Raw genomic sequence first — 72,089 nt, 5'->3', positions numbered from 1 at the left:
ATCTGTTTATGAATAGTCCACTGTATAATGAATAACAAAATTCCTCATAGCTTGGATGGTGGAAACTAGATCTAGGGTCTTGATTTCTGCTTCCCGAACTAGTACGATTCTATCCATGTGAATGAATGTGTCGAAGTCGAACATGGTAGAAACCACTTGATTACCAGTCAATGATATAAACTGTTAACAAGTGTGAGAGAAACCACCAGTAATGTCAATGGCTCTCAAAGTAATCAGTACAATCCATGAAATGTGAGTAGATGATTTTAATGTTGAACATGTCACGGAATCCTTTGATCTAAGGTCAATGATGCAACCTATCTCGAAGGCGAAAAACCTCCCATTGAGGCATGCAGATTCCAAGGTACTGATGATTTCTAGATCATCTTTCTAGATAATGAGCTGAAGTTGATAGAAAGAGATCCGTCATAGGCAAGCCCACAACACAAAATCATAGATCAAGTTTGAAGAAACATGTTTGCAAGGACTGACTCAGGGATGGTCAAGATGGATGACAGATATTTTGCAGATGAATGGTTTATTTGCACTGATCTCTTGAACACATAACAACACTGCAGATGGTTTGGTGACAATTGACCCAAAGCTAATACCCAGAAACCAGCTAAAGACTTTCACTGTTAGGCAAAGGATTTCCCAACCCATGTGAACAAAAAGTGTCATGTTCAAGAGTGGTTGAATGCTTTTCTGAGACATAAAGTATAACAAACAAGTTCATTTTTCTCTCTTTTCCCCCACCATTTCTGGCAAGTACCTCTTTATTTTTGACAAGCTTGAGGAGGATAACATTTGCTTGGTTATAAGCTCATCCTTCGGATGAGTCCAACTTAGTTTAAAATTTGAACCCTAAAAAGGAGTGGTCTGTTCCTATTTGTAATTGAGCAGGTCCTTTACTGTTAAATTTTAACGAGTCCAGTATAGGAGAAACTTAGCATTTTTCAATTTTAGCGAGTCAGAAGAAAAACTTAAGAAAACTCCATGGTTTTCCTTTTTCGTAAATTTGTGTCTCCCAAGCCCGAAAAAAGTATAAAATAATACTTGAGAGAATCGCTTGACCATTACGATCAAGGAGTACTTTTCATAATTAGTGTCTCTGATACGAAAAAGTAAAAAAGTGATCAATGACACGTCGTTTTATAACCAATATCAAACTTGAAATGACAAAATCCCGGCAATCTTTTCATGTTTATATGATCAGAAAAGAGCTGTAAGTGGACCATCTTTTCAATTCCGTTTTAACGAGCTTAAAGAGAAAAACTCGACAATCTTTTCATATTTTAGGAGTCAGAAAAGAGCTTAAAGATGACTCTAATGTTTTTGTTGAAAATGATCAATTTTTCCTAAAAAATCCGATATTCTGCACAAAAACTCAAACATTAGTCATACTTGTTTAAAATAAATAAAAATGCATCAAAAAGTTACCTTTTTAAAGTAAAAAATAAACAAATTAAAAATTCATTTATTCAAAAAAGCTTATAAAAAGGGCTTTTGTAAATTCATTTTTACTGTTTGACTTCAGAGTGAGAAAAGAGAGCTTTTGGGTAAGAAACTTCCTATGAAGATTGCGGAAAATCCGTCTAAACCGTCACCTCCAGGTAATCAACATCACTTTAATCTTGCATTTCAACTATTTAAATTTTGTTTTTAGGCTTCTAATTTGATTTTTAGGAAAAATTTAGTTTAAAAGACCGCTCGCGGGGGTCCGCAGGCGCAGCATGCGAAACCTGTGGACCCGACTTTTTCCCACAGAGGAAAGAGCCAGGGGCCCACACCTGCTACTTGGGTAGAGTGTGGACCTATGCACTGTCCCTAATTGGAGAGTGCGGACCCTACGACATAGGTTTTACAACTTCAATTTTTTCAATTTCCGCTCAAAAACTTTGAATTAAAATGTTTTAATCTGCTTTTTCTTTCAATGTAGGATATACACAATGCTCAGTTGGTGGTAAGGAAGCAAAATCTTCTAATTCAAACCCATCAACTTCAACTCTTGGTTCTGATCTGCTACAGATCGAGAAACCTAACCCAGACTTAGTAATCAAACCGCCTGCTAAAGGTATACTTCGAAAGTCAGCTTTCAATCCACATGCAAGAGCTGCTCAGAACTATAACATTGTTGAAGACTTAGCTATTTCCCCTTCAGTAATGTTGGCTTTGGAGGTGCTGCAATCATGTCTAGCACAATGTAAATTTCTATTATCGGCTATAGGAGTTGTTGATATTTAGGACTCGAACCTTATAATCTTCGATTTAGAAAATAGTACACCTCGCTTACCTCATCAAATGGCTTTCCAGATTCCAGTGTTAGTAAAAAACAGACCTTACTTTAGGACTATAATTGGTGAGGGAGCTTCTATGTGTCTTATGTCGATTCAGTGTTAGAGATCACTTGGTTCTCCTACACTTAATCAATCCCTGACGATTCTAAAGGCTTTTGATGGCCGTGGGTTCCATCCCTTTGGCATTTTACAGGATTTACCTATAGGGGTTGAAGGCAAAACTGTTAATCTAGATGTGGAAGTGGTTGATGCCCCTCTAGGTTACAACTTTCTCTTGGGTCGTAGTTGGTCTTATGCTATGACTGCTGTTGTTTCATCGGTCTTTCGGCTTATAAAGTTTCCTCATAATGGAAATATCGTAACTATAGACCAGCTAACTTACTTTTCATCCGACCCAGCCTCTTCTAAAAGCATCCAGCATGTCGACAAAACAACTATCCCCTACAAGGATGTTGGAGTAGGATTAGTTAAAGATTATGGTTTACTAGGAACTTTTTCCTTTCCTCCTCCTAAAGTATCGCCTTCTACTACAACCATTCATATGATTTCATCAGACACTATTGTTTATGATGATCCTTGGATTGTACCTTCCGAATCTGAGGTGGATTCATTTGGTGATGCGATGCCTTTGAGTCCCTATGAAATTGTGTATCAAGTTGTACAGTTGTTTTCCAACCCTTCTTCAACCGAAATTGATCTAATGAATGTGGTCCATGGAGAATCACTTTCAACATCAAACTCAGATTCAACAACTTTTTCCGAGATTGTTCATACTGATGAGCAGATTCGTGAAATTTTATTTGTTGATGACTTACCATGGGAAGATCTTCATCATCGACCTTCGTTCTTACCTGAGATTGATCATTTTGAGAATGATTTTTCATCTATTTTTACTACTGATTATGTCAAAGAACCATAGAATCCATTGCAAAATCCTGATTCTGATTTAAATTTGGGAAATATTCCTCGAACGGTTCCTATTGACATTTCAGTTAAACCTAGAATTGTTGAAAACATTCATATGGGTGCCTCCTGTACGGAAAATGAACTTCAAACATATAAGGCCCTATTTTCAAGAATTTTGCGACATGTGTGCCTAGTCCTATGAAGAAATGCCAGGAATTGATCTAGCAATTATTGTTCATGAAATCAAAACTTATCCGGATGCTAAACCCATCCGGCAACGTTTGCATCAAATCCACCCGCGAAAAGCTGCTGATATTAAAGCAGAAGTTGAAAAATTACTTAAAGTAGGTTTCATTTATCCAATTCCCCTAACGGATTGGATATCGAATATTGTTCCTGTTAACAAAAAGCAAGGAACGATAAGAATATGTATCGATTATAGGGATATTAATCGAGCCTATCCCAAAGACAATTACCCAACTCCCTATATCGATCAAATAATTGATGATTGTGCCGGCAGTGAAATGTTCTCCTCTATGGATGGTTTTTCCGGTTACAATCAAATCAACATTCTACCTGTTGATCAACCAAAAACAGCTTTCATTTGTCCATGGGGGACATTTTCTTATTGCAAATTACCTTTTGAGCTGAAGAACGCCGAAGCAACTTTTCAAAGAGTTATGTCTTACACGTTTCATGACATCAAGTACATTGTGCAACCTTATCTCAATGATTTACCTGCCCATTCATTACGTAGAGCCGATCATCTCACTCATTTACGAGCAATCTTTATGAGATGTAGGCATTATTGAATTAGGTTGAATCCACACAAATGTGTTTTCTGTATAGAAATAGGTTGTTTACTGCAATTTGTTGTTTCGAAAGCCGGCATTTGTGTCGATCCCTCGAAGGTTGAAGCTATTGTCAAATTGTCTCCTCCTTCGACTCTTCGCCAACTCCAAAGTTTGCAAGGGAAAGAAAACATTTTTACGTTGATTCATTCCTAACTACGCCGAGATAACAAAGGGTTTTACCAGGTTGTTGAAACAGAATACTCCATTCTTTTGGGATGAGATAGCTGACAAATCTTTTGATGCACTTAAACACACGTTGACCCATGCACCGTTATTGCATCCTCCCAACTACAACCAGGATTACTTCTTATATCTCGCTGCTTCTCATTCCACCATTGAGATGGTGTTAGTTTAGGAAGATGAATTTAGTAGTGAACATGTGATTTACTACCTTAGTCGAACTTTGAATCAGACTGAGCTAAAATATTCACATGTGGAGAAATTGGCCTTGGCAGCTGTTCAAGCTGTCCAAAGATTTCGTCATTACATTTTACTACACAAAACTACCATAATTTCTGACTGTAACCCTATGATCTATATTTTGACAAAACAATTGCTAGGGGGCAAGTATTCCAAATGGATTTTTATCCTGCAGGAATTTGACTTGGAATTTTAAAAATCTAAGTCAAAGAAATATTTAGTTTTTGCGGAGTTGATGTGTGACTTCCCGCGTGCTGATACTGAAACTGTGGTGGAAGAGACCATTGCGGACGAATCCTTGTTTCTTATCAACACTCTTGATCCATGGTATGGAGATATCATAGTTTATCTCCAAACCCAATATTTTCGGCCTGAAATTTCACGATCTCAGCGACGGAAAATACATTTCCAATCCCAACAATACAAGATTATTGGAGATACACTCTATCATCGTGGGGCGGATTCTGTTTTCCGATGTCGTTTAACTCATGAAGAAGTGGAAAAGGTTTTAAATGACTATCACTCTAGAGCATTTTGCGGTCATATGTCTGGGTATGCCACAACCCAAAAGATATTGTGCACTGGCTATTTCTGGCCGTCTTTGTTTAAATATTGTATTTACACGGTTCAAAAATGCCACAATTTGTCGGTCGGATAAATTGTTCTTGCGAACAAGACCGATCTCCCTAGTATCAACTAATATCTAGCGACAAGCAGAACAAGAAAATCTACCTTTCTCTAAATATTATGATTTATAAATAAAAACCAAGAGGTGTCTTTAGACCCTACCTTAAGTCCAACGCTAGTTTGTGGCAGCCACGCTTCGACCATCCGAATGAGTTTCCTTTTGAGAACCTATAAACACAAACAAGCACACATCAAATAACACCTGCATAGCCAATATAATAAATCATATTCATCACGGTGATCAAGGAATCCATGAAATAAACCATAAGAGACAACTTATTGAGAAAAATAAACTTGACTGTATTAACTTTAAACAAAGAATAACTTTACAACCTTGGTGCCTTGATGTTGTACAAGCTCCTCCCAGGGTCCAAGCAAGAATCTCCTCTACTTTGACAAGCTTCACACTCTTCCCAATGAGATCAAAAGGTATGTAATCTCTCCTCTCAAGCTCAATTAGGAAGTCTAAATTCCAACAACGTTTACCGTAAAAAATATTCATCTTTCAACCTCCTTAGTAACCAGCCCAATGCCTCATTTTATAGTGCAGATGAAGGAAGTTACAGGTCCACCTATGAAGGGATAGAGTCCTCCTTCAAAGGGATAAGCTCCTCACATCAAGGGGTTAGCTCCTTTAGTTATGGTATGCATGAACCTCAAAGGAGTGAACTTGCCACCTCAAGATTCCCTCTAGAAGCTTCCAAAAAAAAACCCAAAGTGAGTTTTTTAAAATATACTTGCACCTTTTTGACTTTTACAGGGGTCCGCACCCTCTACACAGAAACAGAGCAGGCAGGTCCGCAGGGGACATGACTAGAGAGTGTGGGACCACAGGTAATGCTAAGAGAAAGTGTGGAACCAGAGTTTTAGAGATTTTCAAGGACTTTCTCTCATTTTTCAAGGCTTGACATGAAGAGCTTAGGTTTAAGACTTGCAAAGGAGGAAAGTATGAGTGGTGATAGACTCACACTGACTGTAGAATGTCATGGTGACAATATTTTGTGCAACAGCTGTTATGCTTTTGGAAGAAACCCAGGGGTAGTTTCTACTAGCAAATTAGCCTTGTTTAGATTTAATTTATGAATTTGATGACACTGTTCACTGCTACTGCCACATCCTCCAATGTCTGTTCTGCCTCCTTTAGCCGAGAATCCCATTTCGTAAATAAAATCTCTTTATGTGATTCATCCATTTTGGACATGTCTTCTCTTTTCCCTTCTTTGGATCTCTGCTAGTTTAAGAAGTCTAAGACCTTAAAATTGAATAATATTCAAGTCATAATTCCACAATTTGATTTGTTATGTTATCACTCATTTCGCAGTGGGAATTCCACTGCGAAATCTTCTGGCATAATAGTTCTTTCTATTGTAAGAGCTGGGAATTGAGACCAAGTGCCTCTGTGACAAACTCTTCAATTTTGGGATCATCTTTATGTAGTTCTATTATATTCTGTAACTGTTCTTCTTTACTAGCCAAACTTCTTTGATGTGCCAACTGCATTTGCTGAAAGTCTTGCTGAATTTTTGCCAACTGTGTTTTGGCTTGTTGGTTGATGCTGACCTACTGTAACTATTGTTCCAAAAACAAAATCCTATCTTCTTTTTCTTTAAGTAGCAATTGTACCTCTGCTGCCTTGTCAATAGTTGCTGAAGCATATGCACCTGTGACCTATGAGAGCCTAGTGAGATTTGCCGATGGATCTGTAGACGGGTCTTTCCAAAGAACATCCAAAGGTTCATCCTCGGGAGCGAGCACAAAATCAAACTTTCTTTTCTTTCTTTGCCTTCTAACAACAACTTTATGTTGAGGGCTATAGAATATAGCTAGAGGAGGAATTTCCTCTATTCTTAGTACAATCTCAGACGAGGGAGCAATAGGAATATGCTCCGTTTCTTGAGTGTTAACAACTCTTTCTATTACCATTTCCGTGTTCATCTCTTTTGGTTTCATTGGTGGCTCTGCTCTTTTTTATTCTATGCTAAGTATCTTATTAAAATTTTTCCATTTTCCTTCTAGATCAATTACAGGTAGCTTAGCTTGCTTTGTAAGGGGAGTTGGGGCTTCAACTTGTTTTACAAACGAAGTCTGCTAATCAGACTTTGCTCTGGACTGGGCCGTGTCTTTGTGTACAGATCTTAACTCACCCAATACTAAATACTAACAAACTAAATCACTGTACCACTAAACCAACCACTTAATCACTACATACAAGTAATGAGCCAATCACATATCACTAAATAAATTACTGAATACATATACTAGATCATTGCAACTGAATCACTGAAAACTCAATCACTGATCAATATACCAGGCCATAGAAAAATCAATCCAAACAACATTGCCAGATACCAACCATCCTGATCAATATATACAAGTAGCATCAAATAATATAGAATTCATCAATTGTCATCACCAAGCAACAATTATAAACCCTAGAATATATATATATATATATATATATATATATATATATATATATATATATATATATATATATATATATATATGCAATTGTAGTAAATAAAACTCATGTATTACGTGATTATCATACATGGGACTTGTTAGTGTCAGTATCTTCATCCCTCCATTGGTGATCAAATTCTCTTGTTGCATTGCATGTTAGGTGTCTCACTCGATTAACTGCATTCCATTAGGGTCATGGATCATCTGATGGTAGCGGTATATTATACATTTTCCCTCATGTCCTTTACCTACTGGCCCATTTTCATACATCTAGATCATCTACAATCAATTTTTGTCTTTAAATTTACAAAAGTCATTGTTAGGGTTTTAGGTCTCATTAGGTCTAGGGTTTCGTCAATAAGGTCTTCAAAATGCTCAATAACAGTCAGCAGGCACATGAGGAGGTCAAATAAAGTTTCAGCAACAATAATTTCCATAATCACATGCTCAGTGATTGATTTTTCCTCAAAACCCTGTTTTGAGGAAAAACAAAGTTTTTTATCTTTTCATGTACAAATTTGATGTAATTTCATTTGTTCCATATGTAATAACTTTAGAGGCAACCCTGGTCACCTTGCCAAGCCTTTGCAACTTCACCACCTGCAAAGAAAAACAAAAAGTCAAAGCATTCAGTCCATCAAAGGCAAAAATAAAGCAAACTGCCCAAAAACAGAGTTTTAAAAGCAAGTTAAAAGCAAACATTAGAAGAGTGGGTTTTTGTAAATGAAAAATCAAAACTATATGTATATAAACTATTTTTCATGTTTAAAAAGTTCATTTGTATCCTCAAGAGAAAGAGAGCAAGTGTATTGGTCTTCCAAGAGCCAAGAGAGTGATTTTTGTGCCAAAAACAAGAGAAAACCAGGGCACGGCGCACTGGGTCATGGGCATGACCCATTCATCTGGCACGGCAAATTGGACAGCGCTCTACAGTGAAAATTTTTAAAGAGTGTGGCGCACTCAGAAGGCGCAGTGCACTTGTGAGGTGGCGTGGCTCACAGGGGTAAAAGGCCCAAAATCACTCCCAATCTCTGCCAAAGTCACAAATTTGCTAAATCCTCACTTGTTCAAGTAAGTTAACATCCCTCCATGACCAATGAATGAATTTATCTTGGTGCTTATGGTGATTTAATGGGAAAAAATTAAAACCCTACCTCCTTGCATTTTTTGTCAAAAACAATTGTATAGGGTTTATTAAATTGTATTTCTTGCTGCTAATTCCTCTCCTAAGCATTTTTCACTCCCTCACTCCTTCATTCCCTCATTCCTTCACTTCATTTTCTCCCTCTCTTTACATTCTCATCTACCCATTCCCTCAACCCCATATCCCTAAATTTCTAACCCTAAATCCCTAATCCCATTATCCCAAAACCCTAATTGCTATTCCCAAACTCTAAAAATCATCCCCTAAACCCTTCTATTCCTCAAAAACCTATCAGCAACATTCCAAAATCCCTCATACACACTCCCTCCACAGTCCCTCATACATTCATATCCTTGGTAGCAAAAACCTAAAGACACCATAAAATCTCTTCATACTCATCTAAGAAAACTCAAACATTGGCAAACATGGAGTCAGATTCTTCCTATGACAGAGATGAGGAGACAGTCAATGATTCTTCTAGAGAAATGCATGCACCAAGGAGGCCTCACAAGGGTGGAAAACATAACAGGGAGGAGCCTACTTCACTTTCCGAGCTGTTGGCCTGTCCTCTTACTGTCACATGCTTTCAACACCAATCTTGTTATCAGTTCTGTGAGATGGTGGAGAGAGTCAAGTATCACCTTGAGTTGGCTAGATTGTTTGTGCTCCATCTTCATAATGGCCAAGTCACTTTAGTAGGTGTAACATTCACCTTGACACCTGAGACTATTGCTCAAGCAACCGACATTCCAAATGTAGGTGAGCAATGATATAAGAGGCAACTAATAGATAGAGATCATCATGAGCCTTACATCAACGCTGGTTTTCAGAGACATATCAATAGAGTTTTTCCTTTCAAGTATCTACAACACACATATGCTCTCTTGATGAAACTCATAATTAGATATTTCAGCTGTGAGGGAAGATTTTCTTGTCTGTATGCCTATCATATCAGATTGTTAATGCACTTTACTATGGTGAGGATGATGAACCTCCCTTATTTCATTTGCTGGAACATTGAGAAGATGACCACCTTAGTGCAAAAGAAGCCTCCTCAACAGCAGTATAATAGCATATATCATCTTGCACTAATCAAAATTGTGGTCTTGCATCAGCTTGGTTTACTGAGCATCTCATGGGAGGATTTCATTGCACATGAGGTCTTTACAGGTCCTCAAGTACCCCCAGTAGTTTTTCATGAGGCGGGAGAGCCTTCACATCAGTAGGAGATTCATGAGACACAAACCACTAGTGTGCCAGTGTTTATCACATATCAAAAGAGCACTGGAAGGTTGTTTGCAGTAGCAAAACGAGTACTATCTCCACCTAAGGTGGAAGGGGTCTCGTTTTCTCCATCATCAAAGTAGGTACAAGACAAGGGTAAGTAGCCCTTGCATGATGAGGGACCTTCAGGAGGTCATGAGATAGATTTCATCCTCATTCAGGATGAGGAAACCGTTTTGCACTCACAAAGCCCAAAGCTTAAAGAGATCATTCAGGAGCAGCAAGATGACATTCAACATTTGTCTCTCAACTTGGAAAGAGCCAAGTGGATCATTAATTATTTGGAGTAAAGGAACAAGTAGCTAGAAGATCAGAAAACTATCATGGAGCTCCAAAACATAAGGGCAAACCGCAAGCTGCCAAGAGGAGGAAAATCAAATTGACCACACTTGAGCAAGAAATTCAAGCTGATCATGAATCTTGGCTTGAGAGGACAAACATGCAACCAGAGAGGATGCTGGAGAAGGCCAAAAATGAGAAAAACATGTTGAGGAACATGGCATACCACTACTTGGCAAGAAAGATGGTGTGCAAAGCAAGAAACGGGAATTTGAAGGCCAAATTGAAGAAAGCCATGAGGAAGAGAAAAGAGAAAAATAGACTACAGATCTTGGTTGAGGCTTCCTTAGCCCAACATATCACCTAATGAGGAAAACTTAGCCCAAATTTCAAGAAATTTGGGAAAATTTTTGCAATTTTGAAAATTTTGTCCTAAAAAACAGGTTTTTCTGCCTAATGCGCCGCACCACCGGCGCTACGCATTGAGTTGGCTAGGAATTTTGAAAAATGGCTTGAATTTTTGGATTTGTCAAGGAAAAATATGAATGCTCTCACATGGTCAATAAACTTTGACAGGTTTTGAGCTTCCAAAAAGGTAAAAAACACCTCAAAAATGACCTTTCTGCCCCTTTTTGGACACTCAAGAAGCAGTGTTCGGAGAACTCAATTTTGGATGGGAAAATGGAGGCCAAATTCAGAAATTCCATTTGTTTTGGAAAGTATCTAGGTAGACCTTTCCAACAAGCCCACTTGGAGAAAATTTGGTGCATGGGAAGTCCTCCAAAATCAGTTGCAAATAGGCACTACACATAGGGAAATCAACGCGACGCATAGGAGGAAATTTGCTCATTTTGGCCAAAAAACTCTATTTTTCGCCTAGTTTCTTCACAGTTTGACTTTTCTCTTTCTAATAGTCAAACTCATGATGTAATTTAATGTGAATTGATGGATTTTGATGTAATTATGCTAAATTTTCACTCATAAAGGTAGATTCATCATGAAAAAGTACTTTGCAACTGAATGAATTAGTTTCCTAGGTTTTAGAGGCATGCTATTCCATTGCCTGCTTTTCAGTTCATAGTTTACATCTTGTTGAAACAGCTCCTAAACTCATGAACTTGACCCCTAAATCCTAGCATGAGTTGTCTGATGCCTATATCTAGTAGTTTTTCAGTCATTGAGAAAGGTTGGACTCTTGTGAATGCTTTGAGCATTGTTGTACACTCTTTTCAGTAGTTTGGCTAAGGAATTAACCAAGGTTTGCAGCACTTTATGGGATTCTTGTGGCATCTTGATTTGGTATTGTGTTTCCTTCTGTAATTGCAAGTTTATATTTGTTTTATTTATGCCATTATCTCTATTTATTTCATGTTAACTAAATCAAATAAGGATAAAGGTAGAATACATTGAAAATTGCAGTGCTCTACCTAGGGTTTGTTTAGTTATCTATGTTTTTAGCTGTTTGAAGAGGATCCCTGAGATTTTCATGCCCTCTCCAACTCCTCACCAGTCTAAAAGCTCTCCACCTCACTCAATTTGAAGTGCTAAGTCATTTGCCTACCTCGCCCCATAGAGATCTTTGCAAAATTGTGTCCATTCCCCGGACCCAAAATTGTCTTTCACATTTGAGGCAGCAAACCAACATTAAATTCAATGAAACTCCTCTAAGCATATACCTAGCCTAAAATTAGTCTTTTTATCAGTCATCTCAAGCCTTATTGATCATATTTTCTTGAGATTGACAAGGAGGGAATCCTCTCCCGACCTAGTAGGGCTAGCTACCAAGTTAAGCGTGGTTTGATGTTACCCTAGATCCTGCCTTTCTCAGCCTGAGGTAGATTGAGGCCCTAATAGGACCTGCATATAGATCTTAAATCATTTAATTTCCAATCTTATTCTCTGTCAAACTCTCTCTGCATCAAACATAGTCTATGAATACATACTACAATAAATTCATCAAGATGCTACATCCATTCAAACCATCTCTTTATCGAGTTCATAAAGATTCCAAATGTCAAGCCAAAAAATTTCATCAACCATCAATACAATCATCATCAGTATAAAAACAATTTTCATCTAAACCTTCTCATACATCACAATGACAACAATCAATCAGAACCAACAACAAGCAGTTAGTTTAATCAACCTACATTACTTTAGATAGTATACGTGACAATTATGAAGTAGATTTCGTGTATGTTCATGACATTATACAAGGAAACTTGAGAACAACACTTAAATTATTGAATCAGATCTTCATTGCAGACACAAAACATGTCAAACCAAGATATTTGTGCACATATTGTCAAAAGATTCAGCAAGCATATTCACATCATAGTTACAACATAATCACAAATCTTTCATTGTTAGCCACTTAAACATAAGTAAATCAATCAATCACATACATACTCTTTTAATACACTTTCAAATCTCTCAGATATAAGCCATATCCTTTCTCCCTGGTGCACACATGTTCCATATCATATCACACATTAATAATTCATTATATTACACACGTAACTCCTTGATCTCCCTCTCCTTATATAGCTTTTCCCTCCTTCCAACACCACAGGTAAATCATTTATTAATGTTGTTAATATTTGTTAACGGGATCAAATAGGTGTTGGTGTCACAAAAGTGTGGGAGATTAGCATGAAAACTGATCATGGTATTTTATGTGTGCCCACAAATCGGGAATTTCACTTTTAGGATGTATACACTACTTTGTTGAAGGAAAGTTGTGTATGTACATGACTTCGCTGAAGGAAAGTAGTGTATAATTTTGAAACTTCAAATCCTTCAATCTATTTCAAATCCAACCTGTGACTAACCTGCCGAAACTCTTCCTCATCTTCTACAACACTTATACAATTGTTCATATCATTTGCAATAGTTCAACAAATATTTGTAGTCATCGTCCATCCATGGACTAGCTGTGCATAACAAGAGTGAAAATCTTCCTCATCTTCTGCAACACCTGTACAAAAATTCTTATCATTTGAAATAGTTCAACAAATATTTGTAGTCATCATCCATCCATGGACTAGTTGGGCATAACAAGAGTGTGACATCATATGACAAGTTGACATCAAGGGAAATTCATTTGTCACGTAGGTTGCCATCAAGGATAACACATTAGCCATAATGTCAACAAGGGTTTTATTGTGGAAAGGTTGAAGATATATTCCACCAAAATATCTTCTGCAAGCTACCATGATACACTTCCAAGGACAAGGTCATGAAGAGATTCTTTTTTTGTGACATACTCGAGCATATTTTGAGGTATACGTTAATGCCTCTTGGAATTTTATGGTACATTTATTTGATGAATATGAATATATAGCATTATTAACATGAAATGGAACTAATAAAGAGAGTAAACATGATTTCACCTCCTATAAACCATAGAGACAAGGTTTTTACTTCTTCAAATGTTGTAGAATATTGTCGAACCAACTAGTTCTATATATGTTCTTCACAATAACGATTTCAAGTAAATAACAAAGAAACCAAGCCAGAGATTTATTCATTAATGGTAAAAACAATATAAGTTGTATATAAGGTATTATCGTCCATTTAGAACTTTGAAGAATATTGATGTGGCTACTTGTAGATTATAATTATCAACACCATAAGAATATGCATATATTTTCTATGTTATCCTCTTAAATGAGACCAAGGCCATTTCTATATTTGTTCATCGATTTCCAATGTCTGTGCATGCTTAGGATTTGGGTAGTTAGCACAAGAATTATTTATTTTCATGACAATCCATTACGAAAAATACCATTAAGTAATGTACTAAGTTGAAATGCGTTGTGGACAAGGGATGATTATAGTGGGTGTAAATCCCATCTTGGAATATTGGTATGCATTAATGCCTCTTAGAATTTTATAGTACATTTATTTTAAACCTTAGCATAGATAAATTATATGTTATGCACACTGCATTGGAATTTGATAATATAATTAAGGGTTGCATATGTAAATACATAGCATGAGGGAAATACAATTGTGATGTTGTGATCATTTTTCCATTTTATAGTATTTATGCATTTATTTAATGCACACGACATATAGATGAATGGGGTGATTTGATGATCTTTATGCATTTACTTCATGCACGTGAATTATGGATAAATAATAATGGTTTTATAATTGTATGCATTTATTTAATGCATTTGAAATATGGGAACAAATATATTATTAGCATGGTTTTGTATTAGGGAATAGGTAGATTGTTACCCATGCCTTTGTAACAAGAAAAACCACTGGGAAACATACCACGGTCGTGCAAATTTACTCCCATGTTTTTGCATTTGGATTAAATCATTAAAAGTGTGGTTTTGCGGATAATAGTTAAGAAAGTGTGTGTGTGTGTGTGTATGGTTAAGTATTTGACAACGTATGAAAAGATAAAAGATTAATTATGGATATGAATTTTAATCTAATTTATGCATGTGCAATAAAGTGTTTCCAGGTCAAGAGGTATACTGCGTAGAAGATTATTAATGATTCTAACATGATAACTATATAAATTGAATATTTGATATATATAGATTTGTATTATCTCATTTTATTTATTTGATGAAAATGTCCATAATCTTTTGGGTTTTGAAAAATTGATATTTCAAATAATCATGATGTTAGAGTTGTCGACAATATTGTTTGTAGGAAAGAATCATGACTTCTATAAAGAATAGAGTGGTAGTTTCTAAACTAATCCATTTTGCAATAATCGAAAGATAGATGATATCTAATACTATTTTATGTGACTAAGTAATTATGTATCACTATTATTACATGCATAGTGGAAGATTTCCTATCGTAGTTTATAATGGGTAACTTATTGTGGTAAACCATTGTGCCACAAAGACATTGTGATTGAAGAATAGTAGGATAAAGTGTTTGAGAAATATTACATCTTGTTTAATGTAATGGCCTCTAGTTAATTATGCTTAAATTAAAGAAAATGATTTCTTCTTGTAAAAATTTCAACAATGGGCAAGAGATGGAATCACTTTTTTCCATTGATTTAGGAGTGAACTCCCTCACTAAAAATTTAATAAAATAAATGTTTCTCATTTTTTCCCTTCAGGGTTTCTAGGGTATATCAGTGTCCATTTATGTATTTTCCTATTATATTATGTTAATGATATTTCTACCTTGCATGACATTTAAACTTACATCATTCATTGTGTTATTAACAAGCCTAATTAAATGAACAATGTTAATTATGCAAAGTTGGAGCAAAAAGAATTATGTTTTTTGTTTGCTTGTCAAGTCGTCTGTGTTCCTCTAGGATTGACCCATGGCTTGAGAAATTGCGACCCAAGGGCAGCTAAGCCATCAAAGTCGCCAGGGAATCACACCCGGACTTGGCCACATCAACCCTAAGCTAATTGGATTTTAGTGTGTCTCATCCCCATAGCACGGGCACAAGAACCTATGTGAGGTTTGATCCTAGGTTTCCTTGCTAATGAGGCCCATCCTCAACTAGTTGTGCTAGTGGGGCTAGACCTAAGGAATTATGTTAACAAGTTGCATTAATGGTTATTACTTTATGAGATTTGTTATTCCTTTTCTAAGGTTACTTCATTTAATAATCATGATTATATCATTTGATTATCTGTTAAGAAGTACGAGATAAGTCATTTGGGAATATTACATGTTGCTAAAACTAGTAAAATTTTATAATCCTATGTAATTTTGTACAAGGTATACTAAGGAATGCTACAAGTGATACCAGAGCAAAGGTTACGACATTGGTGCCTCCTGGGTTCTATAATAATGGGATAGAGTAGACATATGATGCTATTGGATATAAGCTCAAGTATGATAGTAATGAAATTACATGACAGTCTATTCAATAGACTACATTTAATATGAGATGCATGATGGTGCTAATGATTGTGTTCAAGAATGATAGTGTTAATGACTTTAAAGAATAATTGTACTTATGACCTTTGAGTCCTTGTGTGGATAAAAGACAATTAGAAATTTTCTTGCATTGGTTATAGATAAATTATGGACAATTTTGAACACTCACACAATAAATAGTGATTGAGTGGATTAATTACTAGCCTTTGTATGCATACTTTTATGATAATTTTTAATGGTGCATTAAAAGTAAAATGCTAGGATATCGTAATACATTGCTTACAATTTTAAGAAAATAATGAATGTATGCATTTCTTTGTCAATAATGAAAACAATGTGATAATGAAATAATGTAGTAAGGCAAGGGTTGTCCTTGATGTTATTGATAACATGCTATAATGTTTAAAGAAAAACATGAAAAAACCCTCTTGAATGTTGAGAATAAGCAATAAGTCAAGTGGTAGGTCTTGTTGAGTAAAAAGATGATTAATATGATCGTAATGGCTAGCAATTCATTGTATCTTGTTGTGGAGTTACCTTGAATGTCGATTGATTTATGATAGTTTTATGGCATTTTCTATTTAGTAAATTGTACATTCCTTATGAATTAGCATGGCACAATACCATACAATTTTGGTAAATGTGATAGTAATAGATTGTATGTGATTTGTAAACAAACTATTAGACTTATCCCTAAAGGTAGATTGCAATAATTCTATTGGAATATGCATCATTTGGTTCTTTGATTGAAGATTATTGTTAAAGTTGTAAACAATGTGATAATGGTAATTCATAGTCAAATTATTGGCTTAATGGTGGTTATATGTTAACAAAGTTTGAGTAAGTTTCTCACTTCTAAATTGTCACCAATATTTGTTATTGAATCACACTTACTTATGATAAATTAGTGTTTTTGTATGATTAAAGCTTTATATTAAAGTTTATGCATATTAAGATAGTATGCAAGAAACTATGATGGCTATGGAAGTGGATATTTGTTTAACCATGCATAAGCATGACTGTAAATTCTTGAATGTTTTAAAAGAGCTTATATCATGATAATAATAGTACCTTACAAAGTGATGATTTAATAGAAATACATTGTTATGTTAATAATAAGAACAAAAAGGAAAATGGTTGTGGCTTTTCATATGAACATGCATAAATGGTAATTGGTGTGATAAGGGAAGCACAAATTATTTGATAGTTTAATAATGTATTATCCAATAATTGTAATGCATGATGTGAAATAGATTATGTATTTTCTACAAAATTAATTATAAAACTAGTAGTAGCCTGGTATTGCTAATTACATTGAGTTTTCAAACTCCTAACATGACAATGTAATTCTACAAGTTGGTGTTTCAATGAGGGTGTTACTGTGAATGAGCTTGTATACATCATGAATTGAACAAAATATTTGTATCTTGATCCTTTGGAAATTCATCCATTCTGTGTGCATATTGTTGGTGATAATACATATTAAATCTGGTCAATTAGATCCATTATTTTGTAGAACCGTGGTGTCTCCTTTGTCATTACTAAACAGAATCTAGATGGCATATTTCAAATCAGTTGGCATTATTGATTCCTTTGACTTGAAATTTCACATGATTGACTTTAGAATAGTAATGTTGCATAATGACGCATGGTTGGACACATGTGCATGGAAATGAAATATCATTTTGCATGAATTAGAACTATGGTAAATGTCAATGTTTTGATCAAAATGGCTATATCTATTAGAAAGTCTTGTTTCATTAATGGTTTTTGTGGAAAACATATCCTTGGAATTTTTTTTTCAAAATTCCTTAGATGTATGGAGGATGCATCCCTTTTTTTCCATGTTTACTCTTAATGCATGGAAATTGTTTTTGTAGGTGAAAAATTCACAGGATCAGTACTATCTTACTTTCTTGAAGTACTGAAAAACATTGATGTATGTGAAATTGAAATTCATCTCGAGTATAATTGACAAGATTATTTATAAATAACATGATTTTGTGAAAAGTATGGTTTTACGCAATACATCTATGACTAATGTGATAGTATAATTAAGTAGGGTAGCTTAATGGCAACATAGTGACATCACTAAGATTCCAGCAATGCTGAACATAATAACTAATGAAAGGTACAAAGATTGTAATGTAATTTGCGACTGGAAATGTGAAAGTATAATGTTTACTGTTATGCAAACATGACATGTAAGATTTGTGCATAGAAGATATAATGATGTCTTTTCTAAAATGCATGTTGATTATTATGTGGGAAATTTGAAATGAACACCACTTGTGTGACATGAGATGTCAGTCATGATTCTTGTGAATTGTTGGATTTCAAGAGACATCTTAATTGAGGGAAAAAATCAAGAGGAAACTTAGGTAGTACAGCCTGAAACATTTCAAGTAATAATGAAATGGTAATCGAAAATGCTTTAAGGAAACATTCGACGATAGTGGAAATCGAATTGTAACTTTGAGTTTAATTTTTTTAAATGTAAATTGTTAAAAGGTGTCAAGGAAAAGTGGTAAATCTATTTTAAAATGACTTTTATGATTTTCTAAGATGATATGTGGCTGAAAAGCCAAAAAAGTGAATGTAAATATTATTTACGAGAATGTAAATATTTATTTATTTTTGGGCATGTTAGAGGAGCCACCACATGAGAGGTTAAACTCCTAGTTTGAGGAAAATGTGAAAATCAGTTATGGTCCAAGAAGTGATTGAAAAAATTCTCTATTTTTCCAAGAGTGATGACCATGTTTGGTTGATATGACCACCAAAATCTAACATGATTGGAGATAAATGTCATGGGTGGAAGACCACCAAAGTCTAACATGAATGGAGATAAATTTCATGGGTGGAAGATGTATAAAAAGTATTGCAGGAGATAAAGGCAATCTAAATTTAAAGGTGCCAATGGGAGATAAAGATTAGACCTGCACCCAGATTCAGCAGGACACTACTTGGGTAGAGGAGGTGTAAATCTGTGAAATATTTCTTATTAGTTTTCTAGCAAGAAGGGAGCCTAGTGCTCAGGGAGGAAATACTGGAACTATAGTTCAAGGGCGGACTCTATTGTATTTCTAGGAATTCATGATACCATACTTGTGAATGACTTTAGCAAGGGCTAGGACACTATGAACTTTATACAGTTATGGCTACTTCGATCATTTTTTTCATTAGATAACTATATGATCTCTGAGTACTTGCATAAGTATTGTCATAAATATTTGATAGTTAAAAATATTACCTGGAATTACATAAATGAATAATAGTTGAAAATATTGTGATTAGCATCTAGTTTAAAATGTTGTGATAAAAATAATGTGATTATGATTGAGAAATACTAACTAAATTTGTTGGTCATACACCACGGGGTGCTTGACAAAGGAGGATGATAAACCACCCAAGGTGCTTATTATTGGGTAGATGAACCACTCTTAGAGTTCTTTCCGTAGCTAATAAACCACCAATAATTAAAATATTGCATGGATTGGCCATTGCTTCCAAGAATAATGGCAAGTAACAACCTGTTTTTATGAAGACCTTGTTGTTTTGTTTTTACATAATTAAGCAACGACTAAAATATTGAAAGTAAAAATTGAATATTTTCGTATCTATAAATATTTATGATTATTAATAAAACATGATTGTCTTTATTTATTGGTATTTCGTGAAAAGAAAGGAAGATAAATTGTTCTAGTTATGAAATTATCATGACCAGAGATAGATGTCATGAGTGAAAGATGATCTAAAAGGAAGATGGTGGGAAATAAAAGCAATCTAAATTAAAAGACAAAGTTTCAATGCGAGATAAATATTCGATGAGCATATGTCATTGATGGAAACAAGAAGAGATGAACACCAAGTACGATGTTATCTTTAACGAGAGGAGAATGTAATAACTCTATCCCTATAACCAGATGTTATGGATTTAATTAATTTGTGTGTGTGTGTGTGGATGTAATCCTAAATAGTTACGAAATACTTTGTAATGAATCCACAAAATAAATGTTGAAATATGATGGCCGAATGTCATTTCTGGAAAACCCTTGATCCCATTTCCAGATAAAATCAAAATATGTAATGATTCATGCCTCTGATCAAGCCATTCTAGGTTTTATATCCTTCAGCGCATTTGAATTGATCTATAGAGAGACGTGTTGACCATGCTTGAAGTTGCTCAAACAACCATTGAGTGGTTGGTTTTTACACTAGATTCCTCTTGTCTTTGCTACCTTGTGTGCCCCACTATTATGTGTGATATTTCTATGCAGGGAACTTCTTGGAAGTGTGTGTGTGAGTTGCTCCATTCACAAAAAATGAGTTGGCGAGGAAACCAGAGGGAAGAAATACAATAAATTCAAGTTATCAAGAAAAATGGGTTTTACCATGCCCTAATATTTTTCTAGGGTAAGCTAGGGTTTTATTGTGGAAAGGTTGAAGATATCCTCCAGCGGAATCTCTTCTACAAGCTACCATGATGCACTTCCAAGGATAGGGCCATGAAGAGGTTTTTTTTTCATGACATAGTCGAGCATATTTGAAGGTATGTGTTAATGCCTCCTTGAATTTTATGGTGCATTTATTTGATTAATATGAACAGATAACATTGTTAATGTGAAATGGAACTAATAAAGAGAGTAAATATGTTTTCACCTCCTATAAACCATAGACACAAGGTTTTTAATTCTTCAAATGTTGTAAAATAGTGTTGAACCAACAAGTTCTATATATATTCTTCACAACAATGATTTAAGGTAAATGAAAAATAAACCCAGCCAAATATTTCTTCATTAATGGTTAAAATAATATAAGTTGTCTCTAAGGTACTATGATCCATTTATAACTTTGAAGAAATTCGATGTGGCTACTTGTAGATTACAATTATCAACACCATAAGAAGATGCATCTATTTTGTATGTTATCCTCTTAGAGGAGACCAAGTCCATTTATATATTTGTTCATCGATTGCCAACGCCTTTGCATGTTTAGTACTCGGGTAGTTAGCACAAGAACTACTTAGTTTCATGATAATCCATTATGAAAAATACCATTAATTAATGCGTTAAGTTGAAATGCATTGTGGACAATAGATGATTATGGTGGGTGTAAAGCTCATCTTGGAATATTGGTAAGCATTAATGCCACTTAGAAATTTAAAGTACATTTATTTTAAACCTTGGAATGGATAATTATGATATGGTATAGACACTTTGCATTGGAGTTTGATAATATAAATGAGGGTTGCATATGGATATCAATAGTATTAGGGTAATATAGCAGTGATGTTGTGATCATTTTTGCATTTTATAATCTTTATGCATTTATTTAATGCATGCGACATATAGTTGAATGGGCATGTTTTTATGATATTTATGCATTTATTTAATGCAAATGAATTATGGATAAATAAGAATGGTTTTATAACTGTATCATTTATTTAATGCATTTGAAATAAGGGAACAAATATATTGTTACCCATGGTTTTGTATTCAAGGGAACAAGTAGATTGTTACCCATGGTTTTGTAACAAGAAGAACCACTGGGAAACGATACCATGGTTGTGCAAATTGACTCCCATGGTTTTGTATTTGTATTAAATGCATTAAAAGTGTGGTTTTGCGGATAATAGTTAAGGAATTATACATATGGTTAAGTATTTGATGATGCATGGAAAGTTAAAAAATTAATTATGGATATGACCTTTACTCTAATTTATGCATGTGCAAGAAAGTGTTTCCATGCCAAGAGGTATAATTCATAGAAGATTATTAATGATTCTGACATGATAACTGGTAGAAATTGAATATTTGAGATAGAGAGATTTTGATTCTCTCACTTGATTATTTGATGAAAAATGTCATAATATTTTGGGTTTTCAAAAATTGATATTTTGGATAATCATGATGTTAGAGTTGCTGACGATAGTGTTTGCAGGAAAGAATCATGACTTTTGTAAAGAATGGAGTGATCAATTATAAACTAATACCTTTTTCAACAATTTAAAGATGGATTATAACTAATACTATTGCAGAAAACTAAGTCATTATGTATCACTATTATTACATGTAAAGTGGAAGATCGTCAACCATAGTTTATGTTGGGTAGAGGATCCCCCCATAGTATGGTTTTTGGGGCTTGAAGCCCGGATTTTGGTCAAGTGTAATGTAAGACCCCACAAAATGCGGGCACGGAGCGCGAGAGTCTAGGGTTGTCCACCCTAAAATAATATAATGTAATGTATGGTATGTCGCCCTACCCATGGTCCGTAGACCATGGGATTGTATAAATAGAGTGAGGCTCTAAGTGTAGAGGCAGTCTTAGCTTGGAGAAACATATGGGCTTTTGGAGGATGAATTAGCTCTAAGTCTATAAGTCTAAGTCTTGGGTTGTAGTAGTAGTAAGAGGCTCTACAGTTGAGTGCGTAGAGGCCGAGTAGAGTCCGCAACTGTGTGCACGGACCCCTGTAGCTGAGTGCGTAGGGCGAAGTTAGGATTGTACTTGGACAAAGAATTAATAAAAGATAAGTTGATTCTAAAATACTGTGTGTTTATACTCCTGTTATGTTTATGCATCTCTTTACAATTTTATGATTGCGCACACTTGCTATGAAAATTGAATGATTAATAATAATATTGGGTATATGCAATCAAGTTAAGATCTATAATAATAACATAGTAAGGATAAAGGATCTAGACAACACCTCTCCGTGCTCTTTATAGAGTTGCACGAAGGCAGTTGCACAAGCTACGAAGGACAGATGGCTATGCGGAGCAGCACAAGCGCGCAGGATTGGTCCGTGAACTTCCCAGACTTCATCAAGACATTCCTAGGGTGTGGAAACCTGGTTCCAGCACCCTCCCATACTACCTCAGGTGAGACCTCAGTCTGTGCACCACAGACTGTTGCCAAAAGGGCTGGTAGTACTAGGATTTTCTTGGCTAAACTCATTACTGAAACTTGGGTCAGGACCCACATAGCCAACAAATGGTTCCGTTGCTGGGACTGGGATCTGCCTAAGGGATGTCTGATGTCGTGCCACTAGAACCCAACAAAGAAATAAATTGAAGATTGGTTGGACAAGAAGCTTCACGAGTTCGTGACACAGGAAAATAGAACTCCACAGAAAAGGTGGCTAGATCGCTACGTGTATACAGAAATCCATGAGATCTTCTTTGCATCCTTTCCTTCTGAACTATATGAGTGGATTGCAAGGTTAGCCAACAGCTAGGGAAGGTGTAAGCTTGACCAACCAACAGTGTGGACTCCGGAGTTAGTGCACAGACTAGAGGCATCAGAAGATAAGATCGCGCGAGTTGTGGACCATTGGCTCGACCAGATAATAGGGGGATTTATCACTGAGTTCACGGTAGACATGACCATGAGCTATAGTGAAGCATAATGACGTTTTCTCAAGGGATAGTGAGGTAAGTACATTAAATCATTGAATACTTGGATTAAGATGTTGTTATGTGAAAAGCGGCTTATAAAAATACATTAATATTTGGAATGATGCGGAGCAGAAATATCTACAAAAGTATCGAGGGATTAGGAAACAGTCCCTTAATTTCACCTGTGCGAGAGAGCGAGGAGGCGCTCGCTCAAGTTTCTCCAAGAAGTGCGGTTAGTTTGATAAGGCAGCGCATTCTACAGTTATCACCTCCACTTACGCCATCACCCGCTTCACCTACTTCATCTCCATCTTCACCCACCCCACCTCCACCAAACCCACAATTCAGCATGGCTAGTGTAATAAAGCTACCCATATTTAGAGGAGTAGCGAATGAGGATCCAGACCAATTCTGGTTCGTGGTAAGAGAAATGTGGGAAGCACAACGGGTCACGGATGACAACATTATGAAGGCCACATTGGTGAGTGCACTGCAGGATCATGTGCTAACATGGTATATCAAACACTCTAATGATCACCCAAATGCAGGAATAGCGGAGATCCAAAATGCACTAAACAGAGAATTTAGCTAGCCGAAATCAGAGACACAATCAATCATCGAATTTATATAAATCGCGATGCTTCTAGGTGAGACCCCCCAGGATTTGGATCAGAGGCTGAAGAGTACGATCTGCGAGGCTAATATGACGCTAACGGATGCGCAGCACTGTGCATGGTTTGTGGCGTCTTTAACACCACACCTAAGGACAACGTTGTCACAATAGAAGCTTTCAACCTAGGCCAAAGAATTGGAAATGGCGATGAGGTTGCATGAAACACTGATACAAGATCCAGGGTTGGGAGTCTAACAAATCCACATCCAACTATAGAATCTATCCTTAGAGATGCAAAGTTTGAAGCGGGATAGGGCACGACGGACAGAGGCACGTGAAGAAGTGTGGTGCATAAATGCAAAGGCCGGGGCCATGATAAAAGCCACTGTCCAGTATTCGTGAACTACTTGGTAGGAGGGGGACTAATGTCATTGAGACCAGAGGCACAGTGAACACCAAGTGCAGCACCCGTGCTATGGTATGCAATCTGTCAGATAGGAGGAAAGCCCATGAAGGATAACTATCATTTGTTGCAGAAGTATACTAGACTCCCCATCAACTATTTTGTAATTTTTGTAGATCAGTGGGCCACACCAAGCATACTTGTTGTAGCTACGAGTTAATGATGGATCGGACCCTAGAATATAGAATATAGATAGAAACGTAAGACCTCGATCTAGCCGCGGGGATGGTGTGTGATAGATTTCAGGGCCGAGGTCAAGGACGAGGAGGAATGGGACCAAGAAGGGGCCGCAGACAGTTAATTTGTTACAATTGCAGAGGACCAAGGCACTACACGCGTGATTGTACCAACCTGATGAAAGTATCTTGTTCATATTGGGCTCAGTTCGACCATGAAGCAGTAGATTGTCCTATTTTGATCACACAGATGCACGAGAAAGGAGTACTTTGGCTTACTTCGACTCAAAATATTCAAATGATGAGGTTTGAACCACGCGAAGAAGACCCAAATTTGAATATGGTGCTCAGAAGTGGCGTGAACATAGGGGAGGTTAAGGGGAGGCAGCTCGAGGAAGATACATGGGTTTGCAAGGCCCCTACAAAGGAACTTGAGTTTGACTTAGAACACACAAAGGAGAAGTTCATGGAAGCTAAGAATAGCTTCGTGGAGGCCTCCACTTTAGGTAGTAAGGATCAACTAGAGACAGGAATGGATCCTTCTATGCTTACTACCTTTATGGAGACATGCATGAAATTGTTGCACAATAATAAGGCAGTTAAAGGACTACAAGAGTTGATAACTAGGTGCACAAGGTCAGGGGAACTACGCATAGTCTGGAAACTGGGAAAGCATGCATTGTGCACTAGGAGGGAAATGAGATTGATGGTGCAGATTGGCGAGTATGAAATGGATCAGGTAATCCTAAACTTGGGTTCGGACGCGAATGTGTTACCAAAGCAGACATAGGAACGCATGGGCAGGCCCACGCTACAGTGGTACCCTATTCAATTAATAATGGTGAACCAATAGAAGATTTTGGAAATGGAATGGGGAGATTGCAAGGGCTAACAGTTGATATCGAAGGCGCGAGCACATAAATGGACTTTGAAGTAATAGAGATTGTTGATGATAGTAATCCTTATCCCACATTTCTAGGAATAGACTGTGCCACCGATATGAATGGAGTAATCAATTTGAAGAAGTGGAAGATGATATTCGAGAAAATGTCCCTACATGTAGTAGTTTCGATAGACCCAGCCGAAGGAGCGCGCTATACTGAACCAGTGCATGACGATGAAAGCGACAATGAACTAGACTGTATTTACCAAATAACGGCGCAAGACCAAGATTGGGTGAACTCGGCTATAGATGGGAGAATCTTATGGGAGCGCGATAGTTCCTGTACTTCGGATTTAGACGAAGAAGTAGAACAGTGGTAGAACTGGTTGCATAAAGTGACAACATTGAATTGCAACATGATGATTAGATCCTTGCGTTGCATGACAACAGAAGTAAGGGAACAACTAACCTATGATGGAGTAACACTGGTGGATGAATTCTTGAACAAATTTGAAAGCGCAGTACTAGAACAGCAATGGTATGATGCACTGGAATGGGCGCTGTGCACAACACCTCCACGATGGTGGAGTACACATCAAAAGACTATTGGAAAATGGCATGAATTTAGAAGATAGATGTGCTTACAATTTGGAAGTCCCCAACATCGAACGAGAGCCAGGCAGCTAGGACGAAGCAGCTTGCGCGCCCACCTGTTTCGATGTGTGTAGACATGTGCTGTGCAAACACATCCCAGACTAAGGATTGAAAATCAGAACCAGATGTAGTAGCAACAACAATTCCACATTGGAGAATTCACAAAGCTATGTGGAATCATGAACGAAGATCACTAGGCGAGATGAACTAACTGGGACCTGCATGTACTAGCAGTTCGATGGGCCTATAGGACCATGACCAAAAACCGGAGCGTAGAAGCAATTCCAACATTGACGAGAGGAGATGAAACCATAAGAGTAGAGAAGAATCCCCATACCACAGCTCCCGTAGTTAGGACAGTACATGAGGACCTAGGTAAAGGAATTATGCAGTTATAGGAAGTCATTTGGCGAGGGAACTTGAACCTTCATGAACTCGAAGAAGCTCGGGTACGACTGAAGCAGAAAAGCATGGTAATAGACACGGAAATCAGAAAACTGGAGACTGAAATCACACAAACATGTCATGTCAACAGAAGGGCAGGACAAGATATGGGTAGCCATACCATTGCATTAGAAGATTGTCACTGAGAATTTCTAGCTCTGCTACCATGGCTGCAACCACACCTTATCAAACAAAGTAACCAAGGGAGCGCACTGTATAAGGAAGAATGTGAGGTGTTGACTGGCACAAGGGTAACTAAGGGAGGCCCGCAGACTGGGTTGAAAGGTGACTTGAAGCCTCGCACCATGGGTGCGACCACCTGACTATCTGTAGGAAGCACAGTCTCAGCGCTACAAGCAGTTGAAAGAGAGCGCGGGACTATAAAAGAGTCTGTATGGGAGCTGCGCGACAAAGAGGCTGCGTGCAAGATCGGTATGTCACAGGGGTCGCAACCACACATATGGAGCCACACTGCTGCGCAAATAGGCCGGGAGGTGACCATTGGTGTCACTGTTCATGACAAGAGGTCCAATTTAAGGCAAAAAGGAGTGGGCGGTGGGCAATTAAGATACGAATTAAGAGTGAGATTTGGGATGATCTGCTGCCAAAAAGGCATTAATGACTCAGAAGTGGAGGGAAGGGTCAAATTCAAATTCAAAAGATGCTATAAAACCATAGGTCTAGCCACATGGCAACACTTGGTTGTTTGAGAATTGAGCAAGTACAGAGCACTGAGCGAGCGTACTCTTACCAACCTCAACTATAGACACAATGATGGCTGCAAGAACAAGAGTGTTTCATGGAAGTTACCCTGGAGCCCCGTATAGTCCAGGAAGAGCCTGAAGAGGTGGCAGCTGCACCAGAAGTTCCTAAGTCACCCTGCACACCATGACCACAGAAAGATAAGCAAACAATGGGGCCAGTCTGGGTATCACCATGGAACCCCCGGTTTAGTAAATTATCAATGACAGAGAAGGGCAAAGCCATCACCCTTGAAACAAAGGAGGAGGAGGAAGATTTGCAAGCTCTGATCACCCAAATTGAAGTGCAGGATGATGAGGTGGAGACTGTCTCCCAAGTGCCTTCAGCAATAAAGTTACCCCCCTACATCCCCCCGTGGAAGGGGAAAGCCAAGATACTAAAGGACCTGGAGGCCACGAAGAGTGCACTCCAGACCCCGCTCCTTCTAGATGAAATAAGGTTTGAAGGTCCGCCGATGGGATGGGTACCTAATATGAAGTTCGAAGACTAGGACCTCGCGGACAGTGAGAAGTTCCCATAGTTGGCCGCAGAGAAATTACTGCAGCAGAAATGGTTACGCAGTGTGGAGAGGGCTAGGTTACTCCATCTGCAATGGATACCCCACTACCACCATGTGCCCATCACAATTTTTGTCATCCGGCAGCTGCTGTGCCTAGTACATGATGGGTATCTTTGGCTGGAGGAGCTGATTCCCATCACGGCCGATTTAATTCACCAGATTCCCTGACTTCCCTTCAAAGGAAACGACCCCACAGCCATAGCAGGAAAGAGCAGCGACTTGGCCCTCACAGAAGCTATGAAGGCCAAATATAAGCTGGAGAAGAGGAAGTGAGGGTATGTAATCGCAAGCATCAAGGACCAAGGGGTGCGCGTAGCCACCCAGCTGCTGGCCAACAAGCTAATGAGGAAATGTTGGGCCGACGAAGTGCCAGCATCTATAATTGCGTTGGCAGAGCAGTGCACAAAGGGGGTCCAGTTCAACTGGGCATAGTTCCTCTGTGACAAGTTTTTGACAAACTATAGAGAGGCCCAGGAGTAGGGTAAGACCTTCCACTATGCATGGTTTCTCTTAACCATCCTATTGGTTGCAGGAGAGCTCCTGGCAGATAGCAAGTTTCCCACAGTTGAGGGTGACCTACCCAAAGCTGCAAGGTACACCTCGCTCTGGGCAACGAAAGATGCGACGAGGAATCGTGAGATAAATGTGTTTTGGTTGTTCGTAGAGGCGAACATATGAACATGGATCAACCATAGGCCGTGCTTATCCCCTACAGTATATAACAACTTGCAAAGTGTGGCAAATTTCAAGGTAGATATGCATAACCTGTATATCTGGGCATGCAAGGATCCAACCTGAACGTGGGTTAAGCTTCCATTCATTGCAACGGATGATGCAATGTTTGATGTGATGGCGTCATGGTCTCCAGAGTGGCACGCTCTGGAATTGGTGGAACTAGAGAAGATTACAGTGCAGCAATGAAAGAAGGAAACCAAGTTGTTCCTCGCGCAGCTGGCTGAGAGGATGTGTTAGGAACAAGAAACGACCACACAGAAGAAGGTGGCTGAGCCAACAGTGGCAGCATAGATGGCAGAGACCACAACCACACCAACCAGAGAGCCCGAGGAAGGCCAAGAAATGTCCACGGAGCAGGACATATAAGGGGAGGTTGAGAAAGAGGAACTCACGGACCCTGCACCAAAATCAACCCAACTCAAGAGGCCGCGCGTCCATGAGAAGCTAGCCTCACGGAAAAAGACGAAGGCAACAAAGACCTCCATCAACCCAATCCAGCTCACCAAGGGAGACCTTCTTGACATTAGCGAAACAGTTCACGATGTCATTAAGGATGCTTTTGAAGAATTAATGATGGAGCAGACAACTGTGTTGGGGGTGCTCAGAGCGCAGTTGCAGGCATTACAGGTGCGACCCCCAGGAATAATGGCACCACACATTGTGGCAGGTACATTTGAAGCCAAGCCGATGTTGTGTGCCTGCACCATGAACACTTTTGTATTACTAGAAGGCGCAGTCTTAGTAGCCGCCGAGGGCGATGGGGCCACGGTAAGTCAAATGAAGGGTTGGGGGTTGAATTTGGCTGCCCTTCCCAGAGAAATCCTATACCAACTACAGGATGGGGTAACTACTGAGCTTCGCACTAGGGAGGGCCGTGCCCTCCAAGTCTTGAGCGAGCAGAAGTTAAATTTAGAACAGCTCAGCCTGCAGCGCAACAACCTAGTCACACAAACCCAAGGATTGGAACAGGCTGTGCAGGAGTCCTATAGTAGCATACCAGATTTGGCCGTGTCAACGGTACTCCCAATAGCAGAAAAGATTCACCAACTAGCGGTTGGAGTCTGCAAGGCCCAGGAGGAGGCCACGAAGGTTCAGTTGGAGCTGAACTTGCAGATCACTGAGTTGCGGCTGAAGGGACATCACTCTACACCCCAGAAGTCAGAGAGTGGCACAACTGCGCTATTCAATCGGGGTTGGAAGCAATAGAGCACATCGTACAGGACTGTACAGGATTGTTAGATTAGTCCCTCTTCATGCTCACCTCACTGCAGGAAGATACAACCCTACAACGTCTGAAGATAGAAGCATGGCAGTTACAACAGGCATATGACAATATTAGGGGGACTGCACAGATGGTCGCCCTTACTCAGCAACTTTCCAAGACAGAGGAGGCCCAGGCTCTAAAGGAACAGGTGGATGTCGCGCACCAGAAAGAAGCAGTGCTTAAAGCATGCATCCAACCTTGGCTCGAGGAAGCATTCATGGTCACCACCACGATCGAGGGAAAGTTGGCCCAGATGTAGGGTACATATGCGCTAAGACAAGAAGGTGCCCCTAACAATGATGCATCGGAGAGTCGTGCACAACTGATACAACAAACAGTGGAAGAATGTGTTGAAGATGTAGGTGAAGCACAAAAGTTGTTGGATGGACTCTATGCGAAGATCACCGCACCAGCAGAGTGACTCGGGACGAGTCGCGATGATTGTGTTGGGGGCCTGTTGGGCAGCGGATCCCCCCATAGTATGTTTTTTGTGGCTTGAAGCTCGGATTTTTGTCAAGTGTAATGTAAGACCCCGTGAAATTCGGGCACGGAGCGCGAGATTCTAGGGTTGTCTGCCTTCAAATAATATAATGTAATGTATGGTATGTCGGCCTACCCATGGTCTACTGACCATGGGATTGTATAAATAGAGTGAGGCTCTAAGTGTAAAGCCAGTCTTAGCTTGGAGAAACATATGGGTTTTTGGAGGATGAATTAGCTCTGAGTCTGTATGTCTGAGTCTTGGGTTGTAGTAGTAGTAGTAGTAGGCTCTACAGCTAAGTGCGCAGAGGCTAGGTAGAGTCCGTAGCTATGTGCGTGGACCCTTGTAGCTGAGTGCGCAGGGCAGAGTTGGGATTTTACTTGGATAGAGAATTAATAAAAGATAAGTTGATTCTAAAACACCGTGTGTTTATACTCCTGTTATGTTTATGAATCTCTTTATGGTTTTATGATTGCGCGCACTTGCTATGAAAATTGAATGATTAATAAGAATATTGGGTGTATGCAATCAAGTTAGGATCTATAATAATAACACAGTAAGGATAAAGGATCTAGATAGCACCTCTTCGCGGTCTTTATAGAGTTGCGGGAAAGAAGTTGCACAAGCTGCGAAGGACAGACGACTGTGTGGAGCAGCGCAAGCATGTAGGATCGGTCTGCGAACTTCCCAGACTTCATCAAGACATCCCTAGGGTGTGAAAACCTGGTTCTAGAACCCTCCCATACTACCTCGAGTGAGACCTCAGTCCGTGCACCATGGACTGTTTCTGAAAGGGCTGGTAGTACCGGGATTTGCATCACTAAACTCACTGCTGAACCTGGGTCAGGCCCCACGTAGCCAACAATTTATAATGGGTAACTTACTACGGTAAACCGCCATACCACGAAGACATTGAGATTGAAGAATAGTGGGATAAAGTGTTTGAGAAACATGACATCATGTTTAATGTAATGGCCTCTAGTTAATTATGCTTGAATTAAAGACTATGTTTTCTTCTTGTAAAAAATTCAACAATGGACGAGATGGAATCACTTGTTTCCATTGAGTTAGGGGTGAACTCCCTCACTAAACATTTAATAAAATAATTGGTTGCTGGTTTTTCCCTTCAAGGTTTCCAAGGTATATTAGTTTTCATTTATGTGTTTTCTTATTTTTTTATGTTAATGCTATTACTACCTTGCATGATGTTGAAAATTACATCATTCAATGTGTTATTAATAAGCTTAATTAAATGAACAATGTTAATGATGCAAAGTATGTTAACAAGTTGCATTAATGGTTATTACTTTACAAGATTTGTTATTATTTTTCTAAGATTACTTCATTTAATGATCATCATTACATCATTTGATTATTTGTTGAGTATGGGATAAGTGATTTGGGAACAAGGATAATTTTAGGGGCGAATGTTCGCCCTTTGGCGAAATTAAGGGGTTTTAAATTTTTAGTGGGCGAATATTTTGTATCATAGTACATTTTTACAAATCACCTCAAATAGCCCACCTTATTTTAAGGGAGAGGGTAAAAAAGGTAAATTTAGCCCTTGAAATTAGGACTTACAACCTTCCATTCGCCCATTTTCAAGAATAAGTTTTATTTAAGTGAATCCATTCGCCCATTTTCAAGAATAGGTTTTATTTAAGTGAATCCTATGGGCCAAATACCATATTTATAAAAGAGGTATGGTAAATTAATAAAAATATAAATAAATGAGAGGTATGGTAAATAAATAAAATATTTTTTATATTTACTCCATAAGTCACCTTATATACATGTAACGGTGTAAACAAATAAAAATATAAGTAAAGTGGAGGTATGGTAAATAAATAAAACGTCTTTTTATACTTACTCAAATCGTATGGTAAATAAATAAAAATATAAATAAACTAGACGTATCGTAAATAAATAAAACCTCTTTTTATATTTAGTCCATAACCCTCGTTCTATTTATGAAGGCTCAAGAAAGAGGTTTTATTTAAGTGAATCCTATGGGCCAAATACCATATTTGTGAAAGAGGTATGGTAAATTAGTAAAAATATAAATAAACGAGAGGTATGGTAAACAAATAAAACATTTTTTTATATTTACTCCATAGGTCACCTTATATTTACGAACACTCAAAAAATGGGTTATATTTAGGTGAAACCTATGGCCAAAATACTATGGGACAAATACCATGGACTAGATTGTTATTAATACCATGCAAAAAACCATTATTAACCCTAATATTAGAATTAATAAAAATAAAAATGGCACATGGTATTGACCCATGGTATTCACCTGGAATGTAGCCTATTTAAATGGGGGAATTAAACCATCATGTAGCCTATGCTAAGATTCACTAGGACTTTACAAAGTTTTATTATTTAGTGAAAGACTCGCCAAGATCTTACAAGATTTTATAATTGAGTAAAATATTCGCCATGCCTGGTGAGAGATTCACCAAAAAATTATATATACATATTATATTATTGATAAAATCGCCTTCCATTTTTCCTATATACCATGGAGATTCGCCCATTTATTATATTTATAAATTTAGTGGGGGTTCTTAAAATTTTCCCTGTTTGGGAATATTACATGTTGGTAAAACTGGTAAAAAATTATAATTCTATGTATTTTGTACGAGGTATACTAAGGGGTGTTATGTATATAATTTTAGAAAGTTTAATATGGATTGTATGTATATATATATATATATATATATATATATATATATATATATATATATATATATATATATATATATATCTACGTGTGTGCGGGGTGGGGGTTCAGGGACTCCAGAGATTCGTGAGCACTACAGCCAAGATATATCTATATATATATATATATATATATATATATATATATAGATAGATAGATAGATATATATACAAACAACATTTTATTAGTTAAAAAGTTTGTAATATAGATTTTATATATATAAAGAGAGAGAATTCTTATTCAATTAATAGGCTTTTGTTTTAGGGAGATTTGTAATTCATTCATTTTTAATATATAGATGACATGTACCATTTCAAATATTATTAACAAAAATTATATATATATATATATATATATATATATATATATATATATATATATATATATATATATATATATGTTTGTGTGTGTGTGCGTGTGAGTGTGTGTGTGGTTCACGGACCCTAGAAATCAGTGACCACTATGTCAACAAAATATTTGTACTAGGCAAATCCACCTTACGGGATCACTTCCTGCCGATTCAACCAGAGAGCCTAACCCCGAGAGTGTCAAGAGAATTGAACCCATGAGCTATCAATAGAAATGGTGATTTAACAATGGGGACTTAATCAATTTAGCTAGCCATAATGGCCAACAAAAATTATATATATGTAACACTATAAGAAATATTTTTATTTTTATTTTTTTCAACAAGAATGAGTACTTTTTCATTAAGTCAGCACCTATTCGTAGAAAAAAACCCAGGAGATTTACATTTTGAGAGAAATTTTGGACTTCATGTCTAACATTTTCAAGTTGTATCAATGTCTAGGTTCCATCCAAAACTAAAGGAATGGTCAGTACTCTTATTCTACTAGTAGTATACACCTGACAAAATTATGACAAAAGAAGTTTGCAGTTAAACTCGGCCATATCTTAACTAACTTAAGCAATAGGGTACACTGCATAGTTCAAATCAATTCCTAAGCTCAAATCCTTTGTGGGGTTGTTAATTTTGTTCTTCTGTAGTTGAATATTTGTAACAATTTTGCACAGCGCCTTCACTTTTTCATCTATGCATGAAATCTTCAAACGATGACTTTCCATGGTGTCCAGTGTGTTGCTCTCAGAGGTGATCTATGGATGGAGCCACACCTGCAAATCATATATCTTGGCCCTCATCTCTTGAAGTTCCAGTCTTCACTACTCACAATTAGAGGGGGGTTAAGGGGCCAGAATCCAATGGACCACCTACTATTTTGATCTTTCTATGTTTCCTTCCTGACCCATGTCCAGTGCACTGTTGTCAACGACCCCATGGCCCAGATACCATGTTAACCAGAGCCCTTTAGAGAAGAACGTTGCTAGCATGAGAGGGCAGACCATGTACTCTAATGATGCCAAAGACAACAACTACTCTGGAGAAATATTTTATCTATTCCATGAACATCTATCTAGGGGATAAAAAAATATACTCAAAAATAAAATTTATCAAAATCTCTTTACACTAGCGCAAATCATAGATCTTGTCATTCTAATTCTAACAACACTTGAATCACCTCAATCCGACATAGTATGAGAAAGTTATCGTGTTCTGAAGTTTTTGGTAAACGGTAAAAAAGTCAACTTGTAGGGTTGAATGGGAAGTGTACAACTTCCATGTGGAAATTCATACACTGATGTGGTACTGAAATTAGCAAGGTGACTATGCCGCATGAAGCCAATATGAACTAGACATGTGGCTTGACTATAGAGTGGCATTTGGCATAATTTGATTGGTTGATGGTGTTATAGATTAGGGCAGTCATGAAGTGACACATGGCCCAATCATTAGGTGCCACGTGGTACTTTGGATAAGGAAAAAAATTGGGTTAAGTTCTGAACGACACTCCACCATTGGGCCATCGACGAGTCTTGTTAGAGTTATGTGGCAGATTTTTATTTAACATGCTACTGGTTGGCGGTTTTGAGGGGGGGAGTCAGAAGCCCACTAGCCCAACCCCAAAGTATATTGGTATTATATGATCAAGCAACAAGGCAAGCATGTGGCACCCTGCTCGTGCCTAGCCCATGACCACATTACACCTCATGTGACCAAGAATGGGGTCAGTGGATTTGTGGCCTCTAGCATGTGCCCCTTGGTCACATTGTTTTCCACATGACTGACTAGAATGGCGGAGAATAAGGGTGCGATTGTCAAATTAACCTTATGAAAAATTTCACCATTATCGGCAAGATTTGTGGCCGAACCCACGTGAATTTGTCATTGTGAAATTCTTCCAAAGCTAATTTTCATTTCCAATCTTAAGAGAAGTTTGATTTTGCAGAACAGTTAGCGAAGAAATGAAGAAGGAGGCCTAATTTGGCCATTTTTTTAGCATTTTTTAGCCCAGCAAGAGCCTACATAAGGGTTGTTGGTTGTTTTGGACACAATGGTAGTGTTATTTTTCAAATTTGAGCATTGTACATTAATGTAATTACATATTTGAGCATATAATTTAAAGGGCCAACATTGGAAGTTGGACCTGGAGATGTAGCCTAGGAGGGGTGAACTCCATAAAATTGTTGTTTTGTGATGTTGCTTGTTTTCTATTTCTCACTATTTAAATCTATAAAAATTAACTTGCTTTGTGTGATTTTGCAATATTTATCCATTTCCAACAAGACATAAACTAGCTTGCAAAATTTTACAAGAAACCTTCAATTTTTAATTTTAGATTAGTTTGGTATCAAAGCATGGTTGTTGTGAAGGTTTGATAGTTTTTGCAAGTGTTTTCTTGAATGATTACAAGGTCTAAATTGAGAAGAGGAGAAGGAGTGCTTGAAGAACCAAACCCTCAAATTGGTTAAAGGAGGTCACAAACTCCACTAGTTATGGCACATGAAGAAGGACAAGTGTTGATGTTTGAGTATGAGAGATATTTTAGAAAGGCTTTCTATGATATGTTTGAGATGGTGAAAGTGTTGTACAATGAGAAGACAACAAGGTTGCAAGGAGAAATTTCTAATCATCCAAAAGGTAATGGTGGTGATGGGATCAAGACTCCACCTCCAACTCCACCTCCGACTTCACCTTCATCTACACCTCCATCATCACCTCCTTCTTCATCTCCTTCATCTCATAGACCTTATCCTCCTCCATCTCCAAAAGGACATGTTAAATATCCTTTAATTAAGCTTGATGTCAATTTTGAATTGCCTATGTACAATGGGGAAGTAAATGTTGAAAAGTTGGATAATTGGGTTTGAAAAATTTAAGTCTATTACAAGATTCAAAAGATTGGTGATGATGTTACAAAGATCCATATTGGTTCTATTTGCTTGGAAATTGCAACCCTCATCTCCTCTTGGAATGATTTTATAGTTGCATTAAGAAGGAAATTTTATCCATTAGCTTACATTCAAAAGGAAACTATGGATTGGGAAAATTTTAGACAAGCTAAAGGTCAGAGCGTCCAAAGTTACACAATAATTTAGAAGAAGAGCTTTAAACTTGGGAGTTGATTTGTCTTCACAATATACTCTCCTCAAATATATAGGTGGATTACATAGTTATTTGAGACATACTATACTTGTGTTTAATCCCACCAATATAGATGAAGTATGTGTTCACACAACTCATTTAGAATCAAGAAGCAAGAATGTTCCTCAAGGGACTAGCAATCAACCTTCCAAATCTAGAGACAAATGAAAGGGGAAGTTTAAAGGAAAAGGAAAAACGAATGCTATAGTAAAGAAAGAGGGAGAGAAGCTTACATGTAAACTTTGTTCAAAATAAGGACATAATGAGGACCACTATTGGAAATTACATCCAGAAATGAGACCAAAAAAGTTCAAAACAAGGGGAAAAAATATTACTGCTACAATTCAACATGATCTAGGATCTGATTAAGGTGATGAAACCAAAATCAAAACCATGGGAATGAAAGGTATATCTTCTAATGCAAGTACCTATTCTTCTAGTGAGCCTATAGAATCTCAAAATGATAAAGAAAGAAGTGATCTTTTCGATATCAAGATTATTACAAAACATACAAAAATTGATACATTGTTTGATAGTGGACCCCAAGTCAATCTTACCTTTGAAGCAATTGTCAAGAGACTTAATCTAGATACTACACTTCATACTAAACCTTAGCCTCTGGTTTGGGTATGTGATGATGCCAAATTAGAAATGACAAGAAAATGTAAACTCAAATTCGCCATCATTACTAATTTTATAGATGAGGTAGAGCTTGATGTTGTACCACTTGATATTTGCGAAATTGTTTTAGGGAGTCCATACTTGTATGACAAACAATCCATATTCTATCGTCATGATAAAAATATCATATTTTTAAGATGGGGTTGAGTATATTATTAGAGCACATCGCAAGAAGATGAATTTATCTCTTGTTAGTGTTGGTTAGATGAAAAGGGTTGTAAATGCTAGTAAGGATTTTGTGTCGTTGATGATTAAAGCTAAATATACTGTTGAATCTTAAGCTTTCACAGGATGTGATTCAAAACTCAAGTATGAATTGGTTGAATGTATTAACACGTATGATAATATGTTTCAGGAACTTGAAAGGTTTCCTAATAAAAGGGGAATCCAACATGAGACTCACTTGCAACATGATGCACCACTTCCAAATATTGGCATGTATAGAATGTTAGTTTTGGATAATGCATAGATCAAAAAGAAAATTCAAGAGCTTCTTAACAAAAGGGTCATTATTCCTAGCACATATCCTTGTGGGTATCCTATTTTCTTGGTTCCAAAGAAATATGGTACATGGTGCATGTGTGTGGATTTCCAAGTTTTGAACAAAATCACGGTAAAGAATCATTATTCTCTTTCTCACATTGATGATTTTATAGATAAATTAAAGGAAGTTGTTTACTTTACTAAGTTATATTTGAGAAGTGGTTATCATCATATAATGATTTTTGAAGATGATATTTGGAAAACTACTTTCAATCCTGAAGGTTTGTTTGAATGGTTAGTTATGTCGTTTGGGCTTTGGAATACGACCGCAACATTCATGAGAGTTATGAATGATGTGTTGAGACCATTCCTTGATGATTTTGTCATAGTCTACTTATATGATATTATAATTTTTAGTAAGACTCGTGAAGAGAATTTCAAGCATGTGCTACAAGTTTTATATGTCTTAAGTAAAAGTTGTATTTGAAGATGTATAAATGTGAATTTGGGAAAGCCTCTTTGGTTTATTTGCATCATATTGTAGGAGGGGGTGAATTGAAGATTGATCCCTCAAAATTTGAAGTCATTTTGAATTGGCCTAAACCCAACAATCTAATAGAAGTTAGGAGATTTCTGGGAGCATCCCAATATTGGAGAAATTTTATCGCTAACTTCTCACTCATTGCAACACCATTACATTATTTGACAAGTGTGAAATGGGTCTTTCAATGGGACACAAAGCAATAGAAAACCTTTGACTCTTTGAAAGAGAAAATCAATACAACACCAGTTCTAGCACTTCCAAATATTAAGCAACCATCTGAGATTCAAACCGATGCAAAAAATGATGCTATGGGAGCAGTTTTGATGCAACATGGTAAGCCAATATGTTATCATTATGAATTTTTACCAATGCAATAATTAACTATCCAACTTATGATAAAAGGTTGTATGCTTTGGTACAAAGTGTGAAGAGATGGAAGCATTATTTGATGGGTAAAGAAACTATTATTCATATTGACCATCAAACTTTGTAATATTTACAATTGCAAACCAAGTTACAACAAGATAGAAATTTCAAGTGGATGAGATTCCTACAACAATTTCATTTGGTAATCAGGTATAAGAAAGGTATATACAATAAAGTTGCAGATATGTTGTCAAGGCCTATTCTTAATGCACATGTTATTATTAAGCATAACTCAATCATGCATGAAATTTATATTGAATAGTATGCTCAAGATGAATATTTTAAAGATGTTTATGCAACTTTGAGTCAAGGAAATCATGTTGAAGAGTTGGATTATCATGTTCATAACAAGTTTTTGTATCATCTTGGCAAGTTATGTGTTCCACAGGGTGAAAGAGTTAATGTCATAAGGGAATCCCACACTTCTCTTATTGTTGGTAACTTTGGTGTAGGCAAAATAGTTGCTCAAATTTAGAGGCATTATTATTGGCCTCGCATGAATGAAATTGTTCCAAGATATGTAAAAGGATGTTCCATGTGTGCTACTAGCAATATAAGTAATAAGAAATTGGGTTCGTAAACTCCACTTCCTATTCCCTCTCATCCTTTGGAAACTATTTCTATGGATTATGTTTGGGGACTACCAATTTCTAGGAAAGGTCATGATTATCTATATGTTGTTGTTGATCGTTTCAGAAAAATGTGTGAGTTGATGCCATGTAAGAAATAGGTTACAGATGAATAGACAACAAAGATGTTCTTCCAAAATGCATGGGTTCACTTTGAGTTACTCACTTATATTATTTATGATCGAGATTCTCGATTTGTTAAGAATTTTTGATCAAGTTTATGGGAATTCATGGACACAAAGTTGAAGAAGTGAACTTCATTTCATCCACAAACTAACGACCAAACAGAAATAGTGAAAATAATAGTTGTGCATCTCCTTCGAGGATATTGTGGTAAGAATCCTAAACTTTAGGATGAGCATTTGCACTACATCTATAATACCTACAATCATGCCAAGCATTCATCTACACAAGTATCTCCATTTGAAGCTTGTTTGGGATACTTTCCAAAGTCTCCTTTTAATTTTATCTTTGGTAAACATATTGCAGTAGATAGACATAGTGATCTAGGCAAAGCCAAGAACTTCATTGAACAAATTTATCTTGTGCATCAAAGAGTACAAGAACAACTAGAGAAAAGTAAAGAAAAGTACAAAGAAATACATGGCAAACATCAGGTTGATCATGATTTCCAAGTGGGAGATCAAGTTTGGTTGTACATTAGAAAGGAAAGACTACAAGTTTAAGGTAAAAAGCTCAATCCAATCATCTATGGTCCTTTCAAAATCTTGGAGAAGATTGGTAACAATGTTTTCCGATTAGATTTTCCACCTTACATGCAAATTTATTATGTTGTGAATGTGGAAAACTTGAGATTGTATCAACCTCCAAGGATAATGATCAAGAATAGAATGTTTAGATTCCATCTATATAATAATTTGCTCTTGAATATTTAAATGAGTTGTAGGAAGACTCAATTCTTGATACGAGGATAAGGACTTCATGCAAAGGCAATGTGGAGTATCTTTGAGTGGGGCTCAAAGGCACCAATCCAGGTAAAGAAAGGTTGATTGAGATTGGGAAGGTGAGGGAGTTGTACCCTCACTTACTTGTTGAGTAAAAAACAAACTTTTGGTGGTCCATGTTATCAGCCTATTTTACCCCCCTGTATCAATAACCCTTAGTCCTCATGGTTGTTTGACTTTTTCTAGACCTGGGACCTACTTTTTCTCCAGTTTGACCCCTGGATGCATGGATGGAGGCCTATGGGAGCATCTGGAGCCTCCTAGATGCTCCCAACCCTTCTTTATGGGAGCATCTAGGGTATTTTTCACTTATTTTTGTTCCAGCATATAAGGATGACTTCTAGAGTGCCTTAGTCCCTAGGAGATTAGTTAGATTTGTCACCTATTCGAGTTGGCCAAGACTTATCAGTTATAATTTTCCATGACTTATCATCGTCCTGAGCATCCACATACATCCTCTTGGGACCTCTCTTCTACCTATTTATACTAATCATTTGAGAGGGTCGAACTATTCTTGGAGAGACGGAGTTTGAGAGATCCGAATTGATGGGCTAGAGATCTTGAGTCTATGCTACCATCTTGTTGCTAGTGAGAGAGATTGTGAGGTCTTTGCTACTTGTGTGTTTCTCTTCATGCTCATTTCTTGGATATAGTGGGGAAAATTTGTCGGATCGTGGAGAGGAATATTTGAGGTGAAGGTATAAGCATTGTAATCTATTTTTCATGATTAATGGAAACACATGTTCCTTCCCTGTATGAATTTGTATTCAACATGCTATATGGTTGATTCTATTATTTTTTGATCTAACGATCTTCCAAGGAAGGTCACTTGTTGTCTCTGTTTGTTTGTGGTTGTGTGTAGGGATCGAGATGAGGTGTGGATGAGGTAGATCTCTCAAGTGGAGCACAGGAAACTGCATCCAACCCAAAATCCTTCCCCAACCTTCAAGGAGGCTAGATGCACACATATTTCCTTGTAGTATATAGAACTGATTGCTTGATTCATTTTGATCATTTGGGTTGGGACACTATTATATCTCTACTAGTTTTTCCTTTTTTGTCTGGTGATCTCAATCAGGCATGAGATCACGGACCAATAACTCCTTGCATAATTAAATGTAGCAAAAGTGGTTCTTTCAATGAGAGACTACTTGCTTTGTGTCCACTTTTCCTTTGATTTTGATCAATTTTTCTCTTGTCCAATTTGCTGAGTTTTCTCCTATTTTTTTGACTCTTTTCAGTTATTTTTAGGGATTATTCTCTGTATATTTTTCTTTTTTCTTTGCGTGTGCACGCATTTTTATGGAGTTTTATTTTTTCCCTGGACACTCCCAGAAGGAGTAATCCATGCATCCAGGAGATCCCAGACACTCCCTTACAGTTAGCGTGCGAGCATTCGGTTGCTCTTTTCCCTGTGTTGTGCATGTGTTTAGGGATTTAGCATTGAAAAAGAAACTTTTTCTTTCTAAAGTTTATGATTCTATCCTTTCTCAGTCTAGGCCTCCTGCTTACTTCATGGATCTGGTCCAGATCTATTTTTGTCTACTTCATTTCCTTAGATTTTTCATTCTTCATTGAGAGGAGTTTTTGTCTTTGATTTGGCATTGATCTTCTTGCCTTTCACTGATATATTGGAGATATATTTGATCTAGGGTTTATTGTTCCTGATAAATTGTTGTGTGTGTCTAATTTGATCCATTTTGATCATTTTATCGAAGGCCTTCCATTACCCTATATCTTTTAAGGTGCTCTTGAATTTTTGTTGGATGCTTTGGGTTCAGGGTTTATTTTTGCCTCTAGATCTCATTTTCAGATCTGATTGGTTGTTTTCAATGATTTTTTATACTTGATCTACAATTTACTTTCAGGCTTTTATGACTTTTTCTCACTTTTGTCGCTTCTTGTTGGGTGATCTCTTTCCTCTTTTGGTCATTTTCATCACAATTGGTGGTGTTGTGATTGGTTGTGCAGTTGTCATCTAGAAAAATTCTTTTGAGTGTGTTTTCATTGATTTATATCATCCTCATTTGATATTGTTTAGGTATTCCTGCCTCTAGGGTCTAGTTTTGACCTTTGTAGAACATTAGCCTTTGTTGAGCCACTATGCTAGAGCCCTATATTGTTTACATTTCCTTCCTTCTTTCACTTTTGGCTTTCGGTTTGATTGCTTTGAGTGTGCTTGTTTGATTGGGATTCGTTTTCCTAGCTTTGACACTTTTGGAGTGCTTTGCATTATTTCTTAGGAAATTTTCTATGGTCTTTTCTCGGTTACTTTGATTTTCCTTTTGGTTTGTTTTTGGTCATTAATTCACAAAATTTGGGATAATTTAAATTTAAGAAAATTTAGTGAGAGGTGCAACATAATAATCATTGGTGTGTTATGAAAACCCGTACCCTCCTATAGTTAGCATTTGTCGAACTGAAAATGAAAATTAGATATAGTGGAATTAGGGTGACCAACAAATAGTCATTCACACCATCTTAGTTTCACGCTACATCCCACTTGTGTAAATAACAACCACTTAAAATCAACGGGATAATAAAATTAACTAGATTCGTCTTTTATTTTTATTGGTAGTACACCAACACTAGCCTAGGCTAGGGTCTTGGAATTAGGAGTGTGATTTAACTGCTCCAAGACTACAAAATCAACTTAGCAGCTTGCGGTAGGGAGTTAAATCCATTTGCAGTAGTGCAGTATAGGAATCCCCCCTCACAAAAGGAACGAGGTCACACTTGGGCTAGGTGGGGTGACATGACCCATTTTTCTTAGTTTCGGGTGGTGCGATATAGCGGAATTTTCACGCATACAAATGGTGTGATTAGCGTTTTCTATAGGACTCAGGGACCACTTAGGAGGTAAATCTCAAGGGAATTTTGGTCTTGGCTCCTTTTTGAGGTTCAAGTGTGTCCTGCCCTTGCGTGTGGATTTGTCCTATGATTTTCGCCCCGAGTCGTGTTATTGTCAATGGTGACCTTAGTGGCCTATCTTCTTATGGCTCATACATAGGTGTAGGGTCGGGGTCATCTTCTTTATACCTAGGAAAGATATTAGTCATACTCTCTCTGTCCTCTCGGGGGGTGTTCCACATCTTGTGCCGAGCTCACAGCTCAAAGGGCTATGAAGAAGGTCATTAGTATCATTGTTCCACTACCAGCTTCTTTGTATTTTCGTTTGCGTGTGTTATCTTATAATACATTTCTATTATGTGTTTTTTGGTCTGAGTCAGTAGTTTTGGCCTTAGGGTGTTTTCACTAACATAATCATGTTTAATTTATACTTTATCACCCTAGCTAATTTTTTTCATCGATAGTCACTTCATCTTCATGGTTTGCCTCCTGAATGAGGTGGACTTATTACTCCTGCATGAAAAGTGCATGTCGATTCTCAAGACTTAGACCAACAAATTGTATTGGAGTCTATACCTGGTCCTTCTGCTACTGATCTGATCTATGTTGAGACTATGGTAGACGATTCTACTTCTCCTGCTAACCCACCCTTAACCGATCCATTAGGTGTTGGAAATAATACTGAGAGGGGGGGTGAATCAGTATTATCAAATCAATATAACTTTTTAATTTCCAGAGTCTGAGTCATATATGTTGCTTCAGTTAAGAATACCCACGTATATTCAGTAAACTTATGATTCAGTTAATTGATCTTCAATGAGTGCATTAGAACATTATCAACCATATTAACAGTAAACAGGTGTGGTAAAATAGAACAGATCATCACACATAAGCCACACACATGAACACCATGATATAAGGTGGAAACCCAATGTGGGAGAAAACCACCTGCTGCAAGTCATCTCAATCTTCTTCTTAATAAGAAAATCCTTTTACAATATTTCTGTACTGGTGCAGTCTTGTACCAGTACACAGGCTTCTACCTGCAGAGAGCTACAACCCTCTCTCGTTTTCCAGTCTCTCCTGGAAGGGAGCTACAACCCCCTTAGCTCTTGTACTAGCTGATCCATTTACTAGTACGCAGGCTGCCACTTGCTACAATGCTCCAATGTTTTCAACTGCTACTGAAAGGGAGTTGCCACCCCCTAAGATCTTGTACTAGCTAAGATACTAGTATGTAGGCGCCGGCCTATAATATTCTCTCCTTCGGGTACCACGTTTCATACATTTTCAGACTGGATACACCTAAAGCACAACACATAATCTGAAAGGCCACGTTTCATCCAATTTCATACTGGACCCATAAATATCATTGAAGCACATAATCAATCAATCTTTTGAATCACCCAATCCCCAGATCAATACATATACAAGGATAATATGTGTGTTAGCAATCATATCTAGTCCATCAGATCATATAAGGATAAGTCATTATGAACATAATCAATCAATCAATCACTTCTCAGAATGATGTTATCAGAACACAGTACCAGTACCCAGACATCACTTCAGATCCTAGAATACTGCTATAATAAACAGGAGCAGCTAAATAGATTTCATGAAAAATCCGCAACTTCACCAATAGAAAACCTGTGTACATCCGCACCTTCTCCTATTTCTTGCCTGCGCACCTCCACACCTGAGTCTACAACTTTCCTGCACACCTCCGCACCTGCAGCACTTCTGGGCCTGCAAACCTCCGCACTTGTGGTGCTTCTGGGCCTGCGAACCTCCGCACCTGCTGCTGCAAACCGCCTGCAGACCTCCGCACCTGCAGCGATTCTGGGCATGCGAACCTCCGCACCTACTGCTGCAAACCACCTGCAGACCTCCGCACCTAATCTGTGCCTGGACTGCGGTCCTCCACACCTGCAGCCGTGTCGCACCTGCAGTCCTGCAGGTATAGATCAATTTTTCAAAATTTACTCATACCCCAGACTCTCAGATCTACAGATTTGATCATGCACCAAGGAGATCTCGACCCATCAGTAGATCCGCCTTATAAAGCTCAGGTTCCTTCTTTACTCAGATCTAGATCTGCACCATAACCCAATCACCGTATTCCAGATCTAGCACTTTATTAGATATTCAATTATTCAGAAGATTCCTTGCCAAATGATCTCCTTCCTCTTTTATAGCCTTAGGCCTTTCACAATACCACGGACCAAAAACCATAACAATTCAATACCATGGACCCAATACTTGGGATCAACACTTTTGGATGCAATACCACGGACCAAAACCATAGGATCAAAAACTGTTGGACTAATACCATGAACCAACCATGAAAGTGCGTGAACTTTTCTCTACATGAAAGGAACTTTTCTCTGCATGAAAGTGCGTGAACTTTTCTCTTCATGAAAGGAACTTTTCTCTGCATGAAAGTGCATGAACTTTTCTCTACATGAAAGAACCTTTTCTCTGCATGAAAGTGCGTGAACATTTCTCTACATGAAAAAAAAATTCTCTGCATGAAAGTGCGTGAACTTTTCTCTACATGAAAGAAACTTTTCTCTGCATGAAAGTGCGTGAACTTGAAAATAACTTTGTTGCACTATAATTTATCATCTGTGTGATTTGCCATCAAGGACAACACTTGTCTCATAATGCCAACATTAGGACCTCTATTGTTGCAGCTAAACCCTATTGGTTCTACACTTCCCTATACTTGCGTACCTTTGTCAGTTATCTATCTTATGGCAGAGTCTAAGACCTCCTTACCTTCTTCATCAGAAATGTCAACTTGCATGTCATCATTATTGCCTATTAGCATGGCTATACCTACTCCTCCATCCACACCTCTCACTTCTTCTTGGGGCATTCCACCGGTCACACCTATAGCTCCTAAACTTTCTTGAATGTTTCCACGCCTACACCATCTTCTATGCCAGCCATGGTGCGTCAACCTAGTTAGCCATAGGATTAGGAATATTTTCACCTAACTTTTCTCAACCAATGGTTCTTGTTCCTCACTTAGGCATGGTTACTTCTAGAAATATGTGGGGGGGTCATCAGTTGTTCCTAGTCATCCTGGGGGCAATGTTGCTTCTAGTATGTCATAATCTTGGTACAGTTTTCTCTTTGGAGGGGCACCACCTACCAGTACTTTTCCTGGAGGGGCTAGTTTACCTTGGGGAAACCCCGATGCCAGTGTCATCTCTCACATGGGTTATCCTCCTTATGGTAGTCCTACTGTTTAGATTGGTCTTTCTTTTACTCGTGGGTACAACCCCACAAGAAACAATTCTCTTTGGGGTCATTTTCTCTTTGGAGGTACATACCTTGGGGGGCAACATCCATTTACCAGTCATTTTGGATGGCAACAGTCTTACGTGAGGGTGAACCCTTTCTTTAAAAAATGAATGCATCATTCTACTCCTTACATGGGGGAACTTCAAGGTTGGTTAGGGGATTATCTTGCCTATGATCCATTTATTCAACTCTACATTCCTATCCTCTCTTGTTTACCAGACTTGGTGAAATTGACTAATGACCCCATCCATAATGATCCCTGGTGGCCACCTATGTTCACCAAATTGTCGTTAGATATTCCCAAGTTTGAAGGTAATCCTAGGGAGAATACGTCCACTCACATTAGAACCTATCACTTATGGTGCTCATCTAATTATTTTGTGGATGATTCCATTAAACTTCTCTTATTCCAACATATGTTAACCGGGTATGCCGCAAAGTGGTATATCAAGTTAGATATTGCATCCTACAGTGACTTTTCCTCCCTAACTCAAACCTTCTTGACACACTTCCAGTTTCCTACTCAGTATGATATCGACTTTGACCTCTTGTCCAACTTCAAACAAGATGATGCCACATTAATTTATGATCACATTCATGAGTGGCGTTGTCACAAGAGGTTAGTGAGAACCAAGTTACTTGATGAAATATTATGTAAATGGTTCATTCATTCTCTTTGACCCCAGATTTCCAAAGATGTGTCCATGTTTCGATTTGTTACCAAGGAACAAGACATTTTAGCTGTCCAATAGTTGGATCTTATCTATTCACAATCGGGTACACTCTACGAAGTGTTTCCTAATGCCCCTAGGCCTTCTATTGACCCTCCCAAACTTGTTCCTAGCCCACATGTCAATGGTGTGATCAGGTCTATTTCTAATTCCATGAGCCAACTTGCTGACCATATTGGGCAATTGATTGTAACATACGAAGACCCAACAATTGCATCTGGCTCTACTAAAGAACCCTCTCCTGAGTAGTCCACTGATGTTTTAACAGTGAAGTCCACTCAATCGAAGAACATCCAACAATCTGGTGGTAAAAGGAATAATAAGAGAAATAAACAAAAGAACCAAAATGTTCAAGAATCCAAAACCAACCCTCAGAATCAGCAGGGGCACCAGTGAATGTTGTCGTAAAGTAAATTTCCCTTGTAAAAATTTTCAAGGCAGCTACCTCACTCATGAGTGCCCTCGAATGGATGAAGCCCATAAGATTCTTTCACCAACATCTACTCAACAGCCTATTTTTTTGATTCATCCATTCCCTGCACAACCTTAGCAACGGATGGTTGCTCAACCTCCTCTACCTCTGTAAGGGGGCAATGAGGAGTCAGCTCCTCATCCCCCCCATAGTTCATCTGTCTTTATGTGCAAGGAAGATGTAAATGTGACTACGTGAGCTAAATCTTATGATCTACCTGAGTTGAGTTCTCTCTCTAAGGACTCACTAAATCCACCTACCTCCACCAGACCTCACTTAGGATAAACATGTCGAACCTATCTAGCACCCCCCAAGGTGTTCTTCATAAGATGACACATAATCCTTTTGCTAGGGATGCTCATCATTGCAGTGTTGTTGAAGATTTTTCATAGGCTCCTTATGTCATGTCTTCCTTGGAGGTCTTGTAAATTTCTCCTCAGCAGCGCAAGGCCTTATTGTATGCCATTGGTGGAGTTGATCCGTCTAACTCTAGCCTCATCACCTTTAATGCTTAAAAGGCTTCTCCTCACCTTTACCATCAGACCGCTTTTTAGATTATCATGTGTATTCTCCACAAGAATATTCATCACACTTTGGTGGATGAAGGCTCTTCCACATGTGTCATGTCAACATCATGGTAGAAAGTTCTTGGCTCTTCAGCGCTCACTACCTCCAACACTAATCTTGAAGCCTTTGATGGACACAACTTTGTACCTAAGGGTGTTCTTCAAAATTTTTCCATTGAGTTAGGAGGGAATATTGTGTATGTTGATTTCGAAGTTGTCTATGCCTCATTAGATTACAACCTACTCCTTGCCTGGAGTTGGTTTTATGCCATGACTGCAGTGGTCTCATCCATATTTCATGTCCTTTTCTTTCCTCTTGAAGGCAACATTGTCACTATTGACAATCTTGACTATTGCGTGCCATTTCCGAAATTTCCACTACGGGGAATTTTGTACCACTCATAGGAGATCACCCTGGTTAATTTCAGAAGGTTGGAGCTCGACTCTTTAAAAGTTCAGCTCTTATGGACATTTTTCCTCAACTCCTTCTGCCCAACATTCCTTCTACATATTCTAAGACTCCTATGTAGATGATCTCTTCTGGCACCTGTAGACCCCATAGACCTCCTGATCCTTGAGTGGTGCCTCCTACTCCTATGGAAGTTGATCAAGCTAGTGGGAACCCTCCACCACCAATTTTGGAAGAGATTGTCTCTTCGGAAGTTCCATGAGTACCTCATGACACTGGTCAAAAACTCCATCACAATATGGAATATGACCAGGTTCCTTTGCCCACACAGGTCATCACTCTGCTTGTTCCACGTGACTCCCTTGATGATGAGTCTTCTTCTTGACAAGTCATCTTGGAGGTCATGGATTCACATATTGATCATCTTAGGGAGGTTACGCCTCTTCATGCCTCTAATCTCCCCAATGTGGAATGAGTAGAGCCTGGCACTTTAAATATTGAATTGACTCAAGGGGCACCTTCCTAATGTTCCTTGGAATTTCCACCCATGGACCGAGTCAAGTCTTGGGATTCTACTACCTAACTTTCCAATGAAGTGTACAACTCCTCTCCACATGTCGACGAGTGTCTTGTACCCCGTTTATGTCCTGATTCTCCATTATGTCATCACGTTAATTTCAAGAGTGTGGCACTGTTAGGATGTCCCTAGCATGGTCAACCTTTAAGGATTGGGTTGTTTGACTTCCCTTGGCATGGCTACACATTGGTAAGCCATATGGTCCCCTCATGCTCCATGAGTTCGTGTATAGACTCAATTGGCCCATGCCTGGAAATAGGCACACTTTAGCGTGATCTATTGGACTATGTTTCACTTGTACATATTGTACATAGAAGTGTGATGCTTTATCTATTATTTCTTTGGTATGTGACACAAGTATTTTTTCATGACTTAGTTATGAAAAATCCAAAAAAAATATAAAACCAAAAATATATGGTCTTGTTTTTATCTCACCCATGTTTATTACTTTCATTATGTGATTTAACCATGGGTCTAGTCATTTTGGATGGTTTTTATAGGATAGGGTGGCATTTCTATTGTGACATCCATTGGACCTAGGTGTGCTTCTCTTGAACTTAGCATATAGGGGTAGGTCATCTATCACTATCACTATCGTGTTTTGACCGTCAACACTGTTTTTATGCCTTAGGTCTGACTCTGTCAAGTTGCGAATTTCACCACTTCCTTTATGCATGTCGTAGCTTAGTAGTAGATCTTACCTACTCATGGATACCATAGTTAGTACCTCTTTTTTGTATTGGTTTCCATGCAATCATTTTTATTACTTTTTAGAATCCTTCCTTTTGACCGATCATGACTTAGAATCTAAGCCTCATGTCCTCCTCTTCGTCTCTTTTTTGGCTATACCCTAGGAGGATTCTGCCATTTTTATCCCTTTTGATTGCCACTTTTTATCACCCTACTCCTGCACGATGAGACTTGGTTTCCTCATTCCATCGTCATCATCTCTTGGCCTACCATACATTTTCACTTGGTGTTTACCCTTTCTTGGAGGAACCACTATAGTGAGTGGTCCTATTAGCTCACCTCTTACCCTCATTGTGTCATGAGCAATTCCAACACTACCAGAACCAGTTGCTACCCTCTATACCACTTGTTTCTCCAAGAGGATTTTTCTTTAAGCTCTTTTCAAACTCCTTAATTTACAAAAGGTTGTCGAGTGAACTTGTTTACTTCACGCTCATTAAAGTACCAGTAGTGTCTTCTACCTAGTATTAGTTTAACCCTTTTACGAACTAGGATAGACTAGTTACAAAAAAGGAATACCCTAGTCTACTGTGGCTAGGAGGTTCTCCCTTGTATACTTTTATCTTTTTTCAGGCTTGGGGGACAACTTTATGAAAAGGGAACTTATAAAAATATGAGGGATGGAAATATTTTTCCATTAATCATTGAAATGGAAGCATTATTTGTGTTTCTCTTGAACATGGCACCTATCTGTTTCATTGTCTCACAGTTTGGTTTCAGCTTACTTAGGAGTCATACCATCCATATGAGTCTCTTTACTCCTCCGACTGGTTACTCTTCCAGTCATATGGAGAATGTTTCGATGCCTCCTACGTTGTTGCATGATATCACATGGTGCTCATTATCCATGTTGCCAAGTCACTCTTATGTCGTGCCACTATGTGTTCAAGGGAAGTCTCAGCATGTGTTGGCCATCTGCAGTAGCCTATTGACCTTTTTGAGTTGGTCATCCCTATGTCATTTGTAGTTCATTGCTTCATGACTTCGTCCATTCATCACGTCATCCTAATATGTTCCGTGTCGATTGATGTGGGATATAGTAAGGCCCTCCTCCAAACTATCTTCTCCTGATGACTTCAACTCATTATCTAGGAGCTTGGTATAGGAACTAGTAGTACCTTGGAGCTTGCATTCCTCAGTGGTAGGTTTCCTCGCAATCGACAATGGGTTTACATCATTGGCTTCTGATTGGTCAAGTTCATTGCTGTTCGATGTCAAATCATTTATTCACACTTAGTGGATTGTACTAGGTACAATGGGGCCTATTTTCCTCATTGGTAGATTCCCTCGCATATATTATTGGTTTACCTCATTGGCTGGTAATCAAGTGGTTTCTACCATGTTTGACTTCAGCTCATATATTCGCATGATGTAGATTCGTACCATCGCAGTTATGTCAAAAACCCTAGGTTAAGGACATCTCACTCTTATATGGAATCCTTCCCAGGTTGCATTAGAGTTATGTATCATTCATGTACATTGAGGACTATCTTGAGAGACTTATTTGTCTATCATGTTTCCATAGTCCTATTAATGTATACTGTGACATAGATCCGTGCTTGTATTTGTTAGTGGTTATGCTTAATTTACTGATTCACATGGATCGACTGTGTATGACTTTCGTGGCCATGTTCTAACATTTCATGTCATGGATCCACAATGTATTTTTTGGTGGACATGTTTAGTATCTTCTTATGACCAAGCATGGGTATGCATGCCACAGGGATGTTATCAGCACAGATGGGACTTCAGCTCCAAAGTATTTTGATCCACATCCTTGGCTTTGTTTCTTCACTCCTATTTTGACCTCTGAGATTTATCATAAAGTATTTCAACCATTATCTTCTCTTCCAACCTCATACATTAGGGGGAATCTATTATCAACCTATTTTACCCCCATGGATCAGTGACCCTTAGTCCTCATCGCTGTTTGACATTTCCTAGCCCTGGGACCTACTTTTTCTTCAGTTTGACCCCTGGACACATGGATGGGTGCCTATGGGAAAATCTAGAGCCTCCTAGATGCTCCCATCACTTCTTTATGGGAGCGTCTAGGGCCTTTTTCACTGCTTTATGTGCCAACATATGGGGATGAATTCTAGAGTGCCTTAGTCCCTAGGAGATCAGTTCTATTTGTCACTTATTCGAGATGGCAAGACTTATCAGTTAGAAGTTTCCATGACTTCTCGTCATCTTGAGCATCCACATACATCCTCTTGGGACCTATCTTCTACCTATTTATACTAATCATTTGAGAGAATCAGACTAGTTTTGGAGAAACATAGTTTTAAAGAGCCGAATTTTTGGGCTAGAGATCTTGAATCTATGTTACCATCTTGCTGCTAGTGAGAGCACTTGTGATATCTTTGTTACTTGTGTGTTTCTCTTCATTCTCATTTCCTGGATATAGTGGGAAAACTCTTCTGGATCGTGGAGAGGAAGTTTTGAGGTGAAGGTATAATAATTGTAATCTGTTTTTCATGATTAATGGAAACACATGTTCCTTCCCTATATGAATTTATATTTAGCATGCTACATGGTTGATTCTATTATTTTTTGATATAACAATCTTCCAAGGAAGGTCACTTTTTGTCTCTTTTTGTTTGTGGTTGTGTGTAGGGATCCAAATTAGGTCTAGAAAAGGTAGATCGCTTGAGTGGAGCATGGTAATTTTCATCAGACCCAAAATCCTTCCCCAACCTACAAGGAGGCCAAGTGCACACATATTTCCTTGTAGAATATAGAACCAGTTACATGATGCATGTTTTATCATTTGGTTTGGGACACTATTATATCTCTATTGGTATTTCCTTTTATTTTCTGGTGATCTTAATTGGTCATTATATCACAGAGCAATAGCTCCTTGCATAATTAAATGCAATAGTCCAAAACCTTCTAATGGGGAGGAATGACCTAGGAAATAAAAAATATGCTCAAAAATAAAAGTGCTCACAATATCATGAAACTAGCCCCAAATCGTATATCTTGTTGTTCTAATTCCAACAATGCTTGAATCACCTCAATCTGACATTGTATGAGAATGTTATAACGTTTTGAAGTTGTTGGCAAATAGTAAAAAAGTCAATTTGCAAGATTGACTAGGCAGTGTACGACTACCATGCAGTGTTTTGTACGTTGATATAGTTCTAACATCAACAGGGTGACTATGCATCATGGAGCCAATCAGAACTAGACACGTGGCTTGACTGTACAGTGGAATTTTGCATGATATTGGTTGATGGTGTTATGGATTGGGCCAATCCCGGAGTGACATGTGGCCCAATAAACGAGCACCACATGGCACTCTGGATAAGGCCAAAATTTGGGTTAAGGTATGAATGAGCCTCCACAAGGTTCAACCCGATAACCTCTCAACAATGAAATGAGTGCTCCACCACTAAGCCATCGGCAGGTATTGTTATAGCTATGCGGTAGACTTTTATTTAAGGTGCTACCAGTTGGAAGTTTAGGGGGCTAGGGAGCCCACCAGCCCAACCCCAAGGAATATGGCTATTATATGATCAAGAGCCAAGGAAAGAGGGGTGGGGCACAAGGCCCTAGCCCTGATTCGATCATATTCACATAACCGCGGACAAATAAACATGAGGGGCGGGCACGTGGCACCCTACCCATAGCCACATTACACCTCATGCAACTAGGAGTAGGGTCGGTGAGCACGTGGCCTCTGTCCCACACCCTTTGGTCACATTGCTTGCCACGTGACCGACCGAAAGGGAAGAGAATAAGGGTGTGGGTGTCAAATAAACCTTCCAAAAAATTGCACCATTATCGGTGGAATTTGTAGTTGAACCCACATGAAATTGTGACTATGCAATGTTGCCAAAGTGATTTATCATTGCCAGATCTGAAAAAAGGTCAATTTTTCATAACAGTTAGTAGGGAAATGAAGAAGGAGGCTTAACATGGCCATTTTTCATTCTTTTTTAGCCTAAGAAGAGCCTACATAGGGGTTTTTGGGTGTTCTAGACACAATGGCATTGTTATTTTTACAATTTCAGCCTGTATGTTGATGTGATTACATATTTGAGCATATAATTTAAAGGGCCAACTTTGGAAGTTGGACTTGGAGATGTATCCTAGGAGGGGTGAACTTCGTCATCAAATTATTATTTTGTGATGTTGCTTGTTGTCTCTTTATCACTGTTTAAATTTTCAAAAATTAACTTAGTTTGTTTTCTTTTGCAATATCTATCCATTTCCCAAAAGACATAAACTATCTTGCAAAATTTTACAAGAAACCTTCAATTTTTAATTTTAGATTAGGGAAAGCATGCAAGGTTAAATTTCATTAGAAAAGTTACCAGGGTTCCAATGCAATTTATTCATCATTTTTTTTGCTTGAAATGACTCCTACCTAATTTGTCATGGCCTTCTTATGAACTACACATCTAATCCTTGCCTAAGCAATTAAATACGACACATTGGTTAAGTTACAACATAGAGGATACAACTGATTTCACCTTATGAGAATCATGAACAGTGAGGCTTCAACTTGGATTAACACACTTACATGCATCTTAGACCATTGAGCCACCATGATGAGCTTGTTGATGGTGCTCAATGCAATCAAGCAGTGAAGATCCATCATGGAATAATTATTAATATTTATGCCGGGATGATTTTGCAGGTAGAGGATATGCGGAGGGAATGATAGGCACAAGGGAGATGTCAGTGGTAATGAGAGATTACTCATAGATTTAAATTGGATATATGTACCATTATATAGGGAGGGGAATGGAGACTAAGCATAGTTAACATCAAGGCATAGAGATTTGGTCTAAGGCACCATTTATGTCAATTTTACTCTCATCCAACAAGCAGGCCCTACTAGCCATTTGGTCAGCATCCGCATTGAGATTATTCAGAATATAGAAGGATTGTGAGGTAGATAATGAGAGTAATATGCCCTTTATTCGATGGAGTAACAAACTAAGCACATTATCTATAGGAAAGGAATATGTTCTTAATATTTGAATAACAAAAACAGAGTCCCCCAAGATAGTGATGTCCTTGAATCCTCTTTTTTGGCTAAAATAAGACCCAGATAGAGTCTGTAAGCCTCGGCCTAGTTGTTAGTTTTCCTACCCAATCCCCAGGCATATTTATCAATAGTTATTCCTTCAGGATTAGAGAGAATCACTCCCCCTCTTGACACCCGTTAAGAAATATTTATAACAAAAAATATTATATATAGTGTTGTAAAGCTCCGTGAATTGCAGTCACAGAAGTATGTTAGAGTCACAAGGTTGTCCGACGTAGTTTTGTAATGTAATTTCGATGATGAGCCTCATAAATGGGTAATTATATGGGCTCATTTTACCTCCTAACCTAGTCAAGTCAGTCATTCTCATAGCTTATTGTATGATTTTTTGATTATATTTATGCTTATAGGGTGGGTTGAGTTAGTTATTATGCCATGTGGTCTAACATGTATTTAATGAAGATTATTGATGGATTTCGAGGTCAAAGTCAAGGGTCTAGTGGTCAAACTGTAGCAATAACTCGAAGTAGACAGAGGAGAGGACTTATAGGAGGGAATCCCCTTCATTTATTGCTCCTCACTTCAAATTCCCCTTCATTCAACTCAGAGTACAAGTAGCCGAATCATACACTAGAATGCATTCGAGCAAGTGGAAGATGATTGATAGTTATCTCAAGTTTTGGGAGCCAAGCCTCCCTGATTTTAAGGAAGTTGATGGTAGCTTCAGATGTATAAGTAGAGAGGCCTAGGGCCTCACTAGGTTTGACCATTTTTCTTGTGTAAACTCTGCTCAAATTTTAAGCTTACTATTTTACGACAGTTTTATATAGTCTTGCTATTTTTTGATAATGAAGATGGAATCCTTTTTGAGCTAGCACTGAGTTACCTTAGAGGGCTGAATCTCTTGGTTTAGGGCCCAATCCAAGCATCCAAGCTTCTCTTTACTTGTATTTGTATCCTTTACTTCAGTTTGTAGATTAGTTTGTTGTTAGATGTATTTCTCTTATGGTTAAGAATAGGTTGCTTTTGATGATTTAGTATCTTGCTTCCATTTGTGCTTTCTGTAGTTGGTTAAGAAGTGATTAGAGAAGATTCAAAAGGCTATCAATAGTACCTTGGCCTCTCTTCCTCCCTTTGGGGCCATGATTTGAGGTAAACACTCTCTTGCTGCCCCAAAAACATAGATTTTCCTCATTCCTAGGACTTCTAGTGTTTGCAGCTCTCTAGTAGGTTGATAGTCCAATTTTGATTTGCTTTAGATCTTCTTTATCATTTTCACTTCCAAATTTGCAATATTCCTTTTGCATGCTTTCCTTTCTTACAATATTTCCTAGCATTTCCTTCTATGCATCATAGTTTAGGCCATTTTAATGCAAAACTTTGTTTTTCCTAGGACGCATTCATTTCATTGGTTGCTTGATTTTCTTGGTTGACTATCAGTTTCTATGCAGCAAATCTCTTCTAGCAGTAGGCCAGCTTACTAGCAATCACACCCTCCATTTGATCCATGCCCTACAAGTCTCCCAAACCTCACCTCAATTTTTCCCTAGTTCTTTCATTTTTCATAGAACTTCTTCCTCTCTCCTTGAGCAAACCCAATCATATTTCTCTCTCCCGGTGATTCATGGTAGACCTTAGGCACCCTAACACCTCATTCCAACCTTCATCCACCTTTTCCACCCACTCTCACACCCTCAAAACAACAAAAATTGCTCTTAGCCTCCTCCTGTAGGCCTCCTGTAGTTTCCCTGTTTTCCTCCTGTAGTTTTCTTGTGTCCTCATGTAGGATTTCTTTTGAAGGCCGAATGTGAGAAAAGCCTCCAGAAAGCCACCTAAGACCTCCTACCATCCTACATCCTCCCAAGATCCAAAACCGCCCTCTAACACTACCTTTTCACTACCACACTCACACACAATAAATTAGATGAATGTTAAATTCACTTAAAAACACATAAAAATCCAAAAATATGTTTTTTTCTTATTTACTTCTATAAATAGCATGGTTAGATGTTTTTTAATTCCTTGAGTAGGTAATGGCATTTGCTTCATGGTTTTCATAGTTTATTTGGTAAAAGTAGAATTAGCTTGTTAATTAGGGTTTACTAGGTTTTGCTTTACATTCCAGTCTTTCTCCTTTTTGCAGTCAGAATAGCATATGTTGAGTAATCTTTCTTTCCTTTCATCACACATAGAGCTTCTTATGAAATCTATAGAAGTTGTCTTGAGCTCCTAGTGATCTCGCATGTTTGAATATGATCTTGGAAGGATCACGTTCAACATGTTGACAGGGTGCTAGAACTATTGGAGGAGAAAAAATTATATGCAAAAAGATCCAAATGTTTCCTTGGAGTACAAGAGGTGGAATATCTGGGTCATATTGTATCTCATGAAGGAGTTAAGGTAGACCCTATCAAAATTAAAGCCAGTAAGGAATGGAAAATCCCCACATCCATAAAGCATCTGCGAGGATTTCTCAGGTTGACAGGGTAGTATCACAAGTTTGTTAAGAATTATGGGAGAATAGCAGCACCTCTAACAACATTATTGAAGAAAGATGCATTTTCATGGACTCCAGAAGCAACAAAGGCCTTCGAGCATCTTAAAGAGGCAATGTGCCAAGCACCGGTCTTAGCTACACCAGACTTCACAAAAACCTTTATTGTGGAATGTGATGCTTCAGGAAATGGAATTGGTGTTGTTTTGATGCAAGATGAAAGACCCATTGCTTTTGAAAGTCGTCCAATCAAGGGAAAGTTTTTACACAAATCTATTTATGAGAAGGAAATGTTGGCAATACTCCATGCACTTAAGAAATGGTGACCCTACCTAATGGGAAGACACTTCAAGGTAAAAATAGATCATGATAGCCTTAAATACTTTTTAGAACAAAGATTATCCTCTGACACCAAATGTTATGAAACCAGCTCAAGAAAAGATAGAAAAGATAGATCAATGCCTTAGAATTCAACCTCTTTGAGGGGGAAACCTCCTTTACATTACATAAATGAACAATTCTTGGATGGTTCGAATGAAAAAACCTCCTTTCTATATATAGGAGTCTAAGGAGTCACAATATAACCCAGTCAACCTAACAATAATAATGTAAAGCCACAAAAATAACAATAGAGGGATTCTATGGGGCACAGTAATAAAAATATGGGGACAATAGGGGCACAACAATATTAATAAGGGATACAACTAAAATAGTAATGGGGTAATCACTAGTATTATAGGGACCCAACACCATTGAACTCTATAGAGGTTTGTTCAATCTGTGAAGAAGTTCATTCTACAGATAAGTGCCCTTCCTTGCCCAGACTTAAAGCTGTATACCAAGGGGCTGAAGGAGTCACTAAACAGATCTATTACATAAACCAAAGGAGGCCGCATGGACCTAGACCATACTAGCAGGGGATGCAAGGGACACCTCAGGCATACTACAACCCCAACCAAGTCACCTCCATACCTTCTTAGTGTTAGTGTCGGTATCTTCATCCCTCCATCAGTGATCAAAATTTCTCTTTTTTCACGCATTTTAGGTGTCTCATCCGATCAGCTGCACTCCATTAGGTCATGGATCATCTAATGGTAGTGGTTCTTTGTCAATTTCCCTCATGGCTTTCATCTGCTAGCCTATTTTCACATGTACATGTCATCTGTTGTCATTTTTATTTCATTCCATTTGCAAAAGTCATTTTAGGGTTTTTAGGTCTTATTAGGTCTACGGTTTTCCACGATGGTCTTCAAAAGCTCAATAAAAGGTCAGCAGAACATGAGGATGTTTAATAAGTTCATAAAATTACCCAAATTTCACCGATGATTTACTTTATAAAGGGTTTTTACCTCAAAACTCTGTTTTGAGGTGAAAATAGAGTTTTTCTATTTCATGTAATTTTATTGTTTTCATATGTAATAAAGCATCATCTGCAACCCTTGGTCACCTTTCCAAACTCCAGCACTCTAGCTACTGCAAAAGAAACAAAAAACATCCAAGCATCAGTTCATCAAATGAAAAAAAGAGCCAAACTGCACAAAATAGGGTTTTTAAAAGCAAAGTGAAAAGGAACTTTAGGAAAGTGGGTTTCTGAAATGAAAAATTAAAGTCAAAGTGGATATAAAGTGATCCTTGGTGTTTGAAGACCTCATTTTGTGCATGTGAGAGAAAGAAAGAAGAAAAATCACGTTTTGAGGAGAAAGAGAGAAAACTGCAGCAAAATTTCTAGTTTTCACTAGCGCAACACACCTAGGCGTTGGCACGATGCACCTGCCAGGTGATAGGCACTGGGCGCAGGATTTACAAAGGATTTTGAAGGCGTGCTACGCACAGAAAGTGCACTACACACCTGGGTGTTGACGCGACGCATCTGTCGACCAAGCTTCAAAACAAATTTCATTGTTTTTCCAAGCCTCCAAACATGAAAAGAACCTCTCAAACAGTAAGTTCACCCTCTCATATAGTCTAGCAAGGATTTTCTTCATTCATGGTGGTGATTTGAAAGTTGAAAAATAAAACCCTAGTTGCACTCAAAGTTGCCTTGAAAAATTGTCTAGGGTTTTTGTTGTTTTTGCTGTGTTCACTCCCTTGTCTTATTTTCCCACATCTCATCCCCCTGCACTAAAATTTCCCTAATTCCCTTCCTCTTTCCCTCTCCCATTGACACTCACCTTACCCCCTATCACCAAACCCTAAACCCTATACATATTTCCTACTATTCCCCAAACCCTAATTCCCCTTTCCTAGACCCTATCATTCCCTATTAACCCTACTGCCATCATCAAAACCCTCCTTTGCACTTATACTATCAGTCAATCCTTTTATCCCCAAAAGAGAAACAACAGTCACCCTATACTTGAGAAAATCTCTTCATACTCATCATCCTACACTCCACATTTGCAAGTATGGAAACAAATTCATCTTATGAGAGGGATGATGAAACTATCAGTGATTCTTCCCAAGAGGTTCATGCACCAAGAAAGCCACATAAGGGAGGAAAACACATCTAGGAGGAGCCCACCACTCTCACAGAGTTACTAGCTTTCCCTCTTGCAGTAACATGTTTTAAGCATCAGTCTTGTTACCAGTTTTGTGAAATGGTGGAGAGGGTGAAGTATCACCATGAACTTGCTAGGCTATTTGTCCTTCATCTTCACAATGGCCAAGTGAACTTAGCTAGTGTATCTTTCACTTTGACACCTGAAACTATTGTAGCAGAAATAGGTATTCCAAATGTGGGTGAATAGTGGAACAAAGGACAACTTGTGGGCAAAGAGCATTATGAGCCTTATATCAAGGCTAGTTATCAAAGGAAAATCAGTAGGGTCTTTCCTTTCAGATACCTACAAGACACTTATGCTCCACTCATGAAACTCATTATCAAATACTTCACCTGTGAAGGGAGGTTTTCTCGCTTGTACACTTACCATGTTAGATTATTGATGCATTTCACTAGAGTGAGGATGATGAACCTCCCCTATTTCATATGCAGAAATATTGAGAAAATGGCTACATTGGTGCAAAGGAAACCTCTTCCTCAGCAGTTCAGTAGCATTTATCATTTTTCATTGATCAAAATTGTTGTTTTGCATCAGCTGAGCTTATTGAATATTTCATGGGATACCTTCATTTCACATGAGGTTTTCAAAAGCCCTCAGGTGACCCCATCAATGTTTCAAGAGGAAGGAGGGCCTTCAAATCAGCCAGAGGTTCATGAGACTCAAACTATAGGTGTGTCAGTATTTTCACTTACGAAAAGGGCACAAGGAGACTATTTCCAGCTGCCCAACAAGTATTATCTCCACCTGGGGTGGAAGGGGTCTCGTTTCCTTCACCAGACCACAGGCAAATGCTATCTTCACCTAGGGTGAAAGGGGCTTTGCCTTCTTCTTCATAGGTACAGGATAAAGGGAAGCAACCATTGCATGATGAAGGGCCTTTTGAAGGTCAGGAGAGAGATTTTGTTTTGATTTAGGAGGAGGATATTGATTTGATCTCCCAAAACTCAAGACTCAAGGAGGTTATTAGAGAGAAAGAAGCTGAAATCCATGCCTTATCTCTTAACCTTGAGATGGCTAAGTGGATCATTAACTACCTTGAGTAAAAGAACAAGAAATTGGAGGATAAACAAACAATCATGGAGCTGCAAACCATAAGGGAAAACAAGCAAGCAGCCAAAAGAAGGAAAGTCAAATTTACACCACTTGAGCAAGAAATCAATGCTGACCGGGAATCATAGCTAGAAATGGCAAACATTCACTTGAAGAAATTGCTTGAGAAAGCCAACAAGGAGAAAAAGATATTGTGCCACATGGATTTTCACTATTTGGCATGAAACAAAATTTCTAAAACAAGGATAAGAAGCCTAAAAGCCAAATTAAGGAGAACTTTGAGGAGCAAGAAAGAGAAAGATAAGCTCAAGATCTTGGCTGAAGCTTCATTGGCCCAACATAGCACCTAACATAGATCACTCATGCCAAATTTCAAGAAATTTGGTGAACTTTTTTGGAATTTTGAAATTTTCAGGGAAAAAACAGGTTTTTCCGGTAGGTGCGTAGCGCCACCTGCGCTCGCTTTTGATGGAGACATCAATTTGAATAAAACTTTGCATTTTTGGATTCAGCTTGGAAAAATATGTTTTCTCATAAATTTCTAGGAAATTTTGACAAATTTTGGACCTCCAAAAGGGTCAAAAACACCCAAACAATGCCCTCTCCGCCACTTTTTGGCCACACAGGAAATAATCTTGGGAGATTGCAATTTTGGAGGGGTAAATGGACTCAAAATCAAAAAATTAAAGTTTTTCCAAAAAGTATACTCATAGGGCTTTCCAACTAGATATCCTGCACCTGGTTTGGATCTCGAGAAGCCTTCCAAAAGCAGATTGGAAAAAGTGCTACGCACAGAAAAATGGCGCTTCGCACAGGATAAAAAAGTGCCAGTTTTGCCTGTTTGCTCAGAATTTTGCCTAGTTTTCTTCTAGTTTGACTTTTTCTCTCTTATCGTTAAATTCATGATGTAAATTTATGTACTATGATGTAAAAATGATAAAAATTGAGCTGATGAGGTAGATACATCAGTTGTAGGTGGTTTTGAGTTGAATGAATCAGTTTCCTAGGTTTTAGAGGCAAGCTGTTCCACTGCCTATTTTTGTGTTCCTTGTTTAGAAATGGTTGAAACCACTCCTCTTCTCATGGATTTGACCCCTGATGGATAGCACAGGTGGTTTGGAGATCTATATCATGTGTTTTTCAGTCATTTGTCAAGGTTGGACTCTTGTGAATGCTTTGAGCACTATTGTACATGATTTCTGCAGTTTGGTAAGGAAATATACCAAGGTTTGCAGCATTTGGTGGGATTCTTGTGGCAAGGTGATTTAGTATTTTTTTTCATTCTATGATTCAAGTTATCATGTGTTTATGTGTGTCATTATCTCTCTCTTTCTGCTTAACTAAATGAATTAGGTTTAAAGGTGGAATTCATTGATGTTTCATTGCTCTGCCTTATGGTTTATTTAGCTTTACATGTTTTCTACTATTTGAATAGGACTCATGACACTTTCATGCCCTATCCAACTCCTCACCAGTCTTAAGACTCTCCATTTCACTTAGTTCAAAGTACTAAATCACTTGCCTACCTCGCCCCACAGAAACCTCTGCAAAACTAAGCTCATTCCCCGAACCCAAAACTGCCTTTCACATCTGATCCGACAAACCAACATATAACTCAATCCAAACTCTTCTGAGCATATACCTAGCCTAAAATTATTATTTATATCAGTCATATCAAATCTCACTTGCATTATTTTCCTGAGATTGAGAAGAAGAGAGCCCTCTCTCGACCTGGTAGGGCTAGCTACCAAGTTAAGCGTGGTTTGATGTTACCCTAGACCTACCTTTCTCAGCCTGAGGTAGATTTAGGCCATAACACTTAGGGCCCCCCTGCTCATCCTTCCTGGTCCTCACCTCCTCCTAGCTCCTTCACATCTCAATATCATGCCCAACTAGCCACCCATTCATTTCAATCCTATGCTCAGCCGCAACCTCAGTGGAATGCATCTCATCAGGGGTGGAGGCCCTAATACAACTCTCTTCCCACTCTTCTACCTCCACCACCTGCCCAACCACAACTATTACCTTATAATCCACCAAAGAATCCCCAAATTTCTGCCCAGCCAAATCCGAACCCGAACAATAGACAAGCTCAGCAAGTGTATAGTGGGGAACCATCATGCCCAACTTATGCTGTGGAGATTCAAGAAATTAACTTGTGATCCAGGAAAGTTCTCCCAGATATCTAGCCTCCACCCAAAGAGGTTGAGGAAGATAAAGAGGAAATCAAACCTAAAGCAAAGCCACCCTTTCCTGAGAGACTATCCATGACAATCTAGCCTACCCCAAAAGAGACTGAACTCCTGAGAGAATTGAAACATTTATGTGTGAAGATACCACTTCTCAAAGCCATAAAAGATGTGCCTATCTACAATAAGTTGATCAAATATAAGTGCTTTAGGCATCTAGGAAGGCGCAAGAGAGATGCCCCAACCATCAATGTCATAGGACAACTGTCCGACCTGATGTTGGGACAAATAATCTATCCAAAATATCTAGAGCCTGGAAGCCTAGTAGTTGATGTCCACATCAATGGCACAATGCTCCCACATACCTTGATTGATTTTGGAGCCGCCATTAATGTGATGACAAAGGACACAATGCTCAAACTTAACCTCCAAGTCTCCTTGAGGAAGACCACGACAGTGCTATAGCTAGCAGACCACTCCACAGTGGCCCCTGAGGGGATTGTGGAAGATGTGATGGTCTCCATCAATTCTTGTGAGTACCATGCTGATTTCTTAGTTCTCTAGCCAAAAGCAAAGCTCACTGGGTATCCTCTCATTCTAGGAAGACCCTGGTTGGCTATAGCCGATGCCTACATCAACTGCCAAGCTAAGAACATGACCATAAATAATGGGCACATGTCCAAGCAGTTAATCCTATATCCTCATACCCAACCCTTGCTAGAACATGATCTACCTCTCTAGTTGGAGGAGGAGGATGAGGATGAAGTTTATTCTGCACCACTTTGTACATTAGAAATCGCCATGGGGGGAAACTGCAAGATGAGGATGATATGATTGAAAATTTGATTCAGAATCCACCTCCCAGTGTATCACCCTTAAAAGACATAGTAAGAGAAATCCAAAGCAACCCCTCAACTGATCTTTGTGTGGCCAAACCCACTTCTCTCCGTGTTAAAAATATAGAGTTCGGCCCAAGAAGAACATTGAAAATCAATCCATCCTTATCTACTTCCCAGGAGAAGGAGCTATGAAGCATACCTAGAAAACATCTATATGCCTTCTCCTGGAGTTATAAGGAGATGAAGAAAGTGCACCCTTCAATATGTATTCATCATAAATACATCAAGGAAGATTGCAAGCTAGTCAGGCAGCCTCAAAGGCAGATGAACCCAACACTTAAAGATATTGTTAAGGAAGAACTGCAAAAATTGCTTGATGAAGGATTCATCCATCCCATCTCTGACAGTGAATGGGTCTCTCCTTTGGTGCTAGTGCTAAAGAACAATGGTAAGTGGAGAATCTGTGTCGACTATCGAGAATTGAGCAAAGCCACTAAAAAGGACCATTTTCCTTTACCTTTCATAGATCAAGTGTTAGACGGTCTAGCAAGGAAAAAGTTTTTCTCCTTCCTACATGGGTTTAGCGGGTACAATCAGTTTCAAATCAGCCTGGAAGACCAAGATAAGACCAATTTCACTTGTCCTTGGGGTACCTTTACATACCGGGTCCTTCCTTTTGGTTTGTGCAACACTCTAGCCACTTTCCAAAGAGCAGTATTGATTATATTTTCTGAACTGGTTCATGATGCAGTAGAAATATACATGGATGATTTTACTCCTTATGGCTCTGAATTTCAGGAATCTTTATCTAACATAAGAAAAGTTCTAGATAAGTGTATTGAGATGAACCTATTCCTCAGTCCAGAAAAATGTGAATTTTTTATGACTGAAGGGATCGTGCTAGGTCATGCAATATCTCAACAAGGACTACAGGTGGACCCCAACAAAATGCCATCATCCAAAGGGTCCCACCTCCTCAAAAGGTGAGAGATGTCAGAAACTTCCTAGGCTTAAGTTGGATATTACAGGAGATTCATTAAAGACTTCAACAAGTTAGCCTCTCCTTTGTTTGGCCTCCTAGGCAAAGATGTTGAGTTCATATGGTCAAAAGACTATCAAGAAGCCCTAGATACCTTGAAGAGCAAGCTAGTGATTACCCCAATTCTTAGAGGCCCAAACTGGGCCCTGCCCTTTCACATTCACATAGATTCCTCGGAAAAAGCAATAGGAATAGCATTACTACAAATTCATGAAAAGTTATCTTATGCCATATACTTTATAAGCAAAAACTTGTCAAAGGTAGAGTTAAACTATACAGTGATTGAGAATGAACTCCTAGCTGTCGTGCATTCCTTAAACAAATTTAGACATTACATCACAGGCTATCAAACCTTTGTGCACACTGATCATGCTGCAATTAGATATTTAATGAACAAACCAGATGTAAATGCTCTCATTATTAGATGGTTACTTTTACTGCAGCAGTTTGATCTGACCATTATTGATAAACCTAGTAAAGAGAATGTTGTTGCTGACTTTTTGTCTAGAGTAAATTTTCCTGCAGTGGAAGAAGGAATGGTGGATGACCAAATTCCAGATGAACACCTATTTTCTATATCATTACTCTCTCCATGGTTTGCTGATATAGCAAACTACTTGGTTTCAACACAGTTCCCACCACACCTATCCTCAAAAGAGAAGAGCAAGATAGTAAGGAAAAGCGCCCCTTTCACCTGGATCGGAAGTAATATCTTCAAAATTAGCCCATATCAGATCTTGAGAAGATGTGTCAGGGAGGAGGAATTCTTTGAAATCCCCCTGACCTGTCATGACGGGCCTTCTCGAAGTCATTTTGCAGAAAAAAGAACCACCTTCAAGATATTGCAAGTAGGCTACTACTGGCCCACTCTTCATCAGGATGTGAGGAGATACACGAGCCAGTGTGATCGATATCAGAGGATGGGAAAACCCACTCCAAATGATGAAATTCCCATGCAACCTCAAGTGACATTTGAGCCATTTGAGAAGTGGAGCATGGACTTTGTGGAGCCTATCAACCCTCCTTCAAAGCAAAAGTAGTACATCATTGTGTGCACTGACTACCTGACAAAGTGGGCAGAGACAAAAGAAATCAAAGCAACGATAGAGGAAAAATTATCTGAGTTTTTGAGGGAAAACATATTCTACAAGTTCAGGTATCCGAGAGAGTTGGTCATAGACCAAGGCAGTCAGTTCACTTCCAACCTGATTGAAGACTTGCTCACACATCATAAGATCAAGCACAGGACTTCCACCCCTTATCATCCACAAGTTGATGGGCAAGTGGATATCACTAATAGAACATTGGAAGGGATCCTAACCAATGTAGTGAGCAGCAGCAGAAAAGACCAGGCGGACAGATTAGTTGAGGCCACTTGGGCCTACAACACAACATGGAAAACCACCATCGGGTTCACACCCTATAAAATGGTCTATGGGAAGAAGGCTTTGCTGTCAATAGAGTTTGAACTCAATACCCTAAGGATGGTAGCTCAGTTGGACCTAGACCTCAGCCATGCACAAAAGGAGAGATTACTTTAGTTCAATGGATTGGATGAATATAGATTGCAAGCCCTTCTCCATACAGAGGTACTTCAGCTTTAGAGAAAGATATGGCATAATAGAAATATCAAGGAGAAGTAATTCCAAGAGGGAGATTGGGCACTACTCTATGATTCAAGATACAAGGATTTCAAAGGCAATCTAAGGATAAGATGGTTGGGACCCTACACTATGGAGAAATGCAATGACAATGGTTCAGCTCTGATCAAAACCATTGATGATGAATCCATCCCCATGCTCGTCAATGGAAATCGATTGAAAGTCTACAAGAAACCCCTCTCCAAGCGAGAGTTTATTGAATATTTGAATAAAATAGTGATGGTATTGGAGCATGTCTTAGCTTCCACTTCACCCACTCATTGAAGAAAAAAGAGAAAAAATAAGGACTCAAGTGAAAACCTCCATGAGGTGCTTGAGTCCCATCATTAGGTTGAAAACATCTTCTGAGGTAGTCCAGTGATGTCAGAAAAAAGGGAAAAGAATAAGATCCTTGGGTGAAAACCTCCCTTGGTGGCGCCCAGGGCAGGCAATTAAGCTGAAAACCTCTCTTAGGCACCCTAGTTGCTTTCAAAAAAAAAAAAAACAAGAGAGAGAAAGAAAAAATGATTTTTTATTGCATTGCAAGTTTACAGGAGGACTACAGGGAGCGGAAGAAGGTGCCGAGGGGACCCTGACATTCATACCAGCATCCATTTCATCTTCTCCACACCTTCCTCTATCATTTTTGGCATCTCTTTCACCCCACTTTACCTCTTCTTCTAAAACTATGTTTTCTACAAAAGGCTCTATTTTTTCTATAGGGGGCTCTTGTAGGAATTACAGAGAGCCAAAAGTGTCTACAGGAGGCAGTTTGAGGGACAAGAAAAGCTTCATGAGGAACCTATGATCCCTCTTACCATCTTCAAACCTCCTTGCCATCATTTCCAAGCCTGCATCACACTCCAAGCATCATTATTATTATTATTATTTTCCTTTCCAAGAAAAAACACAAAAAAACAGTTTTTTAGTCTGAAAAAAAAAAACAAAAATAAAAGGAGGAAAAGGCACCATTAACTTTACCTGAAGCTTACCTCATATCCCTCCATAATTCATCTTGACCTCTGCCATTATTTTTAAGCTCCAAGCATAGGGAAATATCTGAAGTTTCACGGGGAGAAGTAGCTACAGGAGCTCCTGTAGGAATTCCTGTAGCAACTGATCCCATAGAAGTCCAGCACCAACAACAAGGGAAAACACATCTTAAGGTTGAAAAGGCACATGAAGCTTAGCTCTAGCAAAAGAAGAACCTGCGAAAACACACAACAACACATCAGCAGGCAGAGACAACATGCATGAGGGAAAATGAAGGCATGTAGCAGAGAAAGCCACAACACCTCACAGTCAATGGCAGAAAATACACTTGGATTACAGGTAAGTAGCTAAGTCACTCCTCTATCTACATTTGTGTAATTAGGAATCATACAAAGGCAATGAGATGGTTGAAATCGAAAGAGGGAAAGGTGGTCAGTTAACTTGGCCACCTTCATTTAGTTGACTCCACTTAACTGAGATATCACCCACACGTGCGCACAGTCAACTCAAGCAAAAGATGTGAAGGACAGGTAGTGGGAGGAAGAGTTAAATTCGATTCAGTAATGAGGGAATGATTACGAGGGGGGTCATGATGACCAAGCAAGTGGGGACCAACGGTCCTAATCTACGCAACCTACACCTTGCCAGCTCAACACTCATAATCGAAAACAACCATAAAAGGTAATGAGCACTCCTTCCCGCGCATTCTCACCACCTTTTCTTCAGTTTCTCCTCGTAACTCAGCCACACACCAGTCTTCTTATGCCCCCACAGCCTTGTATCCACCATCCTCCATTGATTTCCTCTATATTTTTGCTCTCAATATCTTCTACAGGAGCCCTACAAGTTTTCTACAGGAGCACCCGTAGGAAATCTACAGGAGGGACAACGAGCTTCTATAGGAGAGGAAGTGAGTCATTTTGAAGGGAGGAAACATGATTTTTGGCATGAATTTTAGTCTGAAGAGGTAGGGTTCATGAATTCCCTCTATTGAATATAAAAATGTGAAAGATTTGGTCTCAAATTAAAGATAAAATGAGTCTTTAAGAGGGTAGAAATACATTAAAAAAAATGTTTTTTTTTTTTTGAACACAGTCCCCTCTGTTTTTCAATTTCACTCAAAATTCTTTATCTCCACCTTCATATCTGGTTTTTCAAAAGAAGTACAGGCAGTATGATAGGAGGTTTATGAGAAAAGAGTCCACTACCTCCACTAGACTCCATGCACATCCTCAAGTGGTGGAAATATTTACAAGGGCAAACTGGATGAATTTCTTTGAGAAGTTTAGAGGGTTTGATGATGGAATTTCTCATGAATTTTCTCTCTCTCTGGTCCCTCACACAAGAACTCATGCTACTGTAACCATTAGAAGCCTCTCCATTGAAATAACCCCTAAATTCATCAGTAGGGTACTACCCTTCCTCTTGGGCTGCCTTGGAGTAAAGATGAAAAAATAATTGGCCAGGCTGCCAAGAGGAAATTTTTCCAAGATAATGAAACCCTTGTTGAAGACAAAAATGGAATTAGGAGGGCTAGTGTACCATATCACCGAGATGAGGTTAGCTACCGAGTGATAAAATACATTTCTTGTGAAGGGAGGCATGACATTTTTTACTGATATCATTTTAGAATCCTCCAAGAATTGAGATATGGCATGGATACCCCAGCACATCAAAAGCTTGGTATCCCTTACTTTCTCCTTCAGTGGAAATTTGCAGTAGTTGGCTCACCATGGCCTCATCAAGATCCTAGTAGAAGAAGCCCTCCATACCCTTACAATCCATATAGCATGGGAAGCTTTCAAAAATATGACAGCTGAGGATGACATCAAGGCATTAACCTATGATTTCAATCCTGCTGTCAGTGAGGAGGGAGAACAAAAAGGAGGAGAAGATGAATCCAATGGTGACATAGCAGAGCAAGAGAGGAAGGAGCAAAGAAAAGAAATAGAGGAGGGGAGAGTTGAACAGACAGAACAGGAGGTAGAAAAAAAGACAGAGCAGGAGGAGGAAAAAGAGACAGAAGAGGGAAAAAAGGAGGTAGAGAGGGCAGAGAAAAGAGAAGAGTCCCCTAAAACTTTGGAAAGAGAGGCAGCAACTACTCTCACTGCCCTCAGTACACCAGTCAAGTAGAAGCAGAAGAGGAAAAGAAAAACCTCCATGTATTTCAGGGCAAGGAAGAGTACCAGAATTAAAACAGGCAGACCTTAGCCCTCCTCAAAGACTCCCATTAACAATGAAGATTCACCATCTGCCAAGTTGAAATAATCTCCTTCCAAGACACCCATAACCTATGAAAGGAGGACTACAAGATCTTCTACATGGAAGGGAAACACAATTCTACAGGATCCCAAAACAGTCCTACAGGAGGCACTGTCCAAACTACAGGAGACACAAAAACTTGAGGAAAATATAGGAGGACAGCCAAAGGTGAAAGAGGAAGCACAAGAGCTATAAGAACCTAACCCCCAACCTAATCTTGACTCCTATTACATACTACTTGAGAGAGTAGGATAATCCCACAGTAATTTCTAATTTCACTATTTTTTGAATTGGAAAAAGAGAGAGTGAGAACGCATAGGTGGATGCAGATAGCCAAGTCCAAAGGAGTTGAGGATATTGGCCACATGAAAGACAAACTCAGGGAAATGGGCAGGGAATTGAGTGCTCTCAGAGACAGAGAAGCCATTACAAGAAGCCACCTTGAGAATGAGAATGAATTACTAAGGAGTCAGCTGTGGAGTACTAAAGAAGGTATGTTTTTAGTGATTATTTTGGCATCTTTTCATTCAAACTTACAAACCTATTGCATCATGAACTAGGTAGATGATAAGGAATTGTAATAACATCTGTAAGATTAATGTAAAAAATGAAAATACTGACAATTTTCATTTTCTTATGCAGGAAGAAGGAAAAACGAGAGACTGTCGTTTCAAAGGAAAGGACAAGGCTAGGTTAATCGTTGTTCCTTTGATGAGGCACCACATGCAAACAAGGTAAACCAAATGAAAACGTATCAACCCAAGAAAGGAAATGGAGATATCAGCTCGACGCAAGAAAGTAAAGAGATAACTGAGAGCCAACGGTTCAGCGAATCCCTCAGGATCCTTTGATCCTGAGGGATCGCTGCTTTAACTATTTTTGCACCTATACATCTCCGCCTTCACCATTATAAAAGGGGGCAACATTGTTAGCCAAGGGAGTCTGTTATTCTTTTATGTAATTTCTCTTAAAGTTGAGACTTTGATCATCGACTCTCCTTGAGAAGTGATCCACTGTAATTCGGTTTTATGCATTAATACAAACTTGGTTGCTATTTCATCGTTGATCCTGTAATAACTTAAAGTGATGTACCCTTGGAGGCTAAGGGCCTGACCCTGAAGGAACACTTGCTCTTGTAATATTACTTTTGGTTTATGCATGGTATGCTCATCAGTTTTATTTGGTAATCTGATATGCTGTGTTATTTTATATCACAGCACTATTACATCTAATTTGTTAAGTGATATCGTTTTTTGAGACAGAAACATTATAACTCTGCAACACATTGTTGTTTCCTTAAGTACTGATATAACTGGCTTTTACAAGATACCGTTGTTGTTCAATTATAGAATGTCTGTGTTGTAACACTTGACTGTTGGTATTACTCAATTCATCTTAGAGATTATATTTCCTTGCGATGGTTGAATCTATGGACATTGCTGTTCCATTCTGAAATACAGTCATATTCTTTATAACTAAGATTGATAGTTGGATTACCAAGATCAGACTACTATTAAGGTGTGCCGTGTGCATGTATGTGTGGCTTTCAAGCACTGTTCTATAGTCTATTATTAATCAGTGTTGTTCTATTTCTGCATGTTGTTTGATTCATCCTTAAAGGTAGAGGATTGCCATTTGATTTCTGTAGGACACAATTATTTCATTTGATCCTGTAGACTAAGGTGTTGCTGCTTATTAAACTTAATTGATATTATAGTTTCCTGGTTGCTGTTTCATTTCTTATTTGTTG

Source organism: Pinus tabuliformis, chromosome 4_2 (genome assembly GCF_031772625.1).
Source record: "Pinus tabuliformis cultivar Carrire ecotype Pingquan chromosome 4_2, CPIR1, whole genome shotgun sequence".
Lineage (NCBI taxonomy): Eukaryota > Viridiplantae > Streptophyta > Pinopsida > Pinales > Pinaceae > Pinus > Pinus tabuliformis.
The sequence above is the reverse complement of the archived record's forward strand: the minus strand, read 5'-3'. Positions refer to the sequence as shown.